Source organism: Hyperolius riggenbachi, chromosome 2 (assembly GCF_040937935.1).
Source record: "Hyperolius riggenbachi isolate aHypRig1 chromosome 2, aHypRig1.pri, whole genome shotgun sequence".
In the NCBI taxonomy this organism is placed as follows: Eukaryota; Metazoa; Chordata; class Amphibia; order Anura; family Hyperoliidae; genus Hyperolius; species Hyperolius riggenbachi.
In genome coordinates, this window is record NC_090647.1 from 183712340 (window position 1) to 183776848 (window position 64509).

A 64509-nucleotide genomic window follows, 5' to 3' on the forward strand; every position below is an offset into this window, starting at 1 on the left:
CCACAAGCTCATCTTTGATGATACCAGCCCAAACCAGTACTCCACCTCCACCTTGCTGGCATCTGAGTCGGACTGGAGCTCTCTGCACTTTAACAATCCAGCCACGGGCCCATCCATCTGGCCCATCAAGACTCACTCTCATTTCATCAGTCCATAAAACCTTAGAAAAAGTCTTGAGATATTTCTTGGCCCAGTCTTGACGTTTCAGCTTGTGTGTCTTGTTCAGTGGTGGTCGTCTTTCAGCCTTTCTTACCTTGGCCATGTCTCTGAGTATTGCACACCTTGTGCTTTTGGGCACTCCAGTGATGTTGCAGCTCTGAAATATGGCCAAACTGGTGGCAAGTGGCATCTGGGCAGTTATTTTGCGCCTTGGTTTTTCGACACGCTTCTTGCAACCCTGTTGACTATTTTGAATGAAACGCTTGATTGTTCAATGATCACGCCTCAGAAGCTTTGCAATTTTAAGAGTGCTGCATCCCTCTGCAAGATATCTCACTATTTTTGACTTTTCTGAGCCTGTCAAGTCCTTCTTTTGACCCATTTTGCCAAAGGAAAGGAAGTTGTTAATAATTATGCTCACCTGATATAGGGTGTTGATGTCATTAGACCACACCCCTTCTCATTACAGAGATGCACATCACCTAATATGCTTAATTGGTAGTAGGCTTTCGAGCCTATACAGCTTGGCGTAAGACAACATGCATAAAGAGGATGATGTGGTCAAAATACTAATTTGCCTAATAATTATGCACTCCCTGTATGGACATGTGAAGGCTTTATATGCTGGCCAGCGAAGATTGCACAGTTCTGATTGTTTCAGTCCCATTGAATTTGTCTGGGCTTTTCAGTTTAGCAGCAGTTAGCAAGGATTGTTATGCAGCACAGGCAGTCTAGAATAGGCTGGCAGCAATAGCTGAGTTTGTCCGTTGTATGTGGTGATTTGTAGTATTGTTTTAATACTACAAATACCTTTTGCAAGAAACGTGTCTCATTTTCTTTTATATGGTATGGTTGTCGTGCTATGCACAAAAAGTTAAGAATAGTTTAGGTATGCAGTAGTGCTGATACTTCCATCTTCTGGCAGTGTCAAGATTTAAGAACCAAATAAACGTATTATTCAAGTTGCAGAGCTGATGGAGCTGATGGGAGTTGAGATTTGCAAACGTATGAATGGACACAGGCACACTATTAACGATACCGAATCTGAACTCCCAGTTGCTACACACTTTCGGTCCGACGGACACAGCATGTATGATCTTCGTGTCACTGCCCTGAAGGGCGGCTTCAAAACGTCAAATGATCGATTAATAGCAAAAACAACATTTATAAATTGGTTCAAAGCTGTGGACAAGGGCTTGAATAAGGACAAAAACTTTTTATATTGGTATGAGGCTGACGATATTTAAACTCTTTCTCAGCCTATATAGCTGAACTTTTGAACTCAGAATTTACGATACCTCCTTGTCAGTCCAACTCCCAGGTCTGTGAGCATGGAGTAAACAAGGATCCTTATCTCAGCTAACAACTTCTCACCCCATTTGGATGTTCTGTTTCACTTAAGGCATCTTAATGACATTTATGCTTGAAAAAAAATCTGTTTTCCCTTTTGATGTTGCATGTATACAGCTGTCTGTACCACCAGCCTGCAAACTAACAGGATGTAAGCCTGACGAAGGCTGCAAGGCCGAAAGCTTGTTTATTCTTATTCATTTTTAGTTAGCCAATAAATGGTATCCTCTTGATTTAAAACTTCTTGCTTTTACTGATGGCTAACACGGTACAATACCCTACTGCTACACGTATAAGCACTGAGAATACTTTTTTTTTTGGGGGGGGGGGGGTGTAAGAAGAGTAAGATGATACCTTTTTGGGGTGATGAGTATGACTTTTTGTCTAACCTTTGCTTTAACCGCTTCTGGACCGCACTAGTTCAAATCTACGCCCTGTTTGGGAGCTTTTGGTCCCTGCCAGGGCATAGATTTCAACTTCAGCACAGAGCGCTCCTGCCGATACTGCTGATCGTGCTTCTCTAGGGCTCGATCTGCTATCAGAAGCTGATGTTCCATGTTATATACAGCTGTAGAAGAGCACCTTAGTCAACTCAAGACAACAAACAGGAAAATAGCAATAAGGCACCTCATCCCAACCAGCATAATGACCTCTTCCACCCCCTCCCACCACCATTACCACAGCCCCTCCTATGCAGAAGGAGGGTGGGAAAAATGACACTGGAGTAGGTAAGGAGGCCTTTTATTCCCTAAAGGTACAAAGAGATTGTAGGTGAGGGAGTAGGGTCCATCATGGAGAGGAGGTATTAATACAATAATGATAGCATGAAAAGTCATAGCATAATTAAGCCATTATAACTTTCCAGGGGAGGCAGTTTATAAAGCGGGTTGCAGGACCTTTTTGGCTCCCCCTTACCCCTCCTCTCTTTCCCCCCTTCCCTCAACATGCACACACACACTTTCCCCCAGGCCCCATATTGACACACAGCTCGTTCAGTTAGAACCCGGAGTGATTCATTTCTCTTTGAAGTTTTCTTAGATTGGGGAAAGTCCCAGTATATTACAGAAGCTACATATGATTTATTAAAATCCCTTTGGTGACAGTGCAGTACATTTCCTTATATCAGATTTTTGTTAATGTTGAATACAGCGCCACAGAATATGTTGCTGGTTTATAAATCAGTAATAATAAAGAAATAGTTCACATCACAAACATAACACAATCATAACACAGTATAAGGCATGGGCAGGGGCGTAACTAGACATCACTGGGCCCCCCTGCAAAACTTTGGATGCGACCCCCCCCCCCCCTGCGAAACTTTGGATGGGGCCCCCCACCCCCCTAGCTTTCTGCACAGGAGAACTGAGGACCAATGTATTTTCCCCATGCAGATAAAAACACTTAGACTTAAAAGAAATGTTGGGCAATCTATGCTACCCCCAGATCTACTTACCCGGGGCTTCCTCCAGCCCCTTGCAGCTGACAAGTCCCTGGTTGCAGCTCTGCTCCCAGTACATACATACACATACACACACAGCCTTATTATTTTACTACATGAGAGCACATGCTATATGGAGGAACAACAATGACATGCTGAACATAACATACAGTATTCACTGAAACTTTGGCAAAACATTCAGAATGTCACTGATTGATACTCTTATTACGGGATCTTGGACTCAGTATGAGACAAGCTCTCAATGAAGCAGCAACAGTAAGACATCAATCTCCACTCTGCTGTGTTGTAAAAGTAATTAGAGGCCATAAGGTCAATAGCCTGTGTGATAAGAATCTAGGATTCCTTTCAGAGTGGAAAAAGGGAAAGTCACATTTTTTTCAAAATGTGACTCTGTTCTTTGTTAGGTTGTACATGCAGTCATCAGATCTTTGCAGCAGTGAGAGACAGATGTTTTTTTTTACGAACCCAAGGGAGCAGGGACAGTGTACAAATTCCAGAGTGTGTATGAGTCCTTATCTGTGTAGTGGACACATGCAGTCAATATAACAATGGTGGAGAGCAGAATACGTTTTTTTCTCTCCGTGCTCTTAGCTGTCAGTCTCTTAAACTTTTCCCCCCACGGGCCCCCTGTGGCTTATGGGTCCCCCTGTGGAGGCATCCCTTGCAGGGTCTATTGTTATGCCTCTGGGCACGGGCAATCATGTTAAAGACCAGGCTGGGTTCCAGTTTGTAGTGCATACATTAACATATTCTTATTAAAATACTCAGAACATTTATGGTAATGTTTGTTTTATTAAATTATTTATTTTATTTATTTAGGAGTCAGCTGCATGCTAGCAACAAGTGTCTATTGATCACCAATGTCCAATGTCCATGTACAGAATCCATGTACAGAATCTTCAAAACGAAGAAGGAAAGTAAACCCCAGAATTACAACATTAAAGTCCTGACAGCGCATTGTGAAATCTTAAAAAGGAATTTCCTCACTGTCAGCATCGTTTACAGTGTGCTACGTAATACTGCAGTCATTAGGCAAACACTTCTAATACGGTCACAACTATAAGTAGCTTTTAATGGTATTATTTTACAAAAAAATATATTTATATTAGGATTAATCAAATATTTAATCAAACAGTCCAAAGTTGAAGGGGAATTGCACAATAACCTGTTATCAAAAGATAAAAAGCGCTATAGACATGGTTTAGCCTTTTTTTTAAGTCTTTGATAACGGTTTCTTGATTGTTTAAATGGAAATGTACTGACTTGTGGTCACCATTAGTACAAGTAGGTCACATTTATTATGAAAACAAGCCTGCCTATGTACTGCTGTAAGTGAAGCTATACTGAAAGAGCATATGGTCAGGGGTTTGCCGTGCATTATTTTTGAAGCAAGTGTACATTTGTAGAAAAATGCATTCCCGTAAATAAGGCCATGTATAGCATTCCTACAGTTAACTTCTCACAAGTATGCCAACACCTTTCACATAAATAGGTTTGAGGTGGTAGAGAACTGCACATGGCAGTGATGTACAGGTAGTAATGCAGAATCTGCAGAGGCAAATTTAAAGCCCAGTTCCCGATTTTTTTTTGTGTTAAACACTTGTTGTTGGCACTACAGTATATGCAGGTCCTCCCTGCCACCAATTTTGGCAGAAGGATGTGAATGTTGGTCTGAAGTGCCAGATGAACACATCTCATCATCCAAGGCAACATCTAGGGAAATAACGAGGGTCCCCACCCTGGTGTCCAATTCCCCACTCCTGCAGAGGTTAGCAGCAGGAAACATTGCTGGGTAAGTATCTCTTCCCTCTCCCGCTCCCTGCTGCAACTAGTTCTCTCTAGTGGCTCGTACTGTAATTGGCCTTCAGCACGTGCACGTAGCTACCGTAATAGGCTAGGAACAGCCTCCCGCAAGAAACAGACAGTGTGAGTGGTACAGTCATTAAAGTAGTGATCACCAAAGTAATACATTTGGTCGGCTTCTCAAAGTATGGTTTTGTAAAAGGTGAGATCAGATTTTAAAAAGTGGAGAACAAAAAAGGCAATTCTTTTGCCCTCCTTTTTTCATCAATAGTCCTCTTAAAGGGATACTGTAGGGGGGTCGGGGGAAAATGAGCTGAACTTACCAGGGGCTTCTAATGGTCCCCCGCAGACATCCTGTGTTGGCGCAGCCACTCCCCAATGTTCCGGCCCCGCCTTCAGTTCACTTCTGGAATTTCTGACTTTAAAGTCAGAAAACCACTGCGCCTGCGTTGCCGTGTCCTCGCTCCCGCTGATGTCACCAGGAGTGTACTGCGCAGACACAGACCATACTGGGCCTGCGCTGTGCGCTCTTGATGACATCAGCGGGATCGAGGACACGGCAACGCAGGTGCAGTGGTTTTCTGACTTTAAAGTCAGAAATTCCAGAAGTGAATCGGAGGTGGGGCCGGAGCATCGGTGAGTGGCTGCGCGGGCACAGGATGTCTGCGGGGGACCATTAGAAGCCCCGGGTAAGTTCAGCTCATTTTCCCCCGACCCCCCTACAGTATCCCTTTAAAGTGAACCTGAACTCTTGCACAGGACAGAAGGAAAACATAGAGAAATGCATCCTGTATGTATTTAGAGAGTTTAGCTTGTTTAATTTCCCCTCATCTGTGTCTAATCACAAGTTGTAATTTGATCTCTCTCCCCGTGTCACCTGATTGTCACTGCAGATAAGCAGACAAGCTAATTTGAGAGTACAGGAAGTTAACAATATGTCTGCTTTCATTAAAGCAGGAAGTAGAAATACAGGAGATTTATTTTAGGATTTGTATCAGCTGTAACAAATACATTATTTTCTTTAACCTCCCTGGCGGTAAGCCCGTGCTGAGCACGAGCTATGCCGCCGGGAGGCACCGCTCAGGCCCCGCTGGGCCGATTTGCATAATTTTTTTTTTTGCTACACGCAGCTAGCACTTTGCTAGCTGCGTGTAGCATCCGATCGCCGCCGCTACCCGCCGATCCGTCGCTATTCGTTGCGCCGCACCCCCCCCCAGACCCTGTGCGCTGCCTGGCCAATCAGTGCCAGGCAGCGCTGTGGAGTGGATGGGAGTCCCCTTTGACGTCACGACTTCGATGACATCGGTGACGTCATCCCGCCCGTCGCCATGGCGACGGGGGAAGCCCTCCAGGAGATCCCGTTCTTTGAACAGGATCTCCTGATCTCCGATCGCCGGCGGCGATCGGAGGGGCTGGGGGGATGGCGCTGAGCAGCAGCTATCATGTAGCGAGACTTTGTCTCGCTACATGAAAAAAAAAATAATTAAAAAACACTACTTTGCTGCCCCCTGGCGGATTTTTTTAAACCGCCAGGAGGGTTAAAGGTTATTATGCTGTTGCGTATTTTTTAGAGCAGAGAGGAAGTTTTAAATTCAGGTCTGCTTTAAAGGAAGCCTGAAATGATTTTAAAAAGAACAGGAGCGCAAACGAGGACGCGCACGGCCAGGGCTAAGCAGGTGCAGTGGCCGTCGAGTTGGCGGTTACAAAACTTAGCTGGGGAGGGGGACTGGAAGATCCAGGACAGTGCAGGCACAGGGTCGGCTGCAGGGGGCTGGCAGAAGCCCCAGGTAAGTGAAACTCTTTTTGATTGTTTCTGGGGAATTTACCCCAATCCTTGTAAGTCACACCGCTCAGTTCAGGGTGTTCTGTTCTGTGTGTAAATGGGGGAACTGAGGTGTTGCTAAGGTTTCTCTGACATAATTTGTGTCTCCATCTCCCCCCCCCCCCACCCCCCCGGATCATTGGCCCTATCTCCTGTAATAATAGGTAGCCAAAGGTGCCCCCCACCCCCCAGTATAGGTGGCCAAGATGTCCCTCTATCCCCAGTATGGGTATTCACCAGCAGTTTATGTAGTCAAGGTGACCCCCGGTATAGACAACCACAGGTTTTGTGGCTAGGTAGATGCAGTTAAGGCACTGATTATGTGCAAATAGCCCCAGAACATGTATAACTTAGACGTGTCAGTAATTAAAGGGATGCGTTGGCAACACTGCTTTTCCCCCACGTTCAAAAAGAGAACTGATGACCAAGTGTGTTGTCATTTCACAATTTCACTTCACAAAACCTAAAAGTGCCTGTTTCATTCTAGGAAAAATGCAGCCACCATACACAGTTCCCTTTCTTTGAAGTAATGTATTTATCTTACAAAAATGTTTATTACCAACATAGCTTTTTGCTAAGAAGCATATTTGACAGTGAATTTAAATTGTAAATATGCACCAAATTTGCAAATGTGATATTGAGCATATTTTCTAATGTGTTTCCCTACACAAAACAAATATTTTTCAGGGCTTCCTTAACCAGTACATTATCCAGCCAGAGTAACAAATATTGAGAACATTTCTTATACAACATAAAAAGGTGCCCAGCTAAAACTACATTATTTTTGAATTGAATAAATGACTTCCTTCTTAGACACAATGAGCAAGGCATTGATTGCTTTAAAAATATAATCTTTCAATCCTTCAAGTGTACCTAAACCGATTGATGAAAAAAGAGATTCACTTACCTGGGGCGTTTCCCAGCCCCCTGCAGCTGTCCTATTCCACGCCAGTCCCAGTCAGTGTAAAATAAAACAAAGGAGAGAACAAAGGATCGTTGCAGGACGGCGTGGGACAGAATGGCTTGCAGCGGGCTGGGAGAAGCCCCAGGTAAGAGAATCTCTTTTTCATCAATCGGTTTACGTTTCCTTTAAAAGTAAATAAAACAGGCCTGTGTTTACATGTATTATTCCTGTCCATTTCTCTACCACTTATTTCTGTCAACAATTCTGGCCCATATGCAATTCACTTTTTCTCCTGAGTTTTCTCCTAGGTGATATTTTTAAACTGGTCAATAAAATGCCTTTTAACCACCCTGGCGTTCTATTAAGATCGCCAGGGCAGCTGCGGAGGGTTTTTTTTAAATAAAAAAAAAACTATTTCATGCAGCCAACTGAAAGTTGGCTGCATGAAAGCCCACTAGAGGGCGCTCCGGAGGCGTTCTTCCGATCGCCTCCGGCGCCCAGAATAAACAAGGAAGGCCGCAATGAGCGGCCTTCCTTGTTTTGCTTACATCGTCGCCATAGCGACGAGCGGAGTGACGTCATGGACGTCAGCCGACGTCCTGACGTCAGCCGCCTCCGATCCAGCCCTTAGCGCTGGCCGGAACTTTTTGTTCCGGCTACGCTGGGCTCAGGCGGCTGGGGGGACCCTCTTTCGCCGCTGCTCGCGGCGGATCGCTGCAGAGCGGCGGCGATCAGGCAGCACACGCGGCTGGCAAAGTGCCGGCTGCGTGTGCTGCTTTTTATTTCACTAAAATCGGCCCAGCAGGGCCTGAGCGGCAGCCTCCGGCGGTGATGGACGAGCTGAGCTCGTCCATACCGCCCGGCTGGTTAAGCCACCAGAAAGCAAGAAAATGCTCAAAATAATTTTGTTAGAACCTTTTCACCTCAGTTTTGGTACTTTTTAAGTTGAAAAGTGCTGGAAAATTATTTAAAATTGAAGATGAAAAATTATCACCTAGGAGAAAACTCAGGTGAAAAAGAGAATTGCATTTGGCCCTCTATCTCCAAAAGTGTCAGTATACATATGGGTAATTCATGAATTTCTTTGTACATAAATGAAAGCCATCTACCTGCTTGGAATTTTTTTGAACAGATTTATTGATTTACATCCACTGAACACAATAAGAACAAAAGATTTTCCAGTGCGTGCCAGTTTCTGTGGCGACAATTTTTACAAAACATTTACAACCATAGGGAACATCTACATAACCGTAGAACCTCAGTGTACAATGAGTTTTGCTATACAAAAGAAATTATAGTTCCTCTTTTTTCCTGGTTAACACTTTCTTTCAAAGTATTAAGACAATGGCCTCAATTCACTAAGATCATGCTGGAGATAATAAGGCAAGAGAAAGCTTGCCACAGCACAGGGAGAGTTATCTTATCTCTTCATTCCTTAACCTCCTTGCCGTCTAATTCCCGCCGGCAAGGAGGCAGCGCAGAACTTTTTAAAAATTTTTTTTTTTTTTTTAATTCATGGCGACGGGGGGGGGGGGGGGGGACGTCACAGGGAATCCCGATCCGCCCCTCAGCGCTGCCTGGCACTGATTGGCCAGGCTGCGCAGGGGTCTGGGGCGGGGGGTGGCTTGGCGCGGCGGGTAGCGGCGAATCGGCGGGTAGCGGCGGCGATCGCGTACTACACGCAGCTAGCAAAGTGTTAGCTGCGTGTAGGAAAAAAAAATTATGCAAATCAACCCAGCGGGGCCTGAGAAATCCTCCTGCACAGGTTACCCCGGGCTGAGCTCGGGATAACCGGCAAGGAGGTTAAAGGGACACTTAAGCCAAATTAAAAAAAATGAGTTGAACTCACCTGGGGCTTCTACCAGCCCCCTGCAGCTGTCCGGTGCCCACGTAGACTCGCTCCGATGCTCCTGTCCCCGCCGGCAGCCACTTCCGGTTTCGGCGTCAGGAGCCGATAAGCCCGGGAACATGATTCTTCGCATTCCTGGCCGTAATAGCGCCCTCTATGCTGCTATAGCATATGGCATATACCATATAGCAGCATAGAGGGCGCTATTACGGCCAGGAACGCAAAGAATCACTTGCGTTCCCGGCCTGTCGGCTCCTGTTGCCGAAACCGGAAGTGGCTGCCTGCGGGGCCAGGAGCATCGGAGCGAGTCTACGTGGGCACCGGACAGCTGCAGGGGGCTGGTAGAAGCCCCAGGTGAGTACAACTCATTTTTTTAATTTGGCTTAAGTGACCCTTTAAGTTACCTCCTCTGTAGTTAAGTTACCTCCTCTGTAGTTATTTTCACATGCAGTAAATTAACAGCATGTCTTTAACTTTAGAATTCTGGTAAGCTTAGTGAATTGAGGGCAATGAGTTATGCAATACATTATGCTCTACTCATCATGTTATTCTGCTTACCGCAGTTTAGTGTGAGTCAGGACTTCTCGGCGACGGCACGACACAGCATAGCATTTGACTTGGGTGACACCACAGACCGTAATGTTATGACGGCTATAGAGGTGCAGGGAGGCTATCTCCAAATTACGTCACCAGAGGACAGGCTGGGTAGTCAGTAGGGGAATACAGTGGGGTGCGAAAGTTTGGAACCTTGTTAATTGTCATGATTTTCCTGTATAAATCGTTGGTTGTTACGATAAAAAATGTCAGTTAAATAGATCATATAGGAGACACACACAGTGATATTTGAGAAGTGAAATGAAGATTGTGCACCATCATGGTTTAGGGGAAGGATACAGAAAGCTGTCTCAGAAATTTCAGCTGTTCCCACAGTTAGGAACACATTGAGGAAATGGAAGACCACAGGCTCAGTTCAAGTTAAGGCTCAAAGTGGCAGACCAAGAAAAATCTTGGATAAACAGAAGCGACAAATGGTGAGAACAGTCAGAGTCAACCCACAGACCAGCACCAAAGACCTACAACATCATCTTGCTGCAGATCGAGTCACTGTGCATCGTATAACCATGCGACGCACTTTACACAGGGAGATGCTGTATGCGAGAGTGATGCAGAGGAAGCCTTTTCTCCACCCACAGCACAAACAGAGCCGCCGCTTGAGGTATGTTAAAGCACATTTGGACAAGCCAGCTTCATTTTGGAATAAGGTGCTGTGGACTGATGAAAGTAAAATTGAGTTATTTGGGCATAACAAGGGGCGTTATGCATGGAGGAAAATCAACACAGCATTCCAAGAAAAACACCTGCTACCTACAGTAAAATATGGTGGTGGTTCTATCATGCTGTGGGGCGCTTTGGCCAGTACAGGGGCTGGGAATCTTGTCAAAGTTGAGGGACGCATGGATTCCACTCAGTATCAGCAGATTCTGGAGACAAATGTCCAGGAATCAGTGACAAAGCTCAAGCTGCGCCAGGGATGGATTTTTCAACAAGACAACGACCCTAAACACTGCTCAAAATTCACTAAGGCATTCATATAGAGGAACAAGTACAACGTTCTGGAATGGCCATCTCCGTCCCCAGACATGAATATAATTGAAAATCTGTGGTAAAGAGAGCTGTCCATGCTCAGGAGCCATCAAGCGTGAATGAACTAGAGATGTTTTGTAAAGAGGAATCAACCAGAATCCAGACTCTCATTGGAACCTACATGAAGCGTTTAGAGTGTGTAATTTCTGCAAAAGGAGGATCTACTAAATATTGTTTTAATTTTTTTTGTGGTGCCCAAATTTATGCACCTGCCTAATTTTATTTAAACAATTATTGCACACTTTCTGTAAATCCAATAAACTTAATTTCACTTCTCAAATATCGCTGTGTGGGTCTCCTATATGATATATTTAACTGACATTTTTTATCATAACAATCAACGATTTATCCAGGAAAATCATAAAAATTAACAAGGTTGCCCAAACCTTCGCACCGCACTGTATATTTGTTATATTCCCCTATCTTGCCGTGCACAGGAGAGCCATCTCTTGGCTTCTCCCTGCACCCAGCTTAACACCACCAAGATAGAAATCCAGACATTTGTATAGCGCTTTCTCCTGTCTGACTCAAAAGTGCTCAAGAACTGCAGCCACTGGGGACACGCTCAAGAGGCCAGCCAGCAGCGTTAGGGAGTCCTGCCTTGAACACCTTACTGAATAGGTACTGACCCTAGCCAGGATTTGAACCCTGGTCTCCCATGTCAAAGGCAGGGCCCTTAACCAGGATACCTTCCAGCCAAGATATCACGCAAGTGTTCGGTGAACATACCCCAATATGTCTAACAGTCCTTTACCCCCTTCCACATGCATAACCGTAACCTTTAAATCCATACCAATGTTCACTAACAATAACCTTACTATTATGCTTAAAACTCTTATGCCTCCTAATTACATTACAGAGCTTCTTTTTTATGTTCTGTGTTATGGTTCTATTTCTATTTTCAGCTTGACTATTAGTCAAGTCAGGTGATGTGTTGTGGCAGCAGCACTACTATACACATGTGACCTGTGGGTGGACATTACTGAATGCATGCTGAGACGTGTTACGACACATAGGGGAATTACCGTAGCCTAACATACAAAGTGGGTGGTTCTGCCCTCTGTGTTAGAATATCCCATATAGGGTCTCAGTAGGGGGAAACACAGTCCTACATAGCGGTGGTGAGGTGATAGCTTCTCGATCATAACAGTTTTTTTCTAATGTAATGTAAAATTAGAGTATTATGAAGGAATGTTTCAGCTTAGCTAAAGTATTTTTGCTGTTGTTCTGTTCTTAGTGCTGAACGTTAACCACTTTGGTACTAGCGGCCTCTGGCCCCTTAAGGACCAGACACCGTTGCTACGTAAAACGGGTCCCAATAACGTCAAGCCGCACAGATTCAATGAGATTGGGTTAAGGTGGCCACACACGATACAATAAAATGATCCGAAATCATTTGACTGAAAAATCCGATCGGACTTCCCAATTTTTCCGATTTTTATCGATCCAGAATGCTGGAAATGTTTCTTCAATTTTTCTAAAGATTGTATGGTGTGTGTTAGATTGTCAATTTATTAATATACACACCCTAGCAATTTTCTTAGAGTTTCCAATCATTTTTATCATAATTGGGGAAACATTTTACATATGTGTGTGGTACATTGGTCATAGTTTTGAAATGTAACAATCAGTCAGATTCTGCAATTCTTGCATTGAACAGATATTTAAAAAATTGTATGGTGTATGTGGCCACCTTTACAGTGATCATGGGGTCAGGAGCCAATCTCATTGGAGCCAATTACGGAGCTCTGCTGTCATACAGACTGCAAGGCAAGTGAGTTGCAGCAACGAGAGAGCAGTGCTATCGGGGGTAGCGGCAGGAGCGTGCGGCTGGGCAATTGAAATCTATGCGCCCTGGCAGGGATAACAGCTCCCAAACAAGGGAAATCTAATTAGCATTGAAATTAAGGTACATGCAAACCTCCAATTAGTGTCGCTTGTAAGGTGGAAGTTTGATCCATAGAGTGACACTATGGGCAACATGTACCATATAGCCTATGTGTACTATTTCTATGGAGAGGGGTGTAGGGACAATAGGGAAGCAGATAATGGTGGGCGGGGAAAGCGAAAGAACAATGCTCTCACTTGTTGGTGTTGTATAGAGATCAGTGTGCAAGATTATTTTATTCTATGACCAGACTGTATAAGTAGGCTTCCATACTACATAAAAGTGGCAAAATTGGCCAATCATTAGATGTGTGTACGCACCATAATGCTCTGGACAAATTTGTAGCCCATATCTAGTTGTGAAAGCTTGAAGTAAACCTATGGATAAGAACCTCCCCTAGGGAGTATTCCCCTTGGGAGGAGAAAGCCTCTGGCTAGGTTCACAGTGCTCAGTTGTGTTGCAGAAAAATTCTGCATGTCAAATTTCTGCCCATACAATTCTATGAGGCTGTTCACAGTAATCGTATTATTCTAACTTGCTGCATACAGGCTTTGTATTAAAGTCTATGGCCAGACTCAATTGCAGTTCACACACATTTGAACATGTGCGTTATGCAACTGATCACTGTGAATCCAGCCTAAGGAGGCTTCCCTTGTCATCCCTAATGGTGGCCATACACGGTACAATAAAAATGTTCGATTTTCCCGTTTATTCGATCTAAATGATCGAATTGAATGAAAGTTGAAAATATTTTTTTTCGATCAAGAAATTTGAACGATAATCCCATTTTTTCGAGAAAAATCTGATCGGACATGCTGGAAAAATCTTTATATTCGATCTAACGGAATAATCAAACTAAATTATCTAATCGAAAATAAATAAAAAATTGTACCATGTATGGGCACCTTTAGGGCCTATTTCCACTACACACAGATTGGATGCAGAATGGATGACGGAAAACGGACTCCAATGAATGCCTATGGACCTGTTTCCACTAAACGCGATTTTTCTGATGCAGATTTTCCCATAGGCATTCATTGGAGTCAGTTTTTCTGTACCCATTCTGCATCCAATCTGCGTGTAGTGGAAACAGGCCCTAACAGACCCTTTTCCACCAAATAACACCAGCAGTTGCCGCTGAGCACAGGCGCAGTAGCGACTTTCACCTCAGTCTCCGGTGGAAATAGCAGAGCCCGATTGGGTCCACTCTACTGCAGAGGTTGGGTTAGTTCATGCTATGTGCGGTGCTGTAATTGTAACACTCCTCACATGGTATACAATCTGCAAAGACTGATGATAGCTCATAGACTATCATATTGTAGTTCACATAAGTGCTGTGTCTTACGTTATCACACAGCAGTGGCAGTGGGCATTTATATGTGCAATGACCATTCATGTAAATCCATGGATCTGTGTAGTTACGACACATGTATTGCACATTTGCTCATACCCGTCCCAAATAGATGCAATTTTCTGCCTGTCCAAAGATGCCCATTAATCATGCAATTCTCACTATTTATCATAAGATCATTCAGATCAAAAGAAACAACTGTATGTAATCAATTCAAAGCACCAAAGAACCTAAATTATTCCTTCTATCAAAACCAGTTGATATTGTACCTATGTATAAATCTGCCAAGCTGTTCTTTAAAGCACACTTGATGTGAGAGGGATATGGAGGCTGACATATTTATTTCCTTTTAAACCATTGGTAGGGAACCTATGGCGCGGGAGCCAGATGTGGCACTTTTGATGGCTACACCTGGCTCACAGACAAATCAGTAACACTGCTCAAGCAGCACAGCTTAGTGTGACCGCGCAAGTAACATTTTCGAAGTAGGCACGCTACTGCTGTAGCATGCACTACTAATATACTTGCGCTACCCCCAAAACTAACAGCTGCTCCAATTGTCCCACTCTGGACCCTGTCAGATCCAGTGACTTTGTAGGACGAGATCCCTGCACTTTGATTGGCCCAATAGGCTGCCTGTCAATTGACAGGCAGCCTATTGGGCCAAAGTGCAGGGATCTCGTCCTTAAAAGTGAATCAACTCACAAGTCAGCTAGCTAATTGTACAAGCTGTTAGCTGGTATTTCTCCTGTCTGGCTCTAGGGGAAATTGCTGATGTTGCTGAAACCCAAGAGAAGCTGAAGACGTGTCTGACACTTCCGCTGTGTGGCGGATCAACTGTATACACATCACCATAGCAACAGGGACCTGAGCCCTCTGCTGCACTTGCACGCTGTCCCAGTTTGAAACATATTGTATGGCTCTCAGGAAAATACATTTTAAAATATGTGGCGTTTATGGCTCTTTCAGCCAAAAAGGTTCCTGACCTCTGTTTTAAACAATGCAAATTGTCTGAAGGTTCTGTTGATCCTCTGCCTCTAATCCATTAGTTCACAGTGGTGTGTTGCGGTGTAAGGGCTGCTCTGTAACGCGGCTTACGGCACTGCAGTGCACCATCTATGCGATGTTCAATAGTTTAGCGGTAGTGTTGCATTATAACAAGTTGCGATATGGTAACGCATTGCACAGTGTGTTACCACTATATGCGTTAACAGGGACAGTAAAGCATACATTTCACTGAATGTATGTGAAGCAACGTTGTTGTAACATGTGGTACTACATTTTTCTTCAGTTGCATTGTGTTCCTGTTATACAGGGAATGCAACGCAGCGTCTTACTGTGAACCTAGCTGTAGCCATAGATCCTAGACAAGCATTTAGATCAGATGATTCTGACTAAAATCTGAGTGGTTAAGCCACATGCTTGTTTCAGATGTGTGATTGAGGGTCCTCTTACACTTGGTCCTGGTTAGAGCGATATGGAACAATCATACTGCACCGCAGCTGAAAAGTCGCAACAAGTCGCTATAGCGCTGGTGTGACCCAAGAAAGAAAAAACATGTGAGTGCCGCTGCACTTCTAGGATTACAGCAGACGTCACAAAGGTAACGCACTGCAGCTTGGCACACTTCTGTCGCAGTACATCGTGGGCAGTGTGTCATGTTCCATTTCCTGTAATGGCCATTGCAACAAGCTGCTGTAGGAGATAGTATCGCAACACACCGCACCAGTGTAAAATGACAGAGACACTGCTGCAGCCAAAGAAATCAGAAAATCTGAGTCAACCAGTATGGTTTAAAAGGAAATACGTATGGCAGCCTCCATATTCCTTTGTAATGTGGTGTCCTTTACACAAATCATGAAAATATTACAATTTGCTAAAAAATGTACAGTAATGAGCACCAATTAGTTAATTACTGATAACTAAGTAGCAATTGTAAACACTAATAACAGAACTAAAAGATCAAAAGCTTTTGAGCAGTCATTCCAACTCCAGCCTGTGTCTGGAAGGGAAAAAAGGGTGGTGGGAATGCCTTGAGAGAGACCCTCGGCAAGCTGAAGAGGAGGGGGTAGGAGGGACAGAAACAGCGTGTCTGAGTGTAATTCCTTGCTTGTAAATATTGTGAGGGACGGGTAGGCAGCACAGCTACCAATCCCTGATCACTGATGTCACTTCCAGCTCTATACAGCCACCAGCCATATTTAGTTATGGCAAGTGGCTAATCTTATGCTATAGTATAATGTAATAATAACTACAGAGCAAATATATCAACCATACCCTCGTATAAAGTATTGACAGATATTTGTGAACTTATGTTAAGGGACGGCATAGAAAGGGAATGTTTATAACAGAGCTCGTCTCAGTTCCCTCCCGTGTGAAAGCAGTGAAGAGCTGCCATGTGATTGTGACAGCAGTGAAGAGCTGTCATGTGACTCCTGCAGTGCTGAACTTCCCCGAGTGGCAAAGTGATCGCAGATTATCAGGATGGTCTTCATGGCACAGGTGACCCTTATCTTCCTCCTGATTGGGGGGCTAGTGTGCAGCTCAGTGGGGCTTCAGAAGTGGCCAGTGCCTTACAAGTAAGTGAATGTGTAGTCACAGTGAGCATTCTTCCTAGCTCTGTTTTGATTAAATTATATAATATACCTAGTGAATGTGAACTGCATTTCTGCACAAATGATAAGATTCAAAAGCTGACAATTTGACAATTCAGTTAACTGACGTTTTAATTAATTATTTGTTATTAATCTTTCTAGTGCTATATGTTGTTTTCTAAATCAAACCACACTGGTCCTTTCTATCCTGGTTCATCATTTCCTTCATATTAACATTTCAAAATCGGAAATAAATCAATTTAAAGGATGATAATAAAGTTTAGAGTCTAATAAACACATTTTCAGTAAGAAAATACATATATTTACATAGATCTGTACATCAGTCCTGAAAGAGGGACAAATGAGGAAAAAAGAGGAATTGGGTTCCCAAAAAGGGACTGTCCCTCCAAAAGAGGGACAGTTGGGAGCTATGCTAGTGGTGAATTGATATCAGCTTTCATAATGTTTTAGTAAGACCTATTTCTGCTTTTGATACACTACAAAACCAATGCCGCACAGACCTTAGAACTGCAGCCTGCTTTTCTCAGCTTTCGGTAAAATGAATAAGGTGACTTGAAAACAAAACTTCTCTTTACTTTCTGTCTAAAGGTGGCCAGTGAAGATAAAATTTGCTGATCGTTTACGAACGATACTTCATATGACGGATTGGAAATGATTGTTTGGGATCACTAATGGACAACATTCTTCTAACCAATCTTATCAGATTGACAGGGTTGATCTTGGATTGATTTCATTCATCTGTTCGGATTGGTTCGTAAAAGATCATTCAGCAAATTGTATTGTTAGTGGCCAGTAACCACCTTTTGTGACTTCCAGCCATTATCAAGGCCAGATTAAGACCACGTTCATGACTTAGGTTCCCTGTGACAGCAGGAATGTGACAGTGAAGCATACAGTTAATGAAAAGTATGCTTCACTGTAATCGCTAACCTCCATATTTTTTTGCGGTATAGCACTGCATGCAATGCGTTACCATGCCACACCCCTTTACACCGCAACACACCACAACACCTTGGTGGTTGATTGCAGTTCGGTAAGCTGTGTTCCAGAACGGGCGTTATGCTGCACGTGGCATTATATTACGCTAGGAGTCTCCTCAAATTGGCAGCCCTGCACCCTGGGGAATCTGATCTCTGTCATTGTGTACATGTACCAGTGTAGCACACCCTGAAGAGTCTTCATGAGGTTCTGCCACTTTTGGAGCAGCTGGACTGGGATAATAACAATAACAAAAAAAAAATCTTGCCGCTCAGGAAGTTATTTTTTTAGGCTACTGAAAAACAAAGGTCTCAAAAAAGATTTTCTCGGTGGAAGAAAAAGGTAGAAAGCTTAAAAAAATAGATGACAGGACCTCTGCAAAACCAACAGTTCCATCATGAACACAGTTATGCTTGGAATACACGGCTCAATTCTGAGCCATTTACATGGCTTGATAGATCATTTCCGACACGTCCGATCTCCTGCCCGATCGTTTCGCCGCTTGATTCCGCATGGAGGACAATGCAAAAAGATAACAAAAACGAGAGGAAGATAAGAGAATCGCCTGCGGAATTGAGCGGGGAATCGATCGAGCGGGAGAATCGAGCTGCAAAATCGAGCCGTGTATACCCAGCATTACACTCGACAACTACAATTTTTCCTTCTCGGACATAGTGACAGAACTCCCAGTTACCTAACCGTTGTTTGTCTCACTAGCCATCTCTTCCTCAAAGTCTAGAATGGTGGGCAATACTGGATTTTCAGCCTTTGGAAACCTGTGCAATGCAGCCAATATTTTCCATGTACCCACCTATGCAAGTGCCTCAACTTGAGGAGCCCATGCCGCTCTGTACCTAGTCCAGGGGTCATGGAAACACAAGCTAGGAAAGCACTTCTCCTATTCTAGGGAACTACCACTGGTGGCCAAGATCCTAACTGCCTGGGAGTGTCAGATCCAAGAGAAGGACATTTTGTTTTGGTGTTTTTGAGCAACCTAAATTCCTTTTCAGGTATAAATCTGAAGGGACCACAGAATCAAACCTGGGGATTTCCTTGGCAGAAGCTTACTATCCCATGCTGAGTGGAGTTTGTACTCAGCTCTCACTCCCAATAAAATCAACTTTTCTCATGGCTTCCAAGGCGTCATTTTTTGCTTGTTTCTATTCAACTATTTCCAACACTGCAACTGGTCTTAGGGCTCCGCCCCTTCTTCAGGAAGTTGGATCCAGTGGTTCTCAATAGGAGACCTAAAGGAAACCATTGCAGTTGATGTCAGCTTCTCAGGACTTTAATTGTAGTCCAACAAATTAAATAATAATAATCATAATCTTTCCAACAAATAATCATAATCTTAGGAAGTGGTTAGTTAGTTCACACGAATGAAGGGCTATGATTTGGTGCAAGCTTGTCAGGTTTTAAGCCCATATTTCTCCCTTCATTGACTATATCTGGACAAAGGAATAACAAAGAGGAAAAAAGTTTTCATAGCGCAGATATACATGTGAATGGACTTGCAGGAAAGCATGTGTCCTTTTAGCAAGTATTAGTCTGCTCTGGTGAACAGAAGGGAAGCAGACCAATACCTGGGAATGGACATCATCTGGACCAGGTATCTTATCTATATTGATCTTAGTTGCACCAGATCCTATTTAGGGGTTTCACAACAATTATTGCCTAATTGCAAGCCTCCTGAAGAAATGTAATCGTTATATTCTTACAGGTTTGATGCATTGAAAGTCACATGGGATGTGAGGGTGCACTTTCTTTATACAAGGCTGTTCAGGGGCTGTATAAGGAGGGAGTCGTATGTAAAGAAAACCTAATAATTACCAGTAGTAGTCACATGGAAATATTTAATTGTGTCTAGGCATACACTGTACAATTGTTTTCAATAGATTACACATCAAATCCAATAAAAACATCACATTAGAAACTAGGGCACCCTCAATCAAATATGGTTTGGAGATGCCCACACATCCAGCAGTACAAAGTCTGGCAGGTAAATCTTACAGTGAATCTTACAGAAAATTGTATGGTGTGTACTAGGCATAAGACCAGGTTCATGCTGTTACCTTGTCTAATGCTGGGTACACACGTTATGTTTTTTTCATGATGGTTCAGATAGATAAAATCAAAAAGTCCGATATTGCTCCTGATCGTTTCCGCGCTCGATTTCTCATAGCGGTGAATGGAAAAATATAAGAAAAACGAATGAAGATAAGAGAATTGAGCGCAAAATCGAGTGAGAAATCATGCTGAAAACGATCGGGTGGCTAAATCGCGCGAAAAAACGTAACGTGTGTACCCAGCATTATATCGTCAGGTGCAATGTGGTAGATCAGGTAAACAATTGGTATCAGGAAGATCAATCTACAACTGTAGCCTACTTAAGTGTACCAGGGCATCCTATTTTAATATGTTCACACCTGAAACAGGTCCATTAGTAACATGTGACTGTCTTATTTATCCTGTGTTTATCTCATCTGTACGGAGGCACTCTTGGTAGGCTTGTTGACTTATTTGTAGGTGTAAGTGGTATGCATGTTTAACATACTGCTAATGTTTGGTATTTTTCCATACACACTCTTATGCCAAAGCAGTTTAATAATAACCATTGAATTTCCTTTATAAAAATAGACGGTTTCAGTATCGTCCCAAGTCTGATCCCTACTGTCAAGCCCAATATACATTTTGTCCAACTGGATATCCGGATGGGTCCATTCCTTTAATGAAGGATGAAGACACCATTGAGGTTTTCCGACTGCAAGCGCCAGTTTGGGAATTCAAGTATGGAGGTCTACTTGGGGATTTTGTAAGTTTATTTTTCACATTAATGTTTATGTAGACGTTCCATGGCCTTGAGCATTGAGGCCCTGTTCACAGTGGTCAGTTGCGTTGCAGAATACATCTGCATGTCAACTCACTGCCTATACAGTTCTATAGACCTGTTCACAGCAACGTATCACTTTATTCTAACTCGCTGCATGCAGGCTTTGTATTAAAGTCTACGGCCAGTCTCCTTTGCAGTTCACAGTCATTATAGTGAGTTATGCAACTGACCACTGTGAACCTAGTTTGAATAACAAGAACATTTGTAACTTTTTAGAAATGTATTATTCAAATGTTCTCTGCTGCAAAAGATTTTTATTCTCCTCAACTTTTTGCCAGACTCATGTCATTGCACTTGTCTGAGACATAACTAGACAGATGGATTTGATTGACAGGCCCAGAGACAATAGAGTCGGCAGAATGGTGGGTTTTGCTGAAAGCAATTGCTTAGCAACTGCTGAAACTCCTGCATCATTTTCATTCAGACTCATACAATCTTTTCAGTAGCAGAAAGGATGTTTTTATTGATCTTTCAAGCCCAGTTAAACTGGCAATTGTCAAGCTACCAAGGATCACACGCCATTCACCTCCAGCCAGTTGCTATATAATGCTGCATTTGAAAATTATAAAGCATGTATTTGGAAATGAACTGTAATTTCAGAGAGAGGACTGGGAAGGCTCTATAGGATCGAGAGCCTTCCTTCCACTTAGGTGAGTATTTAACTTTTTGCTTTCAGCGTCATTTCAGATTTACTTTAACTTAGACGATCGACTCATCCGCCTCTCTTCACACACTTCATCTGCTGCTCCTCTTTGCCAAGCCCTTAATTAGCTGCGAATTAACCAGAGGATTCACTTCCAACTTTTAACTCTAACCTACAGAGCTCTCCACAGTCTCGCCCCTACCCCCCCCCCCCCCCCCATCTCTTCTCTAGTCTCCGAGAAACATTCCAACTGCAACCACCTTTCTGCGCATGACCCTCTGCTATGCTCCTCTACAATCCTACAAACCTCCTCTGATTCATATATACAGGACTTCTCACGAGTCTCTGCCTTCTTCTGGAATTCACTTCCAAAACACATCCGTCTCTTCCCAAAACTGTCAACCTTCAAGTACACTATTAAAGTGTACCTAAGACGGAGAGGGGGGACAAATTATAGAAACATGGAGTTATCTCCAGCCCCCTCCAGGATTATTGCTACCTGGCCATCCTCCTCCGACTCCTGGATCTTCTGTAATCGGCCCTGAAAGTAGTCCAGTCCTGTCCGGCCACGAGTGCACCGCTGGACAGGAAGACTGTTTGGGCTGTTTACGGAAGATCCAAGAGTTGGAGACATAGCAATAAGCCTGGAGGGGACTGGAGGAAGCCCCAGGTATATATAATTTTTCTCGGCCTCGCTGTTTCAGGATTTCTTTAAAACTGTAACGATTGTGGAACTTTCTCCGTGATCAGCGCACAACGCTTGCGCTGACACGGCGGAAATCCTCCACAAGCGTATATTTGCAGGCACCCAGCAAAAGGTGCTACGCACCCGTAGAGGGAAAATTCCTGTCGGAAGATGGCGCTGGGGAGTGCAGAGGAACCAATCCTCTGTACCTCCACAAATGCCAGACAGGAATTGTACGAAGCGCAGAACGCAATCGCAACAGAGGCGATTGCGAATGAGACGAGCAAAGGGACAGGTTGTATGTGTGTGCGCCAACCTAGTCGCCACCCCGCGACAGTGCACACACAACAGCAGATATGAAACAGGAACGCGATCGCGAGAGGTGCGATCGCCAGACGTGACACAAGGCAGATCAGGACAGAATACGAGGTTAGCAAAGGCGCAGCAAATAATACAATGAGGAGATACAGAAAACAACAAACGCTAGCTAACCGCGAACACCGCACTCATTCGCAACAGTGCACGCGGTTATGCGCGGTCTCCACGTGATAAGCACAATAGAGACAAGCACGCCTAACTAACCATTAACAGACAAACATGAAACAGAGGACGCGAGCGCTTGCTTAACGGTTACCTCACCGAGCCTCCAGCAAGCGTAGCAGACAAGACAGACACACGAAAACAGGGACAAGCAAGAGATAGGATCCACAGCACTAGCAAAAAGTGGCTAGCGCGATCCAGGTACAGGGTAGCAGAACAGAAGGATCCACAGCGCTAGCGGAAAGTGGCTAGCGCGATCCCAGGAGACAGAACAGAAGGATCCACAGCGCTAGCGAAAAGTGGCTAGCGCGATCCAAAGAGACAGATCAGAAGAGATAGCTGGTAGCAACCGCTGCACCAGCTATACTCCAAGAACAGAGATCAGAACAATTTCCTGTCGACCACCGTTGGGACAGGACAATAGCAACAGAACAAACAAAACAGATAAACAATCCTAACTGCACTAGGGAAAACCTGCCTAGCGCAGATTCAGGAATTACTCTAAGCTGATCTTCAAACAGAGAGTAAGGCTGACACCCCACCAGGAGTGTTACATAGGAAGACTCCTTATGAACAGCCAAGCATTGTGGGAAAGACATAGTGCTTATAGTACACGCCTTCAATGAATGTGGCCAGGCAATTTGCATGACAACGTATGCAAATTCCTCTGCAAGCACAAGCTGCAAAACTGACAGAAGCTCTTCTTTCCAGAGTCCTGCAACATGCAAACCTAAACAATGGTCAAAAAGCTGCCTGCTTGCACAGGCAGCCGAGCAGATCATCACAGTACCCCCCCTCCAGGGTCGAATTCCAGACGACCCTCAAAACTGCTATTAGCAAAAGACTCCAACTGAAGACTCATGAAAGTCGGGACAGCCCGACAAGGTCCAATTCCAGAGTCAGTCCACCCGAAACCGACCTCATCGGAAACATAAGCCACCGAAACATGCCCATCAGCACTACAAGTCTCAGCGTAACACCCATCAGGACTGTGGATACCAGAGAAGAAGCCATCGACACCCTCCAGACAATACCCACCACCTTCCAAGGAGCGTCCGAAAATACCAAACTTGCCACAATACCTGTTCGAAGTGTCCCTTACAACACAAAAGCCACCGTTGATCTTATCCAGGGTACCAAGCAAAATTTCTCCCGGAATCTTCCAGAACCTTTTGAAGCTCCACAGAGATCCCAAGAGGGCAGAACAATCACCAGGCTCACATGGAGAATTACCAAGAACCCCCATGGAACCAATGACAATTCCGGATTCAGAATTACGAGGACACCCATCAAGATCAAGACTTTCAGGGACCACTTCTGAGCATGCAAGCAGGCAGGCTAAATCAGAACATGTCTCCACCAAGGAAGCATCTGAGTACGCTGGTAACCGAGGCACACTTGGGCTTTCTGGGTCACAGAGCATACTGGGGTACACCAGCACAGGAGAAACCTCAGGACATGTCGGGGAACTGCCAACCTCAGAGTCCGGCACGACCAGACCAAAACCAGGACCGGGCAGAAAATCATCACGAGTAGAGGTCACAGGTACTGGACTTTCAAAAGAAGACTCGATCTCAGGCTTAGAGATCTCAATGACTGTAATGGTATCTGACAGAAATTCATCATTGACTACCCATGACTGAAGCTCCACCAGAGCTGAAAAGGTAGCCAGCAAGGCAGCAATGCCCACGGAAGAGGGTAACACCTCAGGACTTGGGGGGGCAGGAGACATCTCCCACAAGTTCTGCACCCTTTGGGAGGAACTCGGAGACCTCCAGAACATCAAACAAGACCTCAGGAACATCATTTTCCAGGTTTTCTAAGCAGGATTCTGAACTATCCATGTTACAGGGCAAAACTGGAACTTTATTTTGTGAACAGGGCAGATGTCCCAGGAATAGTTCCACCATAACCCGAGACTGAACTTCATCATAATTAGCGGGATGTACAGAAATATTTACAGGAACACACACTGACTCCCTAACTTCATTCTCACTGTACCCAGAATTCTGTGTGGCAGTCAAACTAGCTTGTAACTCCAAAACTGCAGAAAAACAGGTGAGTATAGCAGCAATACCTAGACGAGCCTCTAGGGACACTGCAGGAGATTCTAAGCAAGGCCATACTGACTCATCCAGAGTACAGGGTGCAGAATCAGCACTTCCCTCAGAGCAAGAAAGGGGCTCACAAACGTCAGTGTGAAAGGAAAACATGTTTTCATTCATGGTACAGGGCAGGTTCAGAGAAAGTGTCTCTGAATAAGGCAAAGAAGGTTCAGCATCAGATTCGCAAAACCGAAGCGCTGTCTCACTCTTAGATTCGGCTAACAATGTCGAATCCGAGGAACCAGAACGCAAAACCTGCGAATCAAAATTCACTTTAGGTTGTGAAACTGACGCTTCCATAGCGCAAACCTCCGCGATCTGCGGAGTAGACTGCAAGGCATCTAGGACTGAAACACTGGAGCAACTGTCACCAGGCAACGGGTCCTTACAGGTGTGAACAGGGTGAGACAGAGACTCATCTGTAGAAGAAATAGCGACATCAACAGGATAAACTTTATTAGGCATATTAATTTTACTTTTGACGCTGCATAGTCAAGACATTTTCCCCATAGCAGGGTAACAGACGGAAGATCTCAAAGATCTGTTTCTAAATGACAAAGGATTCCACACATCCTTGAGGAAACCGGCAGACTCATGCCGATCACAATCTGCAGGAACATCCGAGAAACAGGCATCAGATCGCACAGATTCAGACTGCACACTGTCAGGAGCGAATCCTTCAGGATTCGCACAGGAATCAACCACAGCGGCACACTCATTCATTTCAGATTGCACAAAGTCAAGACTCTCATGCTTTACCCCAGAAAGGCAGGAACAATCATCCAACAACGATGTCTCTTTATTGGAATCAATTGGTTGGTGTGTGTGAAACTCATCCAAAATCGTTTGCCATACATAGATCACCAGATCCACATCATCCTTGTCACATTCATCGGAATCAATCAGAAGGTACATAGAATCGAGACAAGCATTCAAGACATCTTCGCTTTTTGCGATGTAAAAGTCGCAAAAGGCTTTCCAATCAAAATCGAATTCCTCCAATAAGGCCCCGACATCCCATGAGGCAAATGGAGGTTCAAACAAGCCAGTATCTAGATAATCTCCATATAGGTGGAGTTCAGGAACAAGAACAGATTTTTTAACTGCTTTAATATAATGTGCGATCCTACCTATAGCAGGATCCACATAAGCTGTGGATTGAGACAAAAAACCAGGAGACAGATCAACATCATTGTTATACTGAATGGTTTTGCACATTTCAGACTTGACAGAAATAACCTCTTTATTTGTGGTTGCTATGGGCAACGTATCTTCCCGCTGGGAAGCCTTCCTAGATCTTTTACGTTTAGACTTAGAGGCTTTGGATGGCTGCTTTTTAAAACCTGAAGTGGCAACTGACACATTTGAACTGATTGTCATACTGAAAGGTTTTGCATGGAAGGGAAAGATCAGCTGACTTATCAGCAGCTACACAATCAATCAGAGCAGGTGGTAAGCCAGGCAGTTTAAACCAGTGAGAGAATATCACTGCAAGAAACTGATACAGATTATCATTCCAAGAATTAGTTTTTAGCACATCATATGCCCAGGTGAACAAATCATTTTTTAAGAGCACATAGGCAAACAGAAGATCCGACGTGGACGGATCAGAAATCTGAAAGGTGGGATTCAGACAAAACCTCACACATTCAGAAAGAAATTCCGCCTTGGTCTCTGAATTTAGCCTTTTAAAGCTCTTAAAGACACAGGATCCAAACTCGACAAAATCGTACAAATCGGAATTCCCGTCTACACTGGGGTTTTGGGTTGGGCTGTTCATACTGTAACGATTGTGGAACTTTCTCCGTGATCAGCGCACAACGCGTGCGCTGACACGGCGGAAATCCTCCACAAGCGTATATTTGCAGGCACCCAGCAAAAGGTGCTACGCACCCGTAGAGGGAAAATTCCTGTCGTCAGATGGTGCTGGGGAGTGCAGAGGAACCAATCCTCTGTACCTCCACAAATGCCAGACAGGAATTGTACGAAGCGCAGAACGCAATCGCAAGAGAGGCGATTGCGAATGAGACGAGCAAAGGGACAGGTTGTATGTGTGTGCGCCAACCTAGTCGCCACCCCGCGACAGTGCACACACAACAGCAGATATGAAACAGGAACGCGATCGCGAGAGGTGCGATCGCCAGACGTGACACAAGGCAGATCAGGACAGAATACGAGGTTAGCAAAGGCACAGCAAATAATACAATGAGGAGATACGGAAAACAACAAACGCTAGCTAACCGCGAACACCGCACTCATTCGCAACAGTGCACGCGGTTATGCGCGGTCTCCACGTGATAAGCACAATAGAGACAAGCACGCCTAACTAACCATTAACAGACAAACATTAAACAGAGGACGCGAGCGCTTGCTTAACGGTTACCTCACCGAGCCTCCAGCAAGCGTAGCAGACAAGACAGACACACGAAAACAGGGACAAGCGAGAGATAGGATCCACAGCACTAGCGAAAAGTGGCTAGCGCGATCCAGGTACAGGGTAGCAGAACAGAAGGATCCACAGCGCTAGTGGAAAGTGGCTAGCGCGATCCCAGGAGACAGAACAGAAGGATCCACAGCGCTAGCGAAAAGTGGCTAGCGCGATCCCAGGAGTCAGAACAGAAGGATCCACAGCGCTAGCGAAAAGTGACTAGCGTGATCCCAGGAGACAGAACAGGATCCACAGTGCTAGCGAAAAGTGGCTAGCGCGATCCCAGGAGACAGAACAGAAGGATCCACAGCGCTAGCGAAAAGTGGCTAGCGCGATCCAAAGAGACAGATCAGAAGAGATAGCTGGTAGCAACCGCTGCACCAGCTATACTCGAAGAACAGAGATCAGAACCATTTCCTGTCAACCACCGTTGGGACAGGACAATGGCAACAGAACAAACAAAACAGATAAACAATCCTAACTGCACTAGGGAAAACCTGCCTAGCGCAGATTCAGGAATTACTCTAAGCTGATCTTCAAACAGAGAGTAAGGCTGACACCCCACCAGGAGTGTTACATAGGAAGACTCCTTATGAACAGCCAAGCATTGTGGGAAAGACATAGTACTTATAGTACACGCCTCCAATGAATGTGGCCAGGCAATTTGCATGACAACGTATGCAAATTCCTCTGCAAGCACAAGCTGCAAAACTGACAGAAGCTCTTCTTTCCAGAGTCCTGCAGCATGCAAACCCACACAATGGTCAAAAAGCTGCCTGCTTGCACAGGCAGCCGAGCAGATCATCACAAAAACACTTTTTCAGTTCATCATACAATCTGGTCTGGGATATTCCACCTTCAGCCTCTGGACAAGCTGTGCTGCTCACTGAATAAGGCTTACAGACACAGCAACCCTGAAAATAGACCTGTGTATAAATCTTTGTTTTTCCCCACCTCTTGATTCTTGATTCCTCCTTATTCCTTTAGATTGTCTGCTACAGATCTTTATCTTGTGTCTTGTAAAATGCTGCATCTTTTCATACCTGAGGTGACATGTGACATGATGAGATAGTCGTGTAGGTACAGTGCCAAGCATACAAATTAGAGGCCTGCAGCGGGTCGGGTACCCGCGGGTAACCCGAAATGTGGGTCGAGTTCGGGTACCCAAATCTTCTTAACCTGCGGGTGCGGGTCGGGTGCGGGTAGCGAGTTGCGGGTGTGGGTAGGGTTGCGGGTAGCGGTCTGCAGGTTCGGGTAGTGAGGAGGGGAAGAAGCGCTAGAGAGAACCCCCCTCCCTCCCTCACTTGGGTCCACTCCTCCAGCTTTCTCCCCCTCCAGAATAGCGGCAGCGCTGCGGGTGGGTGGGTGAACGGGCAAGCTGTGATCAAAGTGTACATGCCGCATGGATTGTTCGCTTGCATAGTTAGGTGCAGCACAATAGGAGTCCCTCCAGTGAAGTGCCAGTCAGCGTGAGCATGTGCAAGAGTGTCCCTGTAGTAGCTAGCTACTATCCACCATGTCCTTTCTGTCTTACGTCTTCCATGCGGTCAGCCGGCGCCAGGCTCCGTTGTAGGCTTCAGCAGGATGTGTGGACCGTGGGTGCTGGGAGTAGCTATCACATGATTAAGGCCGGAAGCGGCCGATACGTGTGGTGAAAGGTGTACTACTCCTGAAGGCATAAGTGTCGCAATCACACACACATGCTATTACACACATACAGCAGCTGCCTCCCTGCTAGCAGGGATTAAGTCCATTTATTTTATGCAAAGCACATAAGTTTAGCCAGCATATCAAGGGTCAGTCCCTCCATTTAGCCAATATTGACATTTCACAGGCACAAATGGGTTAGCAGCAAAGCGTGTGACATAGAGCATGAAGCAAGCCAGCAGATCAAGCCACGAGCAGGCAAAGACTGTATCAGTGTTATACTTGCAGTCCTCCTCGTTCAGATGGGCGCTTTACTCCATTCCCCTGATGAGCAGGCCTCAGCTTTCTTTCTCGAGAGGTGGAGGAGGATGCTCAAAGTTGTCCATCACTGGGCTGCGGGCTTTCAAACTTCTTTGCTGGCATATGTGGCTTAGCTTCCCTCTATCTAGCATGGAGGTCTTGGACGGCCTAGCGGGTCACGTGCTGCTCTGCACGGAGCTGGATGGCTCCACCTGCCGATGCATTTGGCGTCATCAGACGCTTCCTCAGGGCTGGACCAACACTGTACAGACACAAAGTCAGATGTATAGCTGACAACGCATTCTGTTGATATGCGGGAGGCAGCGGAGGGGTGGCGGAGCGGTGCCTGCATGGCGCCTTATGGCAGGGGCGGGGCAAACAGCGTACACAACGGTATCAGCCGTCGCTTGGCCAAGTTGATCCAACTGGCGATAGGGGGCTGCTGTACACACGTTGGATTGTCGACTTAGCGGTAATTATCGGTTGCCTCAGTTGACTTTAATCAAGTGTGTGTACAGAGCTTAACAGTGTGAGCTACCCCCCACCCCGGTAAGCAAGTCCTGTTTACAAGCATTACTTGAAGTGATATAAAGATAGAATTGGGAGCTTTTATGGGACCTGTGCAGAAATGTGTTTCTTTTCCCAGCACTTCACTAGGAATAAGTGCCTTCTTTAAATTTTTCCTGGAGTTCAGCTTCAAATCATGACTGATTTTTCTACCCTATCAATTACTTTACCTAAATCCTCCCAGAAATCCTTTACAGTTGATCATGGATCAAGGAATACACTATTACTATCTGCACCTACTGGTAGTTACTTCTGTGGTAATCACTAAATGATCGCATGTTGTCAGCATCAGGTGATATTAATTATGCATGGCTAGACATTATCACAGTCTCTCATCGATACTGAAAATATGTAAGATCACTTATATGAAGAGACAGTGACTTGAATTATTCAGTTTGCTTTGTAAAGTGCAGCAGAAAAATGATAGCGCTGTGTAAATGCCACATAACAACAACAAAACATTTGTATATCGCTTTTCTTCTGTGGGACCCAAAGCACTACAAACTTGTCTCAGATCAGTACATGGTTTGTGATGTGTTACAGGGGAAAAGTTATGTGATCATAAACGCCAGGCTATAAGGGTGGCTTTTTAGTTTTGATTTAAATGCCCCCAGGGCTGGAGCTGCCTTGATTGGGTGTGACAAGGCATTCCAAATGCTAAGGGCAGCATGACAGATGGCTCTGGCTACAGAGGTTTTGAGTATGACTCAGGGGTAGTCAAGTTATTAGATCCTGTTTATCTGAGTTTGTGGCAGTTGTGACATTTTCAGGTATCCAGGGCCTGGATTGTGTAGAGATTTGAATGTTAGGAGGCCAATTTTGATGAGGAAAATCCTCTGAAGGAATGAGGTGCTTAATGTTTACAATGTTCCATAGGTGAAAAAAAAGAATGTTTCACAACAGCTGAAATTTGATTCCTGACGTTTAATTCCCCATCGCTCATTACACCAGTGATGCAGACAGAGTCTGGAGCTACTTTGCTGCTCTGTGCTGACAATGACAAGAACATCAGTTTTGTCAGCATTTAGTTTAAACGGATCTGAACTCTTGCACAGGACAGAAGGAAAACATTGAGAAATGCACCCTGTATGTATTTAGGGAGCCTGTTTGATTACTCCTCATCTCTGACTAATCACCAGTGTAATTTGATCTCTCAGCTGTGTCAGCTGGCTGCCTCAGCAGAGCAGTTACTGTAATTTGTAAACACCGGATGTTTACAAATGTCTGCTTCCCAGAAAACAGGAAGTAAATACACTGCAGATTAATTGCAGGATTTGTATCAGCTGTAACAAACAAATGTTTTTTCTTTAAAGTTATTATGCTGTTGCTTAATTTTATAGCAGAGTAAGATCTGGTTTCAGGGCCACTTTAAGCCAATGCTGTTCCTAGAAGAAGACATATGAGAAGATGGCAGCAGTGGTACATATTTTACTGAGAGTAAAATACAGCGCCACGGAATATGCTGGCACTATATAAAATAATAGGAGCTGCTGCGGAGTTGTCTGCGCCTTACTTTTACTTCCTGTAACCAAGATCTGATTACCGTACTTACTGATCGCTCAGCCAATCCAGAAGCCGAGATGCTACTTCCTCTTTCTAAGTCTTGAGATTTACTGTTAGCACATCAGCCTATTCTAAATCCTTGTACAGACTTAAGAGCTCTCTTGTCTGAAACAATCATTCAGGAATGTCTGATATTTGTACAGGCATCTCACCCCCGCATTCAACCCTGATTGAGTGAATAACATTTGATCTTGCTTCAGCTTATTGCAACTGTATCCCCCTCAAGTGAGCAGCCTCCTGTTCTTCCTTCCTCCCCCCTCTCCATAATACAGTACAAGCAGCTTGGCATATATGTCTGTAGGGGAATTGCTTTGTCGTCTGCACATGCTTGTTTGTGCTAGGCTATTATGCCTATACTGTACACATAGCTAGTTATTTGCATTCAGACATGAGAGATTCTCCACTGCGGTGTGATCGGTTAGTAGTAAGCTAATTTAAATTTCCATAGAGACGTTGGATTTTTGCCAACCTGGTTTGACTGAGCCTGAGCTATATATACTGTTCTATGGAAAGGGGAGTAGGATGTTCCCTGTAGTGCTGGTGTCAAAAGATAAAACAACAAATTAAAGCCTTGTACACACATAAGATAAAAGTCATTTGAAACAAACAACTAGTGACCAATATCAGGTATTCTTCCCGATCCAACTGGCGGATTGATTCTATTGGCCAGACATTGTGCATTCGGCTGATGTGTACAAGTTGTTGAAACAACATTGTTCCAGGGCATGCGCACGTCATGATGATATCGTGTTAAATGTCACTCCCACTTGCGCATGCAGTTTTGGAACAGCACAATTGTTTGGAGTATCAGTGTGTGTGAACAAGGTTGTTTAAACTCGCTTTTGTTTCTTTTTGCCAGGTAATGCCATTTTATCTAGCATGTTACGAAGCTTTAGCTACCAGCTTGTCACTGTTGCTGTGATGGGAGCTGAAGACAGGAAATGCTGGTACAGATGGCAGACCATAGCTGAAATAGTCATTTATTCTGCCCATCACAAGTGTTATGTCTATACACAGCTTTAGAGAAGTTTAATACTAAAAAATGGATTGTGATGAAGACAAAGCACTGTATATGAGGATGTGTGCTGCATCTGCTTGTAAATAACAGGGCTCTGCTGTCTTCCCGTGTGTCTTTGTCATTCAAAATACATTATGCAGTTATTTATTTAACATAGTAAATTGGGACCTTATAATGTACAATGCAATCATTTTGTAAAGTTGCCCTTTCCATCCCCCAAGACTTGAAGCCGTTTTTTGTGGCTGGAGGGAGGTGTACTAACCTTGCTTGCCTCATCTTGTGTGTTAAAGGACAACTGAAGAGGGAGGTATATGGAGGCCGCCATGATTATTTCCTTTTAAGCAATACCAGTTGCCTGGCTATACTGCTGATCCTCTGCCTCTAATAGTTTCAAAATATACACAAACACTGGTCCACATGACAGCCCAGGGGCCCCAGGTCTCTCTCACTCACTGGGGCCCCCAAACCACCATGCGACACCTAGAGGGAAGTGCGGGCAAGCCCTGGACCTCTCACCTCCAGGGAACTCACCCCACCACCTCTAAACTGAATGCCAACTGCAACAAACACAATTGCTAACTTCCAGTCAGAGCAATATCCTGCCTCTATCTGGCCAGCAGACGCTTGTCAGCCAATCAGTTGCACTGTCATACACCCTTTGCCTGCTGTACCATACCTAGCAGGAATTACATAGATTGGCATTCAGGTGGGAGGCTTCGGTTGGACGCAATCGTGAATTGCGTCGTTTAACAGGGACGCCCCGTGTAGGCACATCTCCCACACGGTCCCCTCCCTAACCACTCACCTGTTAACCGCATCGTATAAGCTGCAAAAAATAAAATTTAAAATCACAAACACTGGTCCACATGACAGCCCAGGGGCCCCAAGGTCTCTCTCACTCACTGGGGCCCCCAAACCACCATGCGACACCTAGAGGGAAGTGTGGGCAAGCCCTGGACCTCTCACCTCCAGGGAACTCACCCCACCACCTCTAAACTGAATGCTCTGACTGGAAGTTAGCAATTGTGTTTGTTGCAGTTGGCATTCAGTTTAGAGGTGGTGGGGTGTCCAACCGAAGCCTCCCACCTGAATGCCAATCTATGTAATTCCTGCTAGGTATGGTACAGCAGGCAAAGGGTGTATGACAGTGCACCTGATTGGCTGACAAGCGTCTGCTGGCCAGATAGAGGCAGGATATTGCTCTGACTGGAAGTTAGCAATTGTGTTTGTTGCAGTTGGCATTCAGTTTAGAGGTGGTGGGGTGAGTTCCCTGGAGGTGAGAGGTCCAGGGCTTGCCCGCACTTCCCTCTAGGTGTCGCATGGTGGTTTGGGGGCCCCAGTGAGTGAGAGAGACCTGGGGCCCCTGGGCTGTCATGTGGACCAGTGTTTGTGATTTTAAATTTTATTTTTTGCAGCTTCTACGATGCGGTTGACAGGTGAGTGGTTAGGGAGGGGACCGTGTGGGAGATGTGCCTACACGGGGCGTCCCTGTTAAACGACGCAATTCACGATTGCGTCCAACCGAAGCCTCCCACCTGAATGCCAATCTATGTAATTCCTGCTAGGTATGGTACAGCAGGCAAAGGGTGTATGACAGTGCACCTGATTGGCTGACAAGCGTCTGCTGGCCAGATAGAGGCAGGATATTGCTCTGACTGGAAGTTAGCAATTGTGTTTGTTGCAGTTGGCATTCAGTTTAGAGGTGGTGGGGTGAGTTCCCTGGAGGTGAGAGGTCCAGGGCTTGCCCGCACTTCCCTCTAGGTGTCGCATGGTGGTTTGGGGGCCCCAGTGAGTGAGAGAGACCTGGGGCCCCTGGGCTGTCATGTGGACCAGTGTTTGTGATTTTAAATTTTATTTTTTGCAGCTTCTACGATGCGGTTGACAGGTGAGTGGTTAGGGGGGGGACCGTGTGGGAGATGTGCCTACACGGGACGTCCCTGTTAAACGACGCAATTCACGACTGCGTCCAACCGAAGCCTCCCACCTGAATGCCAATCTATGTAATTCCTGCTAGGTATGGTACAGCAGGCAAAGGGTGTATGACAGTGCACCTGATTGGCTGACAAGCGTCTGCTGGCCAGATAGAGGCAGGATATTGCTCTGACTGGAAGTTAGCAATTGTGTTTGTTGCAGTTTCAAAATATACACATGCAGTTCTACGTTCTTCAAACCTGGTTATCTCTACAGCATAGAACACCTCGGAAAAAACAAAGGCATATAATAGTACAGCCTGTCACAAACTGCGTGTTACACCACTGTGTGCACATATAAGGCAAGCTCACAAACGGTGTTTGAGGTAAGGGAGGCGGGGACCACCACCACTACACAACATACACTCCCCTCCGGTAAGAAACAATTCCCTGCTCACCGTCGTTATATAAATCATGGACGGTGATGGGTCATGACCTCACTAGGCTTGGACCAGCTTCTGCTCTACCCACTCCAGGGGGGCACCGTTTTAAGACCTAAATACAGTATAACAACCTCGCATAGCCAGCCTTTGACCTGAGCGACCAGAGCGGTCGCTCAGGGCGCCGGCTTCCAAGGGGGCGCCTATAGCTGGTTGCCTATACTGAGGGCACCTATACCTGATTTCCTATGCTGGTGACACATATAGCTGGCTACCTTTACTGAGGGCACTAACACCTGGCTACCTATACTGGAGGCACCTACGCCTGGCTACCTAGCGAGGGGATGGAGACCTTCAACTGACTTCCTATACTGGTTGTACCTGTGCTTGGCAACCTATATTGAGGGCACCTACACATGAGATCTTATACTGGGGGCACCTATACCTGGCTACCTACCTATACCGAGTCTGAGGGTGTTTTTTTGGGGGGCGCACTGCGGCTAGAATGTGTGGTGCAAATTGTCGGTGCTGTGCTATCATTCTAAATGGGGGGGCTAACTGTCCCACTGATTGTTTTTATTAATATTCCCGAAAGGTTCTAGCCTTCATCATTAAGTGCATTAAGGATAATGCACTCTTTCCATCTATTTGTGGTTTTTAATAGTATTTTTTCCATTATACATGTGACGTGTCACGGAGATCTGAGCATTTGGCGTGATGTGTCACAACGTCAAAGTTTGGGAACCACTGTCCTAGGAGATATCTCAGGAGAAAAGATGAATTGCATATGGGCCTGTGTGTGTGTGTGCGTGCTTGCGTGTGTGTGCACGTGGGAAGAGGATGAAGGGGGGGGGCACAAAAATCAGGTTTCGCTCAGGGCGCTGTGAAACCTAAGGCCGGCCCTGCAACCTCGGAACAAGAAGCAAATGCCTCCAATGTGTAAAAAAGTTTCAATTTAATGAAGGATTAAAAGTAATGCGCGTACATGTAAAAAACTTCTTAAAAGCATACCACAGAATATCTACTGATCCCCCGGTCTAAGGCCACGGCTAATCTTGCCTCACGCCGTCTATTGCAACGTCCTCCTTGCTGCTCTGAGCAACCTCTGATATGCTTTTAAGAAGTTTTTTACATGTACGCGCATTACTTTTAATCCTTCATTAAATTGACACTTCTGCAGCCAAACAGACCAGCAGGGCTGCCAGGTAGCTGGTATTGTTTAAAAGGAAATAAACATGGCAGCCTCCATAGTCTTCTCACTTTAGTTGCCCTTGCTGCACACACATGTTGGTTTGAACATCGGCCATGGCAGATGATAAAGACTGCCTCAGATGAGAATCTTAAGTCAAACCAGCATATGTACAGAGGCCACACGACGTCTGCTAAAGATCTGATGCGTGAGCACCGCCCAATCGCGTTGTTCTCCCCTTCTCCCCACCTGCAGGAATCCACTCCATCGTGCATCACTCATTCTCCAACTGCCCCTCATTTTCCACTTGTCACTCATTCTTACTTCGCATAGAAACAGCTTTGGCAGTGCTCTGTCGCCCAAGGGAGCGTGTACCAATCCCCAGGACATCCCCCGGTGTGTATGGGGCTTTAATGATCTCACCTGGTGTTAGCATTCTTATTATCACTAGGGATCAGCATTCAGCAATGGAATGAAGAAGGGTCTGGACCTGTGTGCGGATATTTTTTTCTTATGTGCTCCATTGGAGAATTTTCCAGGGAATATTGTGATTACTATTTAGTATCTATATAGCACCAACATATTCCACAACACTTTTTATAGAGTGCAAAGTCATGTCACTAACTGTCCCTCAAAGTAAGGGCCCGTTTCCACTAGCTGCAGATCTGCAACGTTTCCCCATTTGCAAGCTGCATGGGGAAACACTGCCTATCTGTAGAATGGCTTGATTTATGCAGAATGCAATCGAATCCCTTATCCGTGCATGCTGTGCAGCTACACAGCAGAATGGGAGCCGTGGCCTAATTGTAAATAGGCCTTAAAAGAAGTTCCAAAAATGTTCAGCTATTACTGGAACAGAAAGTTGGGAATTCTTTTTACCTTTTGTGGATTTACTTTCACTGTCTAGCATGTCTCTGGGAGAAGAAGTGGAGGGAAACCGTTTTTTGGGTGGAATTTCAGTTTACAGGGTACCTGTTGGGGAAAAAAGTGCCCCAAATGTGTACTCGCCTGAATAGAGGGAATCCTCTATATCAGTGATGGCTAACCTTGGCACTCCAGCTGTGACAAAACTACAAATCCCATCATACCTTTTGCCTCCCTGAGTTATTCTTAGAGCTGACAGAGTATTGCAATGCCTCATGGGACTTGTAGTTCCACCACAGCTGGAGTGCCAAGGTTAGCCATCACTGCTATAGTCCAGAGGCTTCTCCCGTCCTCCTCCCCAGGCTGTTCCAGTGCTGCATCCCCAAGAAAACCGTTGACTAGTCCTTGTCGGCAGCTCCTGCATGTGCAGTAGAATGAACCTGATTTGGCTGTGCGCCTGTAAGCTTCAGGGGTCTCAGTGCTGTAACTGCAAGGCAGAGGACGGGGGAAGCCCCTCGAGGCTTCCCTTTCCTGAGGGAAGGATCGTATGTTTTTATTGAACAAACTCACAGGTTTGCTTTAATTTTTGTTTCTGTTGTCACACCAATTTTTCTGCAGCATTAGACTTGGCTTTATGAAAAATTCTTTTAATGCAGTGCTTTTCTCAGAAGAATTTAATCTTGATGAACACCTTATTTGTTCTAGAAAATAATGCATGATGCTGTTGGGTTCAAGAGTTCCCTGACCGGTAAGAATTACACAGCAGAGTGGTATGAACTGTTCCAGCTTGGAAACTGCACATTCCCTCACCTGCGGCCAGACAAGGAGGAACCCTTCTGGTGTAACCAAGGCGCGGCATGTTTCTACGAAGGCATTGATGATGAACACTGGAGGAGCTATGGGGCTTTAATTCCAGTTGCTACAATCTCAGGTACAGGAAATGGATGAAACATTTTAAAATGTTCAGCTAACCTCCATCAATGTGTGTTAGGGGACACCCGCTCCCGAACGTAATACAGAGTTGGCAGCAAGTCATTATACATTATCTCCTTCTGTCAATGGGACAGGTCCTCTTCACTACTCTTCAGTGTATAAGCACCATGCAGCCAATCACTATGCGGCTTCCTTCTCTGCATGTCAGGCATTAGGTACAGAAACAGGCTCACCTAGCCTCCAGGGTCCCTCCTGATGTTGGGGTCATGGGGGCTATTGTTACACCTGTACATTTAGCCAGTCGCAAAGGGTTGGCCCGAGGATGGCAAAAAAAAAATTAGGCTGGCAAAGATTGAAGCTGAAAATCAAATCGCTAGGGATATCAAATCTAACCCAAAGAAGTTTTACAAGTACATCAACTCTAAAAAAAAAGAAAGGTTGACTTTATAGGACTCCTAAAGGATGAGGGTGGGAACTCAATGGTGGATGACCAAGGTAAGGCAGAGTTATTAAATGCTTTCTTTGCTTCTGTCTTCACAAGGGAAACATCACTGTTGCAAATTACAGATGCAGAAGTGTCTCAATCTTCCAATTGTAATATTAAATACTTAACGCAGGAAGAAGTGAAGGCAAGACTAAATAAATTAAAAATAGAAAAGGCACCTGGCCCGGATGGCATACATCCACGGATCCTAAGGGAATTAAGTTCAGTTATAGACAAACCCCTTTATCTTTTATGACTCTCTTTCAACTGGCAGAGTCCCAGTGAATTGGCGTACAGCCCTCGTTTTCCCATTATTTAAGAAGGGCAAAAAAACAGATCCAGGAAATTATAGACCTGTAAGCTTAACATCAGTTGTATGCAAACTATTTGAGGGGTTCCTAAGAGATATAAGAGATACTATACATGACTTCATAGAAAACAATCTTATTTCTCAGCAAGAACATGGGTTTACTAAAGACAGGCCCTGTTTGACTAACATGCTCGGCTTTTATGAGGTAGTGAACGCTTATGTGGATATTGGGAATGCTGTAGATGTGATATACTTGGACTTTGCTAAGGCCTTCGACACTGTTCCACACAAAAGTCTGGTGCAAAAGTTGAGGATGCAAGGACTGGGGAAGAGTATGTGTGTATGGATAGGGAACTGGCCTGGTTAGAAAACAAAGAGTTGTGATCATACTCAAATTGGGTGACTGTTAGCAGTGGGGTCCCACAGGGGTCTGTACTGGGTCCAGTGCTCTTCAATTTATTTATTAATGACCTAGTAGATGCAGTAGTGAGCAATGTTGCTATTTTTGCAGATGATACAAAATTGTGCAGAATCATCAACTCTCAGGAAGATAGTGACATATTGCTACAGGATCTGGATAGGATGGCTATATGGGCACATAAATGGCAGATGAAATGCAATGTTGAAAAATGTAAAGTCATGCATTTTGGTCGTACCAATGGTCTAGCACCATATAAAATAAATGGGATGCAGTTGGGGACATCAAACTTGGAGAAGGACTTAGGAGTACTCATCGACAACAAGTTAAATCGTATTCAGTGCCAAGCCGCTGCAGCTAAAGCTAATACAATTTTGGGATACATTAAAAGGGAAATAAAAACTCGAGATGCTAGCATAATATTGCCCCTGTTTAACTCTCTAGTAAGGCCACATCTGGTATATGGAATTCAGTTCTGGGCACCACACTACAGGAAAGATATTGCAGTTTTAGAGCAGGTGCAGAGACGAGCAACAAAATTGATATAGGGGGCGGAAGGTCTCACTTACCAAGAAAGTTTAGATAAACTGGGGTTATTTAGTCTAGAGAAAAGACGCCTTAGAGGGGATCTAATTAACATGTATAAATATATCAGAGGGTAATATTAAAGCTTGGCGGATGAGCTTTTTGTCCCTAGGGCTTCTCTAAGGACTAGGGGACATGATCTGCAAATGGAGGAAAAACGTTTTAGCCATTAATTTAGGAAAGGGTTCTTTACAGTAAGAATGATTAAGGTGTGGAATGCATTGCCACAGGAAGTAGTTATGGCAAATTCTATACCTGCACTTAAAGGGGGCTTAGATGCTTTCCTTGTGTTGAAAGACATCCATGGCTACAATTACTAGGTAATGCCCAGTTATGTTGATCCAGGGATATTATCTGATTACCATCTGGAGTCGGGAAGGATTTTTTTCCCTTTTGGTGCTAATTGGGCCATGCCTTGTAAGGGTTTTTCGCCTTCCTCTGGATCAACAGGGATATGTGAGGGAGCAGGCTGGTGTTGTATTTTGTTCTCTGGTTGAACTCGATGGATGGATGTCTTTTTTCAACCTAAATAACTATGTAACTATGATGGGTGGGAGGGGAGGCTGGGGAAGAAGGTTCTACAATACCATCATAGCTAAGATCTTGCTCAACAGCTTCATTTGCTGGCCTTGCCACTGTGCTGCATCTTCTCCCACAATCCTTCTCTGCTTTTGGCCTGTAGCTTTTTTCACTGTTATAGCGAGGCCTGCTCTCTGACTTCAGAAACGTTCACACTCATCCTTGCGTTAAATGCATTCAGTTCTTCACATACACGATTCTACATTTGCAGTTTTTGTGTCTTTTTGTTGGAAGATTTGTGTGTGGTTTTGTGACCTTTATGTGTTTGTATGCAAAGTTCACATTACAATTTTTCTGTGAATACCAATTAAGTTAATTTGCATGAAAAATACATCTATTCAACTTTAAAATGGCAAGCAATATTTTTTTCCTGTCCAAAACTCAGATTTACTGCAATCCTTTTGCTTTCCTATTGACTTGCATTTAAACATAAATCACATATCGCAGATAAAAATAATCCATCTAAATTTGAAACGCAGAAAAATCTTGAACGCAGCTTTATTTATGAACACAAATAAAATGCAATGCCATTGAAGTCCACAACAATTACTACTGTATGTTGTTTTCCAGAGCTGCATTAAGGTTAGTGGATCTATTTACAGGGTTAGGCAAAGCCTGGTACACGCTTTCAAATATAACTGATTAATCACTGCCCAATTTTGCCACCTCCACGTAGTATGAGGGTTTACTACACAATCTGTTCATAGCATTCAATATCCGCTGACCCCCATACTATACAGAGGTGGTAAAATTGGTCAGTGATTGGCCAATCATAATTGAAATTGTGTACCAGGCTTTAGTTTTAAAACACTTTCAATATCGATTGGCCAATAATTGTCCAATTTTACCACCGTGTAGCATAAGAGCTTACCTACACAACCTCTTCATAGCATTCAAAATCTGTTGGCCCTCATACTACTTGAAAGTAATAAAATCGGCCAATCACTGGCTAATCAAAATAGCATATGTGCAAAAGGTGGATCAGCGCAACACCCGGCCGCCTCCGAATGGCCTCCAATCAGAGGTGCACTGAGCCCCCCCAGAAACTACAAACGCACCTTGAACCCAAACAGAAGCTCTGCATATACACCAAAAGCATGGCTGTTAAGTGGGAGCAGCTGACCAAAAACAAAATAAATTAGTACATAGCAAGGAAATGAACAGCGCTACTTAAAAACAGGCAAGTGCCTACCTGCAAAAGAATGCAAGCCCCACTTGTGGGATATAATACACACCGAGCATACACATGACCTGTCTACCACTGGAGGAGGATGTTAGTTTCCTGTAACAGCTTGCATGCAACCTATTAAGTACTCGTCCCTCCCACTGCGAAGAAGTCGATCCTCCATGGGAGGGGCCTAACACTAACTAAATCCTAACCTATGTATATGCATAGCCTGGGTGCGGCTAATCAAATAAAATTGAAAATTGCGCAAAAGGTGGATCAGCGCAACACCAGGCCGCCTCCGAATGGCCTCCAATCAGAGGTGCGCTGAGCCCCCCCAGAAACTACAAACGCACCTTGAACCCAAACAGAAGCTCTGCATATACACCAAAAGCATGGCTGTTAAGTGGGAGCAGCTGACCAAAAACAAAATAAATTAGTACATAGCAAGGAAATGAACAGCGCTACTTAAAAACAGGCAAGTGCCTACCTGCAAAAGAGTGCAAGCCCCACTTGTGGGATATAATACACACCGAGCATACACAGGAAACTAACATCCTCCTCCAGTGGTAGACAGGTCATGTGTATGCTCGGTGTGTATTATATCCCACAAGTGGGGCTTGCACTCTTTTGCAGGTAGGCACTTGCCTGTTTTTAAGTAGCGCTGTTCATTTCCTTGCTATGTACTAATTTATTTTGTTTTTGGTCAGCTGCTCCCACTTAACAGCCATGCTTTTGGTGTATATGCAGAGCTTCTGTTTGGGTTCAAGGTGCGTTTGTAGTTTCTGGGGGGGGCTCAGCGCACCTCTGATTGGAGGCCATTCGGAGGCGGCCTGGTGTTGCGCTGATCCACCTTTTGCGCAATTTTCAATTTTTCATTTTATTTGATTAGCCGCACCCAGGCTATGCATATACATAGGTTAGGATTTAGTTAGTGTTAGGCCCCTCCCATGGAGGATCGTCTTCTTCGACAGTGGGAGGGACGAGTACTTAATAGGTTGCATGCAAGCTGTTACAGGAAACTAACATCCTCCTCCAGTGGTAGACAGGTCATGTGTATGCTCGGTGTGTATTATATCCCACAAGTGGGGCTTGCACTCTTTTGCAGGTAGGCACTTGCCTGTTTTTAAGTAGCGCTGTTCATTTCCTTGCTATGTACTAATTTATTTTGTTTTTGGTCAGCTGCTCCCACTTAACAGCCATGCTTTTGGTGTATATGCAGAGCTTCTGTTTGGGTTCAAGGTGCGTTTGTAGTTTCTGGGGGGGCTCAGCGCACCTCTGATTGGAGGCCATTCGGAGGCGGCCTGGTGTTGCGCTGATCCACCTTTTGCGCAATTTTCAATTTTATTTGATTAGCCGCACCCAGGCTATGCATATACATAGGTTAGGATTTAGTTAGTGTTAGGCCCCTCCCATGGAGGATCGACTTCTTCGCAGTGGGAGGGACGAGTACTTAATAGGTTGCATGCAAGCTGTTACAGGAAACTAACATCCTCCTCCAGTGGTAGACAGGTCATGTGTATGCTCGGTGTGTATTCGACCCCACAAGTGGGGCTTGCACTCTTTTGCAGGTAGGCACTTGCCTGTTTTTAAGTAGCGCTGTTCATTTCCTTACTATGTACTAAAATAGCATATGTGTACGGTATGCATCCTTAGAGGTAGGGTATCAGCGAAGTCAGGGCCAGAAATCTCTAAGACTTGTAGGAGAGATAGTAGGAATTGGACATGGAGGAGAAAGACTGCTGTACATAGGCCAGGCTGCAAAAGGAAAAATATTGCTGCTAATGGGCAACTGCACTTGTAAGAGAAGTACTGCTGCCTTGAGGCCTTGTTCGGCTCGCGTGTCCGTCCACGGTGGGCTTTTTTTGAGGCGTCTTTTTTTTCCCGATTCCCGGGGCTTAGGTGGGCGATTTGTTTTTGTGCTTAGCGGTTTTCTAAGCATTTTTTCCAAGCGGTTTTGTAATTCACTCTCTGACGCAAGTCAAGAAGTGAACTCTTCCACCCGGAAAAGAATAAATACAATGTATTTATTCTTAAAAAGGTAAAAGCAATTACTACACAAATCGATTTTGTGAGCGTTTTGCGTTTCTCCTATACTTTCCACTGAGGCGGAATCGCCTCAAAAATGGTACCCGCACTGCTTTACTAAACGGACAGCACACGACCCGCACTGATATGAACTTTCTCATAGACATTCATTGTCCACGAGGTCGAGGGTCGTTTTTTTATAGTATATCTATACCCTGGAGTGTACAAATAAACTGATTTTGATTATATTACACAGTTTTGTGTCTGCTTGAAGGGGGCGGTTCCACCACAGCCTCCTCAGCTATTTTTAATATTTTAATTACTGTTTTTATTCTTTTGGCGCCTCTGTTCAACTTATATTGCAGGGTCGTTTTTTTGTTTGTTTGTTTTTTTTAATTCACCTGCGTGTAAAAAATACCCGAAACCGCCTGCAGTGTGTACAATCCCTGAGAGTGAGATGCATATGGATCGGGTGACACCACACAAATAGATGAATAAAGCTGTTTTATTACATGGAATAAAAAGGCAGCAGTGGCAGAACACTGTTTCGGGCTATAGAGCCCCTAAGTGGGCGTGGTGCCGACTATCTTCAGTGTTCGGGTGGTGCAGACCCCTGGGGACACAAGGGTGGGTGAGATTCTAGCACACCATAATTAACTCCATTATTGACACCATATCGCGTTGCATGGAAGGGATGACTGCTGCACATGCTAGTGGGAGAGTGTACAAGAACACTGGTTTAGGTACGTAAAACTAATAAATCTAGCCCTAAGCACAACCTTCGGACAAATAGCATTTTTGAAAAGGTAATAAAGAGGAATGACTCCATATCCATCTTACTACAAGTTTACTTCAGAAGTGCAAAAAGAGCATCTAGCAAAGCACTGGAAACACTGTAAAAAAGGATAGCTTAAAGTCGGAGATGCCAATATCCTCATAAACCATTTTTATTTGGCATAAAGATCTGCAAGGCTACTGCAGTGCCATTGTTACTTGGTATATGGTTTGTATTAATGATAGAAATGTGATTTATTTCTTTATTTGTGTGTACAACAGGCACCATTTTTAATCATTTGGCAAAGTGGATTAAAGAAGACAACAATACTGGCATTTACTATGAGACGTGGACAGTAATGGAATCAGAGGCAGCAAATGCAAGTGTGTGGTTTGATTCATATGACTGCAGCAAATTTGTGTTACGAACCTACCAGAAGCTATCAGAACTAGGCGCCACCTTCAAGAAGAGCATTCAGACAAACTACACTCGCTTGTTCCTCTACAGTGGAGAACCTGTGTATCTGGGCAATGAAACTACCATCTTTGGCCCACATGGGAATAAGACGCTGGCAACAGATATTACCAAGTTTTATTTTCCTTTCAGGCCTCATCAGTCATTTGAGGATCTACTCTTAAGCCTTATCGATATATATGGGAAAACTGTTTTACACAGGACATTTTATTTGTTTTATAATTTTGAGTACTGGTATTTACCAATGAAACCCCCGTACATTAATATTATATATGAAGAAATTCCTCTGCCATCTAGGTAGACTCAGCCAGGCCAAGGTCTGTCATAGAAGACAATTCTTGTGTCTTTATTGATGAGATCGTAGCCTCATGTGGGCTTAAGGCCAAGTTCCCAGTATTAATTGGACGCCATTCCCTGAGGCCGTAATGCACACAAAATATTAATGCAGATTGATGGATTGTAATGTAACCATCTTAATCAATTTTCAAAGGAATCAAAACCAATCATTTTAATTGTTTAAAAAAAATCAATCAAATTCCGTTTTTTTATTAAGATTTTCCAGCTTTCCTGTTTGGTAGCAATATTGTGTTTGCTTAAAACCATATGCAGTTAAAGTTACACTGAAGTAACCTGGGGAAAAGGAAGATACTCACCTATGGAGAGAGAAAGCTCTGGATCCTATAGAGCCTTCCCTGTCTTCTCTTGGTGTCCATGTCCCAGCGCTGTCACCCCGGTTGCAGGTAACTGGTCGATTACTCCTCCAGGGATCCTCAGAAGGCTTCAGAATTAGTCTGTCCCTGGTTGCTTCCGAAGATGGATGGTTCCATACTGTGCATTAGCAGTATGGAGCAGCCTGTCTTTGAATGCCGGCTGTCTTTGAAAGTTCTTCAGAGGGCTCCCGAGGGCTCTCGGACCGGGAGCATCACTGGAATGAAGACACCAATAGAAGACCAGTAAGGCTCTATGGGATCTAGAGCCTTTCCTTTCCATAGGTGAACATCTGACTTTTTTTTCCCCAGGTTGCCTTTAGTATTGCTTTTATGGAACGAGTATTTTTTTTAAAGAAAACCTGTAACATAAAAAACCCCTCTGAGGGATACTTACCTCGGGAGGGGGAAACCTCTGGATCCTAATGAGGCTTCCCCATATCCTCCGCTGTCCCAGCAATCTAGTGCTGCGATCCCCCCCTCTCCCCCCCCAAACAGCGGCGAGTTAAATATTTACCTACTGCGATTGAGCGCAGGTGCAGTAAGCGGCTCTTTAGGCTAAAGTGAATATAGCCGAGGCCGATCGTATTCACTCTACTGTGCAGTAGAGCGAAAACGATCGGGCTCGGCTCTTTCTGCTTTAGCCCAAAGAGCCGCTACTGCGCCTGGGCAGGATTGCGGTAGGTAAATATTGTGGTGCCTGCACACGCCTTGTCAAGCCTTGTCGAGGGACTTTCGGGGGAGCCAGCGCTGGATTCCCCAAGCTACAGAGAACGGGGAAGCCTCATTGGAACCCTGAGGCTTCCCCCTCCCGAGGTAAGTATCCCCCAGAGGGTTTTCTTTTATGTTACAGAGTCTCTAAGCTTACTGTAAAATTTTGCATAGATGCATCTGTTTTATCAGCCATGTTTTTCATACGATTGCAGTTGTAATGTGTGTAGGGAGCATACAGTTTATTTTGTCTAGCATCTCAGAATACAATAATGATGATATGTCAGACTTGTTTACTGACCCTCCACAGCACCCTGCAGTCAGCACTTTGAGGGCCTCCGGAGAAATGTGCTGTAAACATATTATTACTGAATGTCAACTTGGAATGGGGTTTATTAATAGTGTTGGAGAGAAAATGTGCTACTTCTTCATGACAGTGTTCATTTTAACTTCCTAAACTGCAGAATAAGCACCGTTGCTCTGCCAAGACGGAGGGATCTTTATGCCAATTACCCAGTTCGTGCTGTCTGCGCTCCGCCCACAAGGAATGTGAGTCAACCTTATTGTCCCTGTTGGATGCAGGGCTAGGATATCATCTCTGGTTAGAAGGTCTGGGCTTTGGACTCACTAAGAAGTTGCCATACACTGTGCACAGGCCCGGCCCTAGACTTTTTGCCGCCTGAGGCAAAATTCAAAAAAATCGCCGCCCCTCCCCCCCCAAGCCGTGTGTGTGTGTGGGGGGCCGCCCGAGCTGGAGGGGATAGCGGGCAGGAAGGGGGTATTGGGCCTAGCGGCGGGGAGGGGGGTCGGACCCCCCCCTCCCTCGCCTGGGTCCCCCGTCCTCCGCTCCCCTCCAGCTTTACAAGTGAGGTCGCTGGCTGCAGCTATATTGTAAGAGGCAACGGGCGGGGATCACTCACCTCTTCCTCGTTCCAGCCCGAGCCTGCGCTCCACTGACATCACTTCCTGCGGCGTAGCAAGAAGTGACGTCAGTGGAGCGCAGGCTCGGGCTGGAACGAGGAAGAGGTGAGTCCTCCCCGCCCGTTGCCTCTTACAATATAGCTGCAGCCAGCGACCTCACTTCTAAAGCTGGTGGGGAGCGGAGGACGGGGGACCCAGGCGAGGGAGGGGGGGGTCCGACCCCCCTCCCCGCCGCTAGGCCCAATACCCCCTTCCTGCCCGCTATCCCCTCCAGCTCGGGCGGCCCCCCACACACACAGACGGGCGGCTGCCGCCCCTCCAGAAGTGCCGCCTGAGGCAAAAGTTTCACCCCGCCTCATGGGCGGGCCGGCCCTGACTGTGCATATTTTTATATAGATTTTTAAATTTGCACTTCTGAGAGATTAAACCAAACTTCCCACTTGTCACTTTTATAGTGACATTCATTGTATCACTGTAAAGGGATTTCCTGTTAGGGGACTTGCACCAGTTCTGACAGGAAGTTGCACCTGAGGACTAAGATTTAACCTAAAATGCTCTCTGTGCAGTTGCTGCACATAAAATGGTATGTACCAAGTAACTGGCTATTCCCCTACGAAATTAGATCTTAAATTAGTTGAGTACGACCTGTTTGTTTTCCTATTCCCTTCTTTTCATTCTGTTTGCCAGACACCTGGGTTTGTGCCAAGATCTATTCCTGTTCCTTTAGAGATGGTATACAAAAGGGTAAGGCAGGGTCAGTCTACAGAGTGGCTGCACTTGAATGTTCTCAAACAGAACAGCGGCAGAAGCAGAGAGCATAATTCCCTGTTCCAGGGTAGGACAAATAGACTGTGCACGTGCCCAGTGGTAAGGAAACAAATGCTGGGACACACATGAATGAGAGGGCAGGAGCCATGAATAGGTGGAGAGGAGGGATCTCTCAGAGGCCACAGAATCTGCTTTTTGAGGATGAAATGGAGGAGAGGATGGTGAACCTAGGATACCATTAGGTAACACCACTTGTATAAAATGAGGCCCCCAAACAATAGATGTAGTACCAGCTAAAGCCAACAAAACAATGTTTCCTTCCCAGTGGTTACTCTATTAGTGTACATGTTTGGGTGGCTTCAAAATTTCTGTAATCACTTCTTGCATTTAATGTTGAAGCTCACCTTTATAGGCAAAGGAGCGATACAGCTTTAAATCCACAGAATCGTTTGGCAGAGTTCTTAAAGGGACTCAGCTGAAAAAATAAAAAGATTTTATACATACCTGGGTCTTCCTCCAGCCCCATCTACCTGGATCGCTCCCACACCGCCATCCTCAGCTGCCCACAGAGAACCGGGTCCCCACACTTCCGTCATAGCGGCCAGTCTACGCAGGAGAAGTGCGCTCTCTACGTATCTCTCCAACGGCTACTGGAGAGATACACATACAGCGCACTTCTCTTACATTAGACTGGCTCCAACTGACGGAAGTACGGGGACCCGGTACCAGAGCTGCAGACATAGGAGGACGGTGGTGTGGGAGCGATCCAGGGGGATGGGGCTGGAGAAAGACCCAGGTATGTATAAAATCTTTTTATTTTTCAGCTCTGGTACACCTCTTGAGGACTGCAGGGCTAAACCCCCCTAGTGACCAGGCCATTTTTAGTAAAATTGGCCACTGCAGCTTTAAAGAGAACCCGAGGTGGGATTTTATTATGCTAGTGGAGCACAGAGGCTGGTTGTGCACAGTAACACCAGCCTCTGTTGCCCCATGGTGTGCCTCAAAGACCCCCCTGCGCGCCGCCATATGGCCGCATAGGGGTGCTATATTGGCTGGGAACGCGTAGAAACGGCCGCCTTCCCAGCCTGACGGGTCCTGACGGCGAAACTGGAAGTGGCCGCCAGCGGGACCTGGAGCATCAGAGCGACTCGTCGTGGGCACCGATCAGCTGCAGGAGGCTGAGGTAAGCCCCAGGTGAGTAAAACTAAATGTATTTTTTACACTTAAGGTTCACTTTAAACATTTCGGAATTTCTGCCTCCATATGCCACAGATGTCTAAAGATGTATTTCGGCAAAACTTAATGCCAAAAAACATCTTTGGCCATTTCAGAGTGTTCACATCCATCTTCAGTGTATGGAGGCAGACATTCTGAAATATATAAAAAGTAGTATACCTTAAATAACTGGCACTGGCATTTAGCTTTTTTTTTTAAATGAGTGTCAGTCTTATGGTTCCCATACACAGTACAATAAAAACGTTCAATTTTCCATTTTTTTCAACCAAAACTATCAAATTTAATGAAAGTTGAAAAGGATCTATTTTTTCGATCAAGAGAAACTAACGATTACCCCATTTTTCTATCAGACATGTTGGAAAAATCTATATATTTAATCTAATGGAATAATCAAACTAAATTATCTATGGTAATCGAAAAAAAATTAAAAATTGTACCATGTATGGGAACCTTTAGAATTAATCAAGAATACAGTTATATCGAGCATTAAAGCAGTGATGTGAAAAAAAAACTACTGATGTCAGTTATTCAGTCAGATCTCAAAAAGGTGGAATTTGATTGGGTTATCTTCAAGCTTTATAAACTTGCATAATCCTGCATCACCTCAGAATTATTTGCATCTCATTGACCATGCCTACTTTTAATATATGAGGAGGAAAAAGTTTGCATTTCTCTTTCTATAGTGTGGGTCTTCCTCTAGATCAGGGGTGTCAAACTCCTATACAAAGTGGGCTAATTTGAACGTTGGAACCTAGTCGCGGGCCAACCTCAATGTCTACTGGCCACCTTCCTCCTTTATAAAGTCCCCTGGTGTCTAATGGCACCCCTCCAACCCCTATACAGTTTACTGGTGTCTAGTGGTCCTCCTCCCTCTCCTATACGGTTCCCTGGTGTCCAGAGGTCCTCCCTCCCCTATACGGTTCCCCAGTGTTTAGTGCTTTCCCCCTACCTCCCCCAAATGGCCTCCCTGGTGTTCTAGGGCTTCACCTCCAGTATAGCTTCCCTGGTGGTCGAGAGTGGGCCAAACATAATGCAAAGTGGGGAGACCTCTTGGGGGCCAAATTTAATGGCTCTGAGGGTCAAATTTGGCTCGCAGGCCGGAGTTTGACATGTATGCTCTAGATATATGCCGTAGCTTAGCAGTATGGTGGAAACACTCTCTCATAGTCATGTGATTGATTTATATAAAATGTCTTTAAAAATAAAAGTGTATATTTTGCAAAGCTGTTTCTGTCTTTTCCTGTTTCAGAAAGTATTTCTTCATGTTGTCTTTAAAGAAGAACTAAAGTCAAGTTAAGTAAGCCAGCATATCATAAAATTGCAATAGTAATGATTAGAGTCCTATTTTTTAAATTGCACTATTTTCCGTCGTATAACATGCTCTGCAGTATATGATGCACCCAGGCTTAGAGGGCAAAAACCAGGAAAAAAATATATATATATATACTAATAATATATATTAAAGAGACTCCGTAACAAAAATTGCATCCTGTTTTTTATCATCCTATAAGTTCCAAAAGCTATTCTAATGTGTTCTGGCTAACTGCAGCACTTCATACTATCACAGTCTCTGTAATAAATCAATGTATCTTTCCCCTGTCAGACTTGTCGGCCTGTGCCTGGAAGGCTGCCAAGTTCTTCAGTGTTGTGGTTCTGCTATGAACTCCCCCCTCTCTGCACACTGCCTGTGTATGATTTAGATTAGAGCAGCTTCTCTCTTCTCTCTTATCTTTTACAAGCTGGATAAATCGTACTCTGAGCTGGCTGGGCTTTCACATACTGAAGAATTACAGACAAGGGCAAAGCTGTTTGCAGGAAGAAAAGAGCAGCCTGAAACTTCAGTGCATGAGAACAGGGGGAAGAAACACACAAATGATCTCTTGAGATTCAAAAGGAAAGCTGTATACAGCCTGCTTGTGTATGAATGTATTTTCTATGTGTGGACATACTGTACATCAACCTACTTCCTGTTTTGGTGGCCATTTTAAAACTGTTTTTAACCACTTTTAATGCGGTGAGGAGCGGCGAAATTGTGACAGAGGGTAATAGGAGATGTCCCCTAACGCACTGATATGTTTACTTTTGAGCGATTTTAACAATACAGATTCTCTTTAAACCTGGTGCGTCCATATTCCAGGAGCATCTTATAATGTTCTCCCCAATTGGTGTCCTCCTGTGTCCCCTTCTGTCCTCTCTTCTGTTCCCTGTGTGTCCCCTTCTGTCCTCAGGTGTCTGTCCTATGTGTCCGCGTGCCTCCTCTACCTTGCCTGTATCTCCGCTCCCCCGTGTATGTGAAGTATAGCGGCAGACAGCATGTTTTACCTAATCGATGTTGCCCGCGGGGATTGCCGACCTCCTCACTTCTCCCCCTAGTGACTGGCGCTTGTGCTGATGACGCGATCAGCACAAGTGCCAGTCACGAGAGGGAGAAGTGAGGAGGTTGGTGATCCCTTGGGAAGGATTAGGATGCAGGGAATCTCCAGCGTGGCGGGGTTCGTATCGGCGGGCTTTGTAAGGCGGGGATTCCCTGCATTTGCCGTATCAGACATTGGGACTTTTTCTCCCCATTTTTTGAGGAGAAAAGGTGTGTCTTATATGGCAGAAAATATGTTACACAATGACAGTGTTGTAAGAATGTAAGGCATACCAATTGCAGTCACTGTCCACTGCTATAGGACATTTCCCTTGATTTTCCCCCTAATCTCTGAGAGTATGGTCCATTCTGACTGAAATCCATATTACATGTTTGCAGAGCATAGATATATGTAGTTGGGTAGAATATAGATTTTTATTATTCTGCAATAAGGGTGGTTTAACTACACGGGGAAAACATTTTTTCTTAGGTTTTGTTCCATCATAAATCTTGTTTTGCTTACTATTTGGGGCATGAAATACCACTAGATGGTGCTGTTGTTTTTGTTACATTAGTGCAGTCCTATCCATAGCAAGGTCCCTTTCACACTTCTGAACTTACTGTAGCTAAATACCTGCAGTTTTTCTTATACTGTGTGTGTTCTTTATGTATTTACACTGCTTTTTGCTTAAAAAAATGTATTCTTAAAAATGCATGGAAAAAAAACAGTTCATACTGTTTTTTTTCTGTTTTTTTTGCTTTCATGGAAACTGCAGTGAACTAGAGAAATGTCTATGCTCACAGAAAATGAATTTAAAGCTTGGAGATTAGACTTACCTCATAAAAGTGGTGTAGGAATTTCCCACCTCTTACAATGTGTGGGGAGTGCTTCTATAAGCAGCTCTCTCCATTGCTGGAATCGGGAAGGTGATTTGGGGGTTGAGTAAATAAGGAAATGTCCCCAATAAGGAAATGTCTGATGTCATGGTCCCTATTAGTAGCTATGACAAAAATAACCCACTCCACTGTGGTAGATGAGTCTACCTCGTCTATTGGTCCCTACTGCCCCCATAACTTTCCCTGTTTAGTGGCGCTCCACTTCATACTTACCAGGCGATGGATTGCTGACTGATTTGTGTTGGTCAGGACTTGTTACCAAGTGGCCACACATCAGGCGACTAGGTTTAAAATCGGTGCTGCCAAGCACATGGCCGACTGACAATGTGACCAATTTTCGGGACAAAAATTGGTCACATTCTCAATCGTGCTTGCTGCAAGATGTTGGGCAGACTTGCTCGATCAGGTGCACAGCGGGAACGGCATGCAATTTTCAGATGATCGACGAACGCGATGAAGCTCCCGGTGCTGACGCCCCAATGAAGAATGTTCCCCCAGTGCCCCGTGTAAAGTATACATTACCTGTCCTCGGCCTGCGCTTGTCCCTCCGCTGCTCTGGGCACATTCCGCTCTCCATACACGCAACCCAACATGGTTTCCTAGTAAGGGCGTGCGTGATGTCAGAGGAGATATCCCGGAGGCAGAGGAGGACAAGCGCAGGCCACGGACAGGCAATGTATGCTTTACAGGGGGGACATTTTTATTAGGCGGGCACAGCGTCAGGGCAGCACACAAGGCAGATTCTGCATCGATTTCAGCATGAAATTGATCAGGAATCGGCCTGTGGTGTATGGGCAGCTGACAGATCTCTGTTTTATCAGATTCGATAAGAGACAGATTTGTCTCTTAGTCATATCTGCCCATACATCGCTAGATGTATAGCTACCTTTAGGCACTTCTGCTTGCTTATGTCCCTACCAGGTTCAAAATGACAGATGCACTGCCTGCTGGTTCTCCTGACCTCCTCCCTGTCTGGAACTAAAGTTTAATTGTTGGGCCAGGGAGGTATTCATGTGCAGGCAGCAGGAATTGATTAATAGTCCCTGTTGACCTGCCTGCTGCAGTGGTGCCACAAGAGGAAAAGACAATGTGGAGAGGGTCAAGGCCCAGGGCAGAGGTGAGGCAGAGCAGCAGCCAGAAACCCCACAGCCTCCCCCTCCCCACACACACACAAAAAAAAAACATCTGGACTGGGCCCACCGTGGCTACTGCCCCATAGCTTATGGTCATTCTTACGCACTGTCACCTATAACAAGAAATGTGTGAATCTCTATTAGTGGTAAGAACCTGAAGGTTATAAAGTGTTCCTATTGAACAGTTCCATGTTAGTGGCAGTATTTTGGGAAGCATATCAGAGCCCAGACACTATTTTCATTACTTTTATTTGTATTTTTCAAATACACTGGTCTTTCAGAATTAATATGAATTTTCTAGGTAGGGTAGGCTTGCATTTTCATGGGCTTATACTGGAAACCTATTCTTCTCAGCCACTTTCATCTTCTGAAAAAGACAAAAAGTTAAAATATGAGTGTTCTGTATTGCAGGACTTCGGAAAACCACTTTATTTCCAAACAGTTCTATATATAGGTTAATGATTTTTAGTTTAGTCTTCCATCTGCCGACCACCATGTGCCTTCCTGCTCCAATTTAATGCAGCTGCAGGACAGGGTTTGACATGGTGTGGCTACCCGCCACTAAACAACCGAATCCTGAGGGTGACCGGGCTCAGATCCAACTAAATGCAGCAACCAGTTCTCCACTGCTACTAGGCATCCAGCTTGTGCATTGGAACAGCTGACAGGCAGTGAATGCACCAAATTCAGCTGCCCATGTGAAATCCTAATTTTTTCCCACAGATGTTTCCTCATCTTACCTACAGCATACTTTTCAGCACATATCAAATAAAAAGTACTAATATATAGGTAATAAAATGTAACAGATAAGTCAATTTAAGAAAGCTTAATAATAATGACTGCTAGGGTATGCTTTTGGCCATGTTTTTGAATCCCGACAATCCAAAAGTCACAATCCAAAAAAAGCTTTGCCAATGAATGTCAATGGTGGGGAACCCACTAGAGCAAGTGGGAGAAAGAGTGGGAGTAAAGGTGTTAAGTAGTAGCCACATTTCAATTTGTGTGTCATTTATTTTCAAAAGATTCAGTTAAACTGGGCCACCAAGAGGACGCAAGCAGAGGAAGTTTACAGCAGTCTGGCTTACTGTGAATGCATTGCAGTGAGCTTTAACACGATACACTACTGATGCGCAGCACAGGTGAAGGAATTTTCCATGTCTGGGTCCGTTTACAATCCTCTATTTTAGCAATAAACCTATTAACAACACACCGCTGCCAGCATTTTTTTTGTCCACTGTGGACCCAGTCTATACAAAAGTTCATGAAAACGTGTGCATTAAATCACATTCATTTTCAGTGTAAACCTAGCCTTATGGTGGCCATTAACTATACAGTCAAATTGGTTAGTGGGGATTCAGCCATCAATGTGCCTCTCAATTACTGTGACGGGGGGACTGTATCGATAGGATTCTTTTAAGGTTACTTTCACACTGACGCTTTGCATTGCATCAGACAATATAATCGCTTAGCAAACTTCATGTGATAATATGGTAATGGTACGCTTACATTGGCGCATTAGCAGTGCGGTGCTGCAAAATCCATCAGAGTTACACGAGTCCTGGTGTGCAGTACCGGGCAATGTGCAAATTTACAGTATACTTTTTATGTACTGTATGCATCACATCACATGTATAACACGAAGCAGGAGAAAAGGACGCAGGAGTCTTTTTTTCAGGAAAAAAAACGAAGCCGCCGCAGGCGCATTTAGCGGCATTAGGGGGAAATTTGGGTGCAGGGCGGAAGCTGTTAGCGGGCTATTCTACTATGGAAATTTAGTAGTAGAACATTGCTAATTTTAGCGAGATTCTACTACTGGCAAACCCGTTGCTCTTTTTTTCCACACGTCTTTTTTTCATGTATGCGGCATAACATGCAATGTGACTTTTCTCCTTTGTTGCGATCTGTCTTCACTGGTTGTTGAACACAATGCCCCAGTATGAAACAAGTCTAAGGGCTCGATTCACAAAGCGGTGCTAACCTAGTTAGAGACTTTAGGCGTGATAACCATTGCACCACGCTGGTGAAAAGCCAGTTTAGGTGTGATAAGTTTAGGCATGCTAAGTTTAGATAAGTGTAGATAGCGTGCAAAGTCCCGCACGCAAAGCAGCGCCATTAAACTCTATGCGAAGTGCACCAGACTTTGCTAGTGCAAAACTTTTGATCAGCTGTGCACTGCGGTGCTATCGCAGTTGGTGCTTAAACTTATCATGCCTAAACTTATCACACCTAAACTTATCATGCCTAAACTTATCACACCTAAACTTATCATGCCTAAACTGAGTTTAGGCGTGATAAAGGGATTTTCACCAGCGTGCTAACTGTTAGCACCGCTTTGTGAATCAGGCCCTAAGGGCTGGGACCCACTAGGAATTGCTGCAGCGCTTTTAAATTGTGCCAGTGCTGTGTGCATCAATTCCTAGGGCGATTGCATAAACTGTACAGTGCTTCCGATTAGCTGTTGGTCTTTTAAATAAACTTTATTATACTTACCAGGTGTCCTGATGTCCGGCTTCCATCCATAGCCCTGCCCCCTACAGTTAGAGGTCATAGGTGCTTCTCTAGGACCAATCAGAGAAGCACCTGTGAACTCTTCTGGTAGGGGGCAGGGCTACGGACGGAAGCCACACATCTGGACACCTGATAAGTATAATTAACTTTATTTAAAATTCCAAATTGCTTTTCAAAGCGATTTTGTACAGCTTCTATATGTAGCATTGACCACTCAAAATGCTGCATGTCCTGGGATTGTGCTTAACCCTAATTGCAATCACACTAAAGGGTTTCCCACCAAAGCGTTTTTTTTTCCAAAATCGTCCTAGCGGGTCCCAGCCATAACCGATATTATGTCTTGTTTGCTAAACTCATGTCAAGGTTACTTACATACTTCAGCTTACAAGGTAATGTATAGCACACTATACAGTATAATGAATGAGCAATACTCTAACCTTTGTTCTGGATCTTAAAATCTTCTGGCAGCAAACTATCCTGCCTGTTTCCAAGTACAAATGCAAGAAAGGCGAGGATTACGGCATCCAAGATGGCAATGATAGCTAAGATATAGGCCCAGCGCACTGTGCATGCTCCAAGTGAGTATTTATCAGTCTGATCTCCACACATGCGTTTAACTTCAGTAGAGTCCCACCCGTCAGGGTAAATTAGGCAGCCAATCATCAGGCCAGCTGCTGCAAGGATAGAACAAAGTGAAATACTGTCATTTCTAAATTACAATGAGAGATTATCATTTTCTAAGTTTCTTGCAAATAAAATGCAACTTGAAACTGAGCCAAAGTCAGAAGCTACTGAATTTGACTGAATGTGTCAAGCTGCATACTTTTTAGGGTATGCTGGTTTCTTTAAACATATAAAAACGTACAGCCAGTTTACCATAATTGGCTTCTTTATAAAATTGGAGCTAGACTATTGGTAAGGATATTAGACTTTGAGCTCCTATTGGGGACTGTAAGGTTTGGTTCCCACTTGTACCCATTGGGTATGTTGTTGAAAGCTCCGCTCGGTGCAGGAAGCGGATCCTAATGTTCAACATAAGAGTCACTTCCCCTTGTTAAAGAGAACCCAAGGTGGGAAGATGGGACACAAAGGCATGATCTCTGCCTGATGACATGCCTCTGTATCACCACACCGCCGCTCTCTGCCCCCCCACACACACACACACTACCGTGCTACCCCCCCCCCCCTGATTAGCGCCAATATTCGTCGCTATCTTGGAGGTAAACACAGGGAGAGGGATTCCCTGTTCAAAACGGGCCAGCGGCATTCCTGCAGGGTTTCCAGAGCAGCCATTGGGCAGCACACTCTCCCCGGCACGCCCCCTGCCACTCCCCTGCCTCCCTGCACGCTGTGAGAGACACACAGTCTCTCCTTGCAGCGTTGTTACCTATAGGTCACGAAAATGAAAGTGGGTCAGTTCGGCCCACAGGAGCGGCGGTTTTTGCGGCTACCTGATCCGCTCAGCCCCCCGGATCAGGTAGCCTACTTTTTTTTTTTTGTTTGAGCCCACCTCGGGCTGTCTTTAAAAGAAATGGAAAGCAGAGTCTGAATTTCCTAAATTTTCTGTACGTGTGGACGGAGTGAATGCATTCTTCACAGCCACCTCCGATGCAACCCATTCGCCCCAGGTGCAATGGTAAAATAGAGCAGAGCGGCTCCCGCCTGTGCCTAATGGATCCATCACAGATGGGAACCAAGCCTAAGGTAGTAAATGAATTTGCCTAACATCAATCCATTAGCTAATTTGGATTTAACTTCTAAGTGGATAGACTGAGCATGTAAAATTATAATAAATATGCCTAAATGGAATATTAAGGCCCTTACCCTCATTCTAACTAAGAAGTATCAGTATTTCGTACCTGAGGCAAGCTGCATCCACGCACAAACCTTGTACACTGTTGCTGAATTGCAGAAGAAGAAAAGACTAAAGGCCAACATGGAGCCCACCACCAAAAACATGGACACGCCAACAAAAAACATGGCTGTTTTGAAGGCTCCTGAAGGTATACTCTCAAAGTCCAATGCACTGCCTTTGCAGATGAGCTCTGAGGTCAATGCATTGCCTATACAATAGCTAAACAATCCAAAGTAGCCAGCCTGAGGGGTGTTTAAACTGTCCCCAATCCAATATGGTTGAATGAAGACTTCCACCATGATGATGGAAAAGCAAATAGTAAAGACTGCCCACAAGACACCGATGGCTCGAGAATTGCGGACATAGTTGGTGTGATATATTTTAGCAGCTTCTTGTGCAGGTAAGAGTGGGGCCATGGTGAATTCAGGTGAACAATGTTCTTCTCAAATCCAAGACCTTTAAAGACAGAATGGAAGGCAATGTCAGCTTATGATAATAAATCACACTAAGGGGTGGTTTATAGTGAATGTGTCAGCGCATCCATTGTCAGGCAGATTCAGTACCGTTCTCAATGTTATGGCAATGTATAAACTATGCCCTGAAAATGCACGCAGCAGTGCATTGTGCTCTGCGATGGATACATTGCCCCATTTCATTGTACTGACACCACATCTGCTCGGCAACTGCGTATTCACTGTAAACTGGCCCTGAAGTATGATGCACACTGTTAAAACACACGCATTTAACATGCATCACTACTGTATTGTAGTGGCTGGATAGTGCAATAGTTAAGGGCTCTGCCTCTAACACAAGACTGCCAGGCAACTGGTATTGTTTAAAAGGAAATAAATAGGTCTCATGCCTTGCGCTCCTTTTAAGGAATTATATTGCCAGTTATTTCTCTAATTTCATTGTTTATATTGTTTATGAATGATATGGAAAAGACTGAATCCCAACAAAAAAAAGTCAGGTGTGTTTATACTATTGTACCAAGTTATTTGTGTATAAAATCAGCATCAAGACTAAACTAAATGTAGGATCCAATGGATCTGTTGCATGCAGGCTGACAAGTATGAACGACTCCTATATATAAAATAGTCAGTTCGGTCAGTTTTGCAATGAGCGAAGAACATGTCCATTCTCAGCTCAAGTGGGAACATGGCCTAACTGATCACCTCTACTACACAGTATCTAAAACTAACAAAGGTTTTTCTAGAGTTGTAATTTAAATATTGACAACTTGATTGGCAAGAACGGTACTACTTTTTCACTTAGGCACACAGGAGTGGGTATCTTTTAAGAAAAAGACGAGTCTAGGTTGAAGGGAGTAACCAATGTTACTTCTTGAAGCAGAACTTCAACATAAACTTTTTTTTCTCTTTACAGACCCTCACTCTATTTCCTGTTACTAAGGACATGATGGAAAGGGAGATTCTCCAAGGACAAAGCAGGCAGTAATTAACGCATTATGAGAGGATGTTGTAACATCAGGTTTCCATTACAGCCTGTGTAATGAAATTCAGGCAGTCTCTGATCTGTCTGATGATGTTCCATGAATCTTGAATGAAAACTAAGGGAACATCTCCCCAGTTAGGACCAAGACATACACAATAACCCTTTCCTAATTTGTACAAAGCTAAAATGTAAATTTGCATTGGTGGTCCAAATTGGAGCAAAATGTATGCAAAACTGGACCGGATCATGGATTTAGATTCCTCACTCAGCAGCTACTGCACTTTTGCACCAGTTATGCTTCATTTTCTTTTTTGCTTTGCTTTTGATAAATCCTCCTTCTTCAATTTATGCAGCTTATTATTTCCTTTCAGGCTAGGTTCACAGTGGTCAGCTGCATGCTGCGCATTATAGTCACTGTGAACTGCAATGGAGACTAGACATAGACTTTGATACAAAGCCTGCATGCAGCAAATTAGAATAACGTGATCAGTTACAATGCAGTACTGTGAACAGGCTCATAGGATTGTATGGGCAGTGAGTTGACAAGCAGAATTATTATTACGCAACTGAACACTGTGAACTTGTCCTCGCATATTAAGCTGCAGAATAAAATAGGGTGGCAATGTAACAGTGATGAAAACTCACACATTGCCAATGAAATTCATTGCATTCAGTGCAGCGTACAGTCTATAGAGTTATGCACAGAATACTGCACAATATTCCACTGGAAATAGTAACACCATAGTGTAAGCACCATTGGAATATAATTGCTTTGCGTTGGGTTAGAATCAGTGGTGGAGCTATCGAGCTATGGGCCCCGGTGCGAGTTGTACATTGCCCCCCCCCTATTCACTCTATACGTAACACTTGATACGGCACAACAAAACCTGCCAAGGTCATCTACAGAATTAGAGGTGCAAGAAGGGGATGGGGACCAGCTTGTTAATGATTACTACCATTCAGAGCATCTATAGAACTGATTATTACCAGCACAGGACCAATAAAGATCTAATATTGTGATTGAGGAAGAGCCCCATGTGGCTCCTCTGGCCCAAGGGCCCCGATGTGGTTGCTACCTCTGCAACCCCTCTTGCTACGCCACTGGTTAGAATTATATTGTGAAAGGTAGTTGTGTGAAAGGTTGCTACTCTGAGAGCATTACATTGTATGCCACTGCAAATGCTGTTTGCAATAGCACTATATGTACATTATAACAATACAATGCAATGCCCCAGTGTGTTACTAGCCTCAAAGTTAAAGCAGGTTTATAAACTGAACTGTAGATCAGTCTGACTTTACTACTCAGTTCCTCCTAGTTTTAGATATAGTTTGGATAAAAACAAGCCACAGCAGGTAAACAAACAAAAATGTAGGGTTTTAACATTCATATCATAAGAATAAAACAGGCACTTCTGGCCAATCAAATGACTGTTATCACAATCTCCACCTGCATTGTTTGCTGCAGCATCAGCTAAACAACACATAAAATACTGTATCCACTTAGTTAAGGCTTAATGAACAATGAATATTTATAATATTCACCAAAGTTAAATATTTCTTAGCAGCTAAGTAACCTCGCTGTTTAGGAACTTGTATGTAAAATGTTTGAATAGACTGACCTTAAAGTAAAACTATCCAAAGCTGTCAAAAGCCTCCCTTCAAGCTGAACGTTTCATGATGTAGAGGCCCCTGAGTGCCTGGGAAAAGAGCTCAAATGGTGACTGTGGTAACAAGGAGGATAGAAGTGTAATGTTATCCAGTCTCCATTATTCATGATGAGCTGGTGTACTGTGTCATCTCTATGCCCCTGCCAGAGAAATGAGGCTTACAAGCATCCCTCACCACACCAGTGCATCATGGGAGTGCAGGTAATCTTCTTACTACTGATTCTGTGTGTTTAAGGTTGCCCTGGCCCACGGGATTAGTACGGATTTCCAGGTTTGTTTATAAGCTATAATTGCATTATTTCCTTCACAAAATACTATTTCCCATTGTTGCTATAGCTTAAACCAATGCCAAGGAAAGAGAGAAGGCATGCCAGTCACATATCGTAGAAAATGGAATTAAGATCAGTCACAGTGGGTTATTATTCCTTTTAAAGTACCCACACACTTCTCACCAACTGCTAGTAGTTGAAGGTAAATGATAGATATCTTCTAGATATAAGAAACATGGCTTATTCACATTGGGACGTTGCATTGTGATGTGACATTAAAGTCACAACGCAGCATTACAACGCAAAAAAAGGTGGTAACACATTTGTGCTGCGTTAATGTCGCATACAGTAGGTATAGGCAATGAAAAGTATGCTTTCCTGTACCTGGTAACGTGTGCACTATGAACGTCCCATAGGATTAGCATTGCAGTGCGGTAAGTTACGTTATAAGAGTTTATAACGCAGCTCCGCAACATCCCACTGTGAATACAGCCTAAATCTAGATATCAGAAACAATATTGTCTAATATCGCTGTTACTGCTGTAGCCACTAGCATGGTACAAAGCATTGGTAAACCTTGTTTGAGTGCTGATGCTGATGTCGCTCACACCCTCCCTATTGTAAGAAACCATACGTTGGTTGCTATGGGCAACAACACAACACCTTTGTTCGGCACCAGCAACTCCTTAGAGCTGCAACTCACACGAAGTGTGAGAACTCGACTCTCATCATTTAACAGCATAGGAGATAAACATCTTAGGCACAGCTAGTTACGGCCCCCGAGATCCGCCACTGTAATCACTTCATTCCGTGCTCCTCGTAGCCTGGCAGCACCACTTATCTCCTCTCGATAAGCTTCCAGCGTCTCCTCCGCTTGTGTTGCTGTGAAAGTCCTTGATAGACTGAAAACTCAGGCCCGTGGCCCTTATCTGCCGTTTCCTGCGAGGCAGCACTGGGTTTCACGGCACCAATTGTAAGAAACTATACGTTGGTTGCTATAGGCAACAACACAACACCTTTGTTCGGCACTAGCAACTCCTTAGAGCTGCAACTCACAGGAAGTGTGAGAACTCGACTCTAATCACCGCAACAGCACAACAGCATAGGTGATAAACATCTTAGGCGTCCTCAGAATTTAGGAGTTTATGCTGTCAACAGATAAAACAGTACAGTTTGTTACATCTTTAGCCAAGCAGATTCTTCTGTAGTAAGTCTTTTGCGTTGCAGCTTCTTGATTCCCTTGCATGGAGTCAGGTGTCCTCTTATGTCTATCCTACGTTCCATCTACACTATGTATATACAGCATACAGTTATATAAAATGACATGACAAGACATAAATAAGAGTAAAAGGTGGTTGAAAGCCAGCAAAGAGAAGAAGGGCCTCTTCGTAGGCCCATCAGTGGTTTTAATACCAACCAGGAAAGAGTTAACTATGACATCATCTGAGCCATCCTCCCAAACCTACAATTGGCTCAGACCGCTTGAGGTGTCATGACACACACCTACTTAATTAATATTCCAATTGCTTTCTAACCCAGTTACAAGGAATGCCATGATTGGTAAATATTGGCTATGTTTACCTTTCTGTCGACTAACGGTCTGGGGCAGCTCAGACCTATGGCATTCTACCAGGAACATATTCCTGGTAACTGACTGCATCATCTCTTCTGCGAGAAACCCGTCTTAAAGGTATATTCTGCAAACCAAGCCTTTTACTGAAACTCAGGCCAAATAACTGAGGCCTACTTAAATTATAACACCTATCACCCGCAATCCCCTACTGGAATCAATCCACCAAACAATTAGCAATCCTGATCTATATAGAATCGATGTTTTGAAAATGTTATAGTTTCAATAGACATTCAATAGATTTAAATGTTAGGCTACTTTCACACTAGATCTTTGCGGTGTTCATCCACAGAAATGGGATTGCACCACAATAGTGATGAAAAGTCACATTTCCAATGGGATACGACAAGTACAGTGCAGCATACAGCCCATAGATTTTATGCTAGCACATGGTGCATCGCCCAGTAACGTACTTCACGGTGTGCGTTATTCTAGCAGAAATTGTGGCACTGCAGCACTATAGCACCAATCGGAAAGGCCCTGCGACGCAATGGACGTGGCGTGAAAAATGTCTGAAAGAACCCTAAGGGCCCTTCTACATCAAGTTCGATGCTTTGTGTCACAAGAGACAATGGCCTAAATTCACTAAGCTTATCTCCTGTCTTTAATAACGTTTCTAGAGTTATCACCATGGTGATGAGGCATGGAGTATTCAGGAGACATTTTACCTCAGGCAAAGCTAAAGTTGACTCTTTTGTCTTTAAGTTAACTCTTCAATCCTTAAAGTATCTCCAGAATTCTAAAGTTAAAGACAGACTGTTAACTACAGAGGAGGTAACTTAAGGAATGAAGAGATAAGATAACTCTTTCACTGAGTGGTGGCAAGTTTACTCTTGCCTTATTATCTCCAGCATGATCTTAGTGAATTGAGGCCAAAAAACGTTATTGTTTCGTGCGAAAATTCTAGATCGCGCGAAATGCGAAAATTCGCGAAACGCGAAAATTCACGCAAAAACGGCCATGCTATCAGTTAGCACTCTTTTGCGAATCAAGCAGTCAGGTCCATAAATATTGGAACATCAACAGAATTCTAACATTTTTGGCTCTATACACAACCACAATGGATTTGAAATTAAACAAACACAATTGAGCTTTCATTGCAGACTGTCAGATTTAATTTGAGGTTATTTACATCCAAATCAGGTGAACTGTGTAGGAATTACAAGTTTGCATATGTTTCTCCCACTTGTTAAAGAGGAGCTGTTAGGTATAAGGTCTCAGAGAAAATAAACACATATATCAGTAGCTAAAGATTGGCTGTACTTACATTACATATGCATTTCACTGTCCACGTTTGGATTTCACAGAATTTGTATATAGTATATGCAGAGATAGATGCTCCTGACAGCTCATGGCAGGCTCCATGTTTTTCTGTCAAATGTGTCGTCATGTCCTGCCTGCTTCCTGATCACAGATAAGCTCGTACTTGAACAACACAGTGTGCAGTGAATATTAATGAGCCATGTGGCTAGGAACAATAGCTGACTCCTGCAGTGTACTCTGCCCGAGATTTATCAGTGCTACGCGATTACAAGCTGCTGTAACGTCTCATTAGCAGCCGAGGGGAGAGCCCCAGAATGCTTTGCAGTATGGTATGCGGCTTGCGTCTTCTTAAGAATAACAGCCTTGCTGATAAGCACACATCAAAGGTAACTGAGATTTTTATCTTCACTAATTGCTTTTGGGCTTCCTTCTAAACTGTTTAACACAGGAGAATAGAGGTTTAAATTAGCTTCTGCAGCCTGACAGTTACTCTTTAAGGGAGCAAAAGTAATGGGACAAAATAATAATCATAAATCAAACGTTCACGTTTTAATACGTGGTTGCAAATCCAATTACAGCCTGAAGTCTGAAACGCATAGACATCACCAGACGCTGGGTTTCATCCCTGGTGATGCTCTGCCAGGCCTCTACTGCGACTGTCTTCCATTCCTGCTTGTTCTTGGGGCATTTTCCCTTCAGTTTTGACTTCAGTAAGTGAAATGTATGCTCTATCGGATTCAGGTCAGGTGATTGCCTTGGCCATTGCACAACATT

At 44.3% G+C, this 64509-nt stretch overlaps 2 protein-coding genes across 2 annotated transcripts; one reads left to right on the plus strand and one right to left on the minus strand.

Annotated features, from left to right (window-relative positions):
- The first annotated feature begins 16446 nt into the window (after positions 1 to 16446).
- Positions 16447 to 44897, plus strand: CLN5 (CLN5 intracellular trafficking protein). The gene is made up of 4 exons (XM_068265245.1): positions 16447 to 16808; positions 20460 to 20634; positions 37317 to 37542; positions 44170 to 44897. The coding sequence occupies exons 1-4, from the start codon at positions 16714 to 16716 to the stop codon at positions 44661 to 44663; spliced, it is 990 nt and encodes a 329-aa protein (XP_068121346.1). The 5' UTR covers positions 16447 to 16713; the 3' UTR covers positions 44664 to 44897.
- An 8423-nt stretch (positions 44898 to 53320) lies between these two features.
- On the minus strand, positions 53321 to 60724 carry LHFPL5 (LHFPL tetraspan subfamily member 5). Its single transcript, XM_068267893.1, has 4 exons — positions 60526 to 60724; positions 57456 to 57907; positions 56034 to 56270; positions 53321 to 53455 (listed from the first exon to the last, which is right to left on the minus strand). The coding sequence occupies exons 2-4, from the start codon at positions 57865 to 57867 to the stop codon at positions 53439 to 53441; spliced, it is 666 nt and encodes a 221-aa protein (XP_068123994.1). The 5' UTR covers positions 57868 to 57907; positions 60526 to 60724; the 3' UTR covers positions 53321 to 53438.
- Positions 60725 to 64509: the final 3785 nt, after the last annotated feature.

Bases quoted from the DNA above. Each gene is read 5' to 3' on its own strand.
- CLN5 (XM_068265245.1), top strand. From the start codon at position 16,714: ATGGTCTTCATGGCACAGGTGACCCTTATCTTCCTCCTGATTGGGGGG. The intron at 20,635-37,316 runs GTAAGTTTATTT...TATTTGTTCTAG, and splicing joins GAGGTCTACTTGGGGATTTT to AAAATAATGCATGATGCTGT. The intron at 37,543-44,169 runs GTACAGGAAATG...TGTGTACAACAG, and splicing joins TCCAGTTGCTACAATCTCAG to GCACCATTTTTAATCATTTG.
- LHFPL5 (XM_068267893.1), bottom strand. From the start codon at position 57,867: ATGGCCCCACTCTTACCTGCACAAGAAGCTGCTAAAATATATCACACC. The intron at 56,271-57,455 runs GTACGAAATACT...CTATCCTTGCAG, and splicing joins GTGGATGCAGCTTGCCTCAG to CAGCTGGCCTGATGATTGGC.